Genomic DNA, 71,106 nt, shown 5'->3' on the forward strand with positions numbered 1-71,106 from the left:
AAGTATTTTGTACTCTTTCAAGAGGAGTCGGACTAAATTGAAATCAATTTTCCAAGTATTGAAAGAGAAACATTTTAAATTTTTAAAAAATATTTTAGAATATAGAGCATAAAAAGACTTGAATTTGTTTGGAGGTTGAACGGGATGAGTAAGACGAAGAAGTGATTGTTATAAATACATTTAGACTGATTTTATGCTTGATATGATTGATGTGAAATAAAAATAATTTTGTAGTGGTTACATGTTGTGTGTTTGGGTAATCAGCCATCAAGATCATCAAGAAAGCCCAAGTCCTGCTACAGATATGACTTAATTTTAGTTTATGATTTCTCTAAAGAATCAAATTACTGTTTTAAGTCAGGTGAATAATCTATATATTTTTTTAGAACTTATTATTGACATAAGAATTGAATGGTCGATATTTCCGTGTGCTGTTTAGAGTTGAGCTAGATGCAGGTCACGAGTGAGTGACTTCATTTTTTCTATGTTTGTGTGCATGTCTGACTCCGATAAGAGAATGCCTTATTGAGTATTTTTTAACTCACCTTTTTTTTAATGGATTTTAAGTAAAAGTAAGGATATAACACGAAAATAATGAATATGGGAGAAAAAGTTAGTGATAGGGAGTTTATATATTTTTATTTTTATACTTTTGGTTGATTTTTTTTCTTTTAACTTCTAATTTACGAGGACTACGAGCTTATGAACTAACTGTGATTTTGAATAAAAGCGATTTACGTTCATATTTTTTAAACGGGTACTTTAAACGGGTACATCTTACTTGTTTTAAGTATAACTTAACATATGGTCGTTAACACATTATAAAATAATATTATTTTACCACAGAGTACATATAATAACAAACTCGAGAAGTAATAACGAAATACTATAGCAAAGCTAACGAATAAGAAAAGACGTACCAACACATGAGATGGGTTAAGCTAACTCGTACTCTCCGCACCCAAAACGGTGAACTAAACACTCGATCAATAATACACCAATAAACATTACAATATTGTTTCCATACAATTAAAGTCGAGGCCAATGAGCAGAGGAAAGACAGTTGAAGTTATGAATATCAATAAGAACAATACAAGTTTTTCACAAACGCCCAAAGAATCATTCAGTACTTGCAAATACGCCCAAAGAATCATTCAGTACTTCCAAATGGATGATGTTAAAGAATGAAAAAGAATGAAATGGGCAGCAGAGCATAATATGTACATTGAAAAAATTGATATGAGTTTGAAAAGAATCCCTTTTAATTTGTAAAAGAATGAAGAACAGTAAGCAGTAGTAGTATTGACAGCAGCATTGATGATATTGTTCCAACTCTTACCGAAGGAGCTGAAGAAAGGTTATGAGGCCCCACTGTGTATATGGCTCCACTGTGTTCATCCCTCACCTTGATGCTTGAAGAGCCTGCAACAATCCCCCATTGGAACAGATTCACACCAATTTCTGAATATTTAATACACTAAGGCCATTTGGGCAAAAGGAATCTAACTTTTCATTATTTATTACTCTACCCAACCTGTCGCACTGCTGTTTCGATCAAGATATTAACAACACGAACCGACTTTTCTAGTTTTCCTACTCTTATTATCAAATTTGGATTGGGGTCCTTTCTTAGATCACTTGTGCCAGCGAGGAGCTGGGCCCTGAAGAAGGGTGGATTGTGAGATCCCACATCGGTTGGGAGACGGGAATGAAACATTCTTTATACAAGTGTAAAAACCTCTCCCTAGTAGACGCGTTTTAAAAACCTTGAGGGGAAGCCCGAAAGGAAAAGCCCAAAGAAGACGATATCGGCTAGTTGTGAGATTAGGCTGTTATATAAAGTTTTCTAATGCTATATAAATAACTCACAGTTATACTCTATCCAGCCGATGGTCTGATTTTCCAAGTCGTACAGTACGAGTCTATTTTGAAGCACCAAATCTGAAATCAGAAACAAATGGGAAAAACGGATTAACAATAATATGCACATCCCGGAAAGGAACACCGTTATCTTTGGGGGCGGTTACTAAGAAGCATGGATACAACACAACACAACACGAACATGTTAAAATATATCATTTTTATACAAGAAGAAAATTCAAAAAAATGAACTTAATACCGTTCACTCTCGAAATTTATTCAAACTCTAAGTGTTTGTTATGTGTCTAATAAACGTTGGACGTATATCAACTTTGTACCGCTAGTGTCTAACACATTCATTGTGCTAACAAGTGTCCAACAAGTGTCGGAGTGTTCAAGTGTGACATGTGTTAGACATGGACATGCTAGCTGAACTAAAGTGTCGGAGTGTTCAACGGTGTAGTATTAACGTAGGGATTCACTCAAGTTTCAAGTCTTAGGGAGTGATAATGTAAGATCCCACCATCCCACATTGGTTGGGGAAGAGAATGAAACACTCTTTATAAGGGTGTGGAAACCTTTCCCTAGCAGACGCGTTTTAAAGCTTTGAGGGAAACCCGAAAGGGAAAGCCTAAAGAGGACAATATCTACTAGCGGTAGGCCTGGGCCATTACAGATAACGAAGTTTCATGAGCAGAAGCGATGAAATATAATAGAAATGTTCATTGTCTTTTCACTGACCTCCCAACAGAATCATATCCTTTCCATCTCTAGATTGGGCACCACTGTTCTGCCAACCGACGCACCATTTATTACTCTGCAAATTTGATCAGAAAGGTTAACAAAACATTATCTCAGGGAAGTTTCTGTAAATACACTTTTCAGGCTACCCCGGTATCGGTATCGGTATCGGTATCGGTATCGGTATCGCCCTTGATCTTCCTAAGTAATATCAATTATTTGATCTAAAAACTAGTTGCTAAGATTCTTGTCATTCACATGAATAACCCGTTCCAAGCTCATTCACTCACCGCAATATCAAATAGATACTCGTGAGGATGAACGGTCAAAGATAGCGAATCTTCGAAATGAAATGTAATAGTAGGAAATCCATCGTCAACACTGCATGAAGAACATAAAACCCAAATGAGAAACTTAAAAAACTTATTCATAAGAATGTTTTCATCAGGTAAAGAATACTATGCAGCATGCTAAACTCTTGTCAAGGGCCCCATTTCTTACATTATTATGCTCGTGTTCACGTCCGAAAGGCTTCTCTTATACCAAGACCAACTCTTAGGGATAACGAAGTTTCGAGTTATTAAGTTTTCGACATAGAACATGAACCCAGGATCCTAGAGGGTATCTCCTAAGATGAAGCTAATAAATCTTTACTCATGAATCAATAAAAACCAGACCAAATTAAGAGGACAAACTAGCAACACATTTAACAATCTTGTAAAAGGGGGATCCCTAATTGAATATCGATTCTAGAACAACGCTATTTTAAATGTTCGGCGAAGATCGATAGAACTTAGCCAGGTAGGGTATCATGCCATCTTACTTTCCGTCGTATTCGAAGCAGGTGAACTGTTCTTCAACAGTATGCAACTTCAATCCAGTCTGCCTTGCAAAAATCTAGCATAGTAAATACAGCTTCAGTTTCTGAAACACACTTAATGCTATTAAACTTAAACTAAATATAAATATTTTTTATACAGTGTACCTTCGCTATCAATGGTTCATAAATCACATCTGGTAAGTAAGCCAACGTCGTGCCACTGTCGATAATTGTTCCTTTCTTTAAATCAGTGTCGAAAACATCCGTGGGGAGATTCAGCACTTCATTGCCAACCTCAATTGCCTTCATAAACACATTGTAATGTGCCCTACAGTGCATCATGAAATAACTAAGTCCAAGGCTACTACTTAAAAAAAGGAAGAAGAACGTTTTCGATTGAAGGTGTCGAAAAGTACTAATTGCAAGGAAGTGTAACATACTGTTGCTGCACTAATGGAGTGGTGCGAACTTTTGGCTGCACCACTTCTCCAATGGCGAAAATTCCACCTCCATTAATATTATCCAAGCAATGTGCAAAAATTCTTTTAATTTTTCCTGATGAAGCCAGCTGCGAAATCATGGATGAATTTGCTTGTCCGAAACCAAGTATCCCATCAAGTGCTGCAGATGTTGCACCGAGTTGGCCAGATTGTTGAGCGCCACAACTATCCATCCGTCCATCAAGGAAGACAAAGTAAGTATGAACGAAAAAGAAGAAAAAGAAAACAGAAAACCAGAATGATCGATGCATTTCACAAAGTCATTGAGTAGGTGTTGAAAATTGCCCGTGATCGAAATATGTCGAAACAAATAACTGAAGCCGAGGAACAACTTGAGAGGAGAATGGGAAATAATAACGATTTTTCCTTGGTAGGTACTTTATTCATCGTTAAATATACTATAAAATACGTCAAACGTCAAACAGACGACTGGTTAGGTTTACTATCTAAAAACATTTTTTCACTAATTCATTGTAGATGTATAAAATTTCATGATGCCATGAAATAGAAATTCATATAAAAGAACTTGAACATGAACTTTTCGATATAATCCCACATGATCAATTGATGGACACAGAACAAAAATAAAAGAAAATGTAGAAAATACTATTCTTACCCAAATACTATACTCCCATTTGTAGATTCAGTTTGAAAATTTCCCGTCACTCGATCGAGTACTACATGATCCTTCACGAAATATCCTGTAGTTGAGCTTCCATCTCCATATGCAACTTTATATTCACAGAGTAGTTCAGGTCTGCAGCCAGGAATCGGACCGTCGTATGTGGAAGTGCAAAAATCTTGGCCACAAGTTACCAAGTTTGAAGTACTAGAGCTCGATGGATTGTATAGTGTCAGTTCTATCTGTAACATAATCAGAGTATTGCTTGTGAAGCTTTGATCCATCGAAGACGATGACAAGCGACAAATGTTTGATGTAGTTTGGAATATAATTAAGAATTTAAAGATAAAGAGACATACACCAAGATCACTTTTCCTGGGACAGTTTGTACAGCCTGCACAATTGACCCATAGGAGGTCACTTCCTGTATCCACTTGTACATAATAGTCCTTTGCTGGTGTCCCAAGCCCGATTTTAGCGAAATACAGCCTAATCCAACCGATAGAGAAGATCGAACATATAAGTATTTCCAGTTTCCACCATCCAACAACGAATATGATAAAGTGAACAATACTCTCTTTTATCATACAAGAAAAAGGAACAGGCCGATCTGCCACGTTCGACTCGAACAAATCCATTAAAACGAGGAACAATAATCCAAATCCATAAGCAACTAAAAACTTGAGCAGTGATTTCATAAAGTCAAAACAAAAAAGGTAAAGATCCAAATTCCATATGGTATGTACTTAAAAGAGGTAGAACAGGATCCAATCACACAGGTCTTGTTTGAAAGATCACAACAGAATACCTGAGATATGTAGTAAATTGTCCACTAAACAAGCAATTACAGACAAGATCACCGCACAAAAACTAAAGAAATTTCAGTATGCCAAATAACCACAACAGAAATCAAGACTAACCCAGATTCAGAAGGGTGTCCGTTGCCGCCCAAGTTGAGATCAATAGCAGAAAGAAATCTACCGCGACGGAGAACATCGTGGGCTTTGAAGGCTTCCAAGGACCTCTCGCGGCCCTTGAACTTGTGATGAACATTGAACACCAAATTGCAATCCCCAATAGACAAAAACGAAATCACCAGCAAGAAGCTCACTACGGCAAGTCTTGCAATCTCCATAATCAAAACCAAACCCCCCAACAAATAGAACAGAGATTCAAGCAAAACCCAGAACCTAATTTGAAAAAAAAACGACGCCCAGCTCAGATTTATGGGCTAACAGCAATGGGTTACCTAGAAAACTCTTCCAAGTAGAGAATAAGGTGAAGAAACAAAATTAGAAACAGGGGAATAGAATGAACCGCGTTGAGCCAAGAGAAAAGAATTGGTCGCAATCTTCACTTGATTTTGAATAATCAAATAAACAGTAAATTTGGACTTGGATTTGGATTCGTCGACTTCACGTCTCTGTCTCTGAAATCTGGCAGTGCCGCTGTCTGTTCAATTCCATGGCCTTACCGACATCCTTCGATTGTACTGTTTTGACTACCGATTAATTACTCGAAGAAGGAAATTGAAAAGAGAGAGAGAAAGAGAGAAAGAGGAAAGTCAATGGATGGTTAAATGGGTGATACCATTTTCAATGGATTGACGAAGGGATCCATATGAAAGGTCCAACTAACCTCGTTTCCGGCTTATATATCAATTTCACTGTTTTTCAGACTTTTTTTTTTCTTCTTTTATTTGGGGCTCTGTTTTTTTTTTCTTCTTTTATTTGGGGCTCTGTTATTTAATTGATTTCTTTTAAATTTTATATTAATTATAATAATAAAAAAAAATAAAAAATAGAATATAAGCTCTCGTAGCTTTGTTTTGGACTTTCTCAAAAGACCTCGTACCAATAGAAAGAGTATTCCTTGATTATAAACCCATAATCATTCCCTAAATTAGCCGATGTGAGACTTTCATTCAACATCTACTCTTTTTAATTTTTTTTTAAAATATATTAAAATAGTGTATTTTCTTGCATAAAAATGTGCAAAATTTTGAAATTTGTTGAAGGTAGAAAAACTAAAATTAAATGATTTAAAAAAAAAATAATAAAAGGAATCCACATGAATAGAAATTATAGATAAATACAATTTATTATTAGCCTCATTTGAAAAATACTATAATTTTGACTATTTTTTTAAACTTTGTGACTGCAAATTTTTTTAAACAATATTATTTTTAATATTATTTTATACATAAATTTTAGTATAAATATATTATTAAGGGTGAATATTATTTTATACATAAATTTTGACCATTTTAATGTTTTTGCGTTTTATATTATTTTTTAAACATTATTATATCAAATTTATACATAAATTGACATTTAGTCAAATATTTAGTTGGTAACTATGAATATTTTTATTATTTTTAAATATATTATTAATGGTGTTCACAATATTTGATGACTCGAAAATTTCGATCAACTCAGTCAAATGTGTAAGGTTTGGTAACACACACGTATTTGGTTGACTTATAGACTTGTTTGAATTGGGTCAGATTCAAATAAATGAAAACTTTATTTATTAGATTAATTCACGAGTTCCCTAAAGTTAAATGATCTCAAAATCAATACGGATTTATTATTTAATTTTAAATGAAGTTTTTTTTTTCATGAAAAAATTATATATTTAATTAATTTCATAACTATTTTTTATTATTTATTCTTCAATAAAATTTAAAAATAATTTTTAACCCATGGAAATATAATTTTAAATTGCAAATATTAATTAAATATTTTAAAATAAAATAGATAAATGTTTTATAAACTAACATTTTTACTTTATTAAAAATAAAAAAAAATTGAATAAATGACGTTAATAACCCAAATCAACTCAATCAAAATATTTATGGTTGGGCTAGATTGAGTTCATTATTTAACCCGTGTTATTTAGGTTGAATTCATTATTTAATGAGAGTTGTTTGGTTTGAAAAAAATTTACAACAGAATTGACTTAGATCTTAATATTAAAAATTTACAACAGTCTGGAAGAATGCATCTCAACTACGTTAACTCTAAATAAGTATATGGCATAGCTCGATACTCGGCTTCTACTGATGACCTAGACACATTGGTTTGCTTTTTAAACTTTCACGAAATAGTTGAATTTTCCAAGAAAATCTAGAACCTAAAAATAGACTGTCTAGAAGTTCGACAACTACCTCAGTCAGAATCGGAATATGCTTGTAATCTCAGGTTGCTTTTAGATGGTAGTAGAAGTCTTTAACCAGGAGTACCTTTGATGTATCTCATAACTCGAACAACTGCCTCCCAATGTGGTTTTCTTGGTTCATGCATAAATTGACTAAGCATACGAACTGATACACTATGTCAGGCTTAGTAACAGTTAAATATATTAATCTGTCAATCAACCGTCTGAATTTGCTTGGATCATTCAACTTCTCTATTAAAGAAAGTTTCAGATTTTGCTCCATAGGAAATTTTTCTAGACGTGCTCCTGTAAAACCTATGTCTTGAAGAATGTCTAAAGCATACTTTCTTTGAGACATAAAAATTTCTTTTCAAGATTGAGAAAATTCAATACCTATGAAATATTTTAAATTACTAAATCTTTGATAAGAAATTTCTCGAGTAAACAAGTCTTGAGATGTTGAATTTCTTTTAGATCATGTCTGTCAATAGAATATCATCAACATAAATAAGAACGGCAATTTAAGAAGTACCTCTACTCTTTAGTAAATAAAAAGTAATCTGCTTTTGACTAAATGTAGCGTGCATTTTGTATAGTGGTAGAGAATATGGAGAACTAATTGCGAGAACCTGTTTTAACCCATAAAGAGATTTATGTAGCCGACATACTATATTCTCCCCTTGTCGCGAAGACCTGGTGGTAAAAACATGTAGACTTCCTCGTCTAGATTACCATGGAGAAAGGCATTTTAGATATCCAACTGATGAGTGAATCATTTTCGAGCAGTAGCAACCGAGCTTTATAATGTTCAACAGAACAACGAAGTGTAGTAAGTTTCGCTGTAGGAGAACATGCCTCTTTGTAATCAATACCTTCAACCTAAGTGTATCCCTTTGCTACAAATCGAGTTTTATAACGTTCAGTAGAACAATCAAAGTTGTATTTAATCTTGTACACCCGACGACAACCAATAGCTTTATGACCAGGTGGTAGAGGAACGAGAGACCAAGTGTGATTATGTTCCAAAGCTGCAATTTAAGCATTCATAGTCTGTTGCCACAATGGGTCGCAAGCTGCCTCATAAATTGGGTTTAAATGAATTTAACAAAGTTCATTAATAAATAATGTACCAAATCAAAGGCAGAATGTGTTGTTATTGAGCTTCTTGGAAAAGACAAACTAGTTTATTGCTAACGGGCAAATACTAAAATTATGAGAAAAAGTAGCATAATTAAGATGCAATTTAGCTATAAATTTAAAACGAGAAAATGAAGGATGACCTAGGCGTAAATGCCACAAATCAGATGAATGAGATACTTGATGAACTGAAGATTTGATTGGACATGAAAAAAATATGATAGAGATCTCCAAATTGTTTACCCGAGCCAATCATCTTCCCCGTAGCCAAGTCCTGCATAACACAAGAATCAGGATAGAAAGTGACACAACATTTCAAGACATTGGTAAGTTTGATGATGGACATCAAGTTTAAATTGAACGAACGCATACACAATAAAACATTGTTTAACTAAAAGTTAGGATTAAAGGAAACATTGCCAGAATGTGACACATGTGCTGTCACTACATTTGGCAAATTTATTGTAGAAATGATTGCAGCCTTTGGTTCATTCATAACATAGTTTTGGATATATATGATTTGTAGCTCCACTATCGAGAATCCATGAATTAGAAGTAACAAAATTAATGAATAATGCAAATAGTGGAAACAAAGCTGCAACATTGATGTAACTATCAGAATTATCAGAAGGATGATGATTGAATGCATATAAGACTTGTGCTATCTCTTTGGATAATGCAAATAGTGGAAACAAACGTGCAGCAGCATTGATGTAACTATCAGAATTACCAGAAGGATGATGAATGAGTGTAGATAAGACTTGTGCTATCTGTTGTAATTTCACCACTAGCAGATATTGTCCTCTTTGAGGACAGCTTCCCCTCACGGCTTTAAAACGCGACTGCTAGGGGAAGATTTCTACACCCTTATAAAGGGTGATTTGTTCTCCTCCCCAACCGATGTGGGACATCACAATCCACCCCCCTTCGGAGCCCAGCGTCCTCGCTGGCACTCTTTCCTTCCTCCAATCGATGTGGGACCACCCCCAAATAAACCCCCCTTTGGGGCCAGCGTCCTCGCTGGCACTCTTTCCTTCCTCCAATCGATGTGGGACCACCACCAAATCCACCCCCTTTGGGGCCCAACGTCCTTACTGGCACACCCTCTCGTGTCTACCCCTCTGCGGGGAAGAGCGAGAAGGCTGGCATGGCGAAGCGTGTCGTCGAGCTGAGTAACAGAGGTGTATGACTCTCTATCCTAGAAAAAGTCTACAGAATCTAAAACTCGACTACTCTGATACCAATTTGTCACGACCCGATTTTCGAGGCTTCGAAAAACTGAATCGTGACTAAAAAGATGAAATCGAAAACAAACAAAAAGAAAATAAAATAAAAAAAAGAGTGAAATAAAAAGATGAAAATCAAATAAAATTAAAATATTTCAAAAGAGGATTTAAGTTTACAAAAAGGAAATAAAATACAAATCTAAAAGGAATTCACAAAAGACTCCAAAAGACCGAAAAGGGACTGACGCTCCGGAACGACCCCCTCTGTGACCGCACAGCTCTCGAACGCTCCTCCACCTCGACCGGCACCTGACAAAAAAAGTAGAAAGGAATGAGTATAAAAATTATACTCCGTAAGCCACCTACTTGTAGGCTCTCTTCGCATCTTAATTTAACAGGATTCCCATGGTTTCCTGCTCGGTTTTAGGACGTCTGGTTCTAATCTTAGTCCCTTGGGGCTTGCCCCTTGGGTTTCAGCGGCTCATCGTCCTTTCATTAAACGCCTAGAGGTTCCTTACGCCTAGCTAATGTGGTGGTTATCTCTCTATAAGGTGCTACCTCTACATGGCTATCTGGGACTACATGGTATCTAGCCTAGGGGTGTGCTGAATACCCCTACGCCCATATAGTCCCCCTATGGGGGGCGCGACCCAACCCGTTCCCATGCAGCTAATGGGCTGTACGACGTGGGGACACATTTTCCATGCGAAATGGCTAAGAGCAGTAAGGACTGATCAGGGACCCTTGGTCCTCCCACGAAGCTATAGATATCGTTCTCACGCTAGCAATCTATGAACACTCCGAGGTACTCTCTTGCCATGGTAAACCGCTAAGTTCCTAGGGGAAAATTAAATCTGGCTGGAGCAACATATCGCTCGCTCCTAACAATAATTCCCTAAGCTTATCATAGAAATGGGCCCTACAATGATCAGAGTGTGCATGCAATCGTCTTCTAACATCGTACTATTAATTTATGCAAACTAGGCATACCGGCTCAACGGGGCGATGACCTCCATCAAGCACCCAGAGCACGAAGCTCGCGTTCCATGGGGCGAATTCGTCCATCAAGCATCCGGAACACGGAATACACAATTCCAACATAAATTAAATGCATGCATACATACAGCGGAAGCATAAAGCATACAGCAACACTCATGTAATTCACCCAATACAATCATATCAGATACTCTGACAAATAATTTACATGGAGAGCTAATCTGAAGTAAAACTACTAGTATGCATGCAATCCAAGCGAATCCTACAAGTATTTCTTCCTAAATACCGGGTGGTGACTTACCTGGTTGACGCGTGCCCTTTTTGCTAGCGTTTCTTTGCCCGTGAAGTGTCCAAAAATACTGATTTCTTTAAATTAGGTTCCTATTCACGTAAAAACAGTATTAGAACTGGAACCGGGACAAGAATCGGGCAAACAGAAAGCAACCGGACCAAATTGGCCGTCCCACGCACGTGGGAAGGCGCCAGTCGCAGGCTGCACCTGCGCCTGCCACGCACGCCCGCTTCCGCGTATTCGCGGGTCGGCCGGTTCGGTCGGCTCGGCTCGCGTTGCGGTTCGGCCCGACTTGCAGGCAACACGTGTCAACGCCTCGCTAGAGCTGCGTTGCTCCAGTCGATGGTCGATGCGTGTCCGGCGCCTGTCGCCGCCCTCCGCCGCTCGCCGGCCGACTCTTTTTTTTTTTTTTCGTTCTTTCTTTCTTCTTTCTTCTCTACCTCTGAAAACCGAAACACAGTCCTCTTTTCTCATTTTCATATCTTTCGATCCGTAGATCGGGTCGACATGATTCCTTCGGCAAAGTTTTAGATCGTGTTACGGGCTACGTCCTCGTATTTTTTTTATAATTTTTTCTTGACTACCGAACGAGTTAAGAACGTCGGAAGTTCGCTCACCGTTCTCGGATGACTCTTGGATCTCCGCCTTCAGGTTGAGATCTCGGCCAAACTTCTTCATAGAACATGCGTAGAGTTGTTCCTAGATGAATATATCAAGATTTCAAATCTTCATTCACAAAGAAAAACCGTAGATTTGAGAAAACGTTCAAGATCCTTACCTTGCGGGTTTTCCGATTTCTTGATGAAAAATGGGATTCCGGCCACCCACATTCTCTTTTCCTTTCCAAGAAAGTCTCCCTGCATCATGATCTTCACCTCCTTGCATCATGATCTTCACCGGAATAGACTCCGACGGTAGTTCTCGGTGAGGCGGTTCATCCCTTCTCCTCTCTCTAGGTTCTCTCTACCCGTTTCTCTCACTATTTTTCTTTTGCGGGACTCTGTATGGGGTTTCATTTGGACCCCTTTAAGTGGTTGGAGGGCAATTTACCTATTTGCCCCTCTCTCGACTTTTCCTATTTTTTTTTCTTTTTCTATTTCTATTTCTCTTTCTTCGGGTATTACATTTGTCTTTGGTGAATTTTGAATATGTTGTCTTCTTCTGCACTACTACAATTGAGAAATTCTCAGTAGGTTCAGAAGTTACCTGAAGTTGCATCTGTTCTTGTACAAGTAATGTATAGGCTTGCCTCACATTAGGTAATAGAGTCATCATCGGTATGTTAGATCTCACTATTTTATAAGACTCATTAAGCCCCATGAATAGTTGCATCAACTTGTCTTCTTCCCGTTGATCAACATGTATTTGACGTTGATTATGCTTAAATATTGTGCAGTGCACTTCCAATTCATCCCATAGTGCTTCGAGCTTGGTGAAATATGGTTCCATTGCTATCGACTTTTATATTTGAAAAATTGCTGGAACATTCTTTTGTGAGAATTGACCGTGAAAATCAATCCACACTTGATGAGTTGTCTTGGCGTGAATAATACCTTCGCGATATCTGTTTCAACTGAATGAGTTAACCAAGATAACATCATACTGTTACACTAATTCCAGAGTTCAAATTCTTTTGAATTTGCATGTTGAGATAATTCTTCAATTGTGCAATCAATGAAGCCAATTTTCTTTTTGGAAACAAGAGCCATAACTGATTTACTCTCGGATTGATAATGTGTGTCATTTAATTTGATTGGAACGAGTGAATATCATGGCTGATCAGAGTGATGAATATATTAAGGATGTGTAAAATCAACCTCCGAAGTTTTGAAGCTGGATTTAACTGATTCTGCCAATAAAAAAAATAAAGGAAATTTTGATATTTAAGAACACCAAGGACATGCTCTGATACCATGTTAGGGATCAGAAACAAAAGTGAGATCGAAAATACGATCTTCATTAATGTTTATAATGTTTAAATAGGACACAAGCTATCCACTAACTCCTAAAAATAAGAGAAAATATATTATTGACCAAATCCTAAAGATAAAATATACAAAATATAAAGAATTAAGGTATTCAAACATATGGTCAGAGGTCTTAGGCATGTCATTTCAATATCCTAACAAATAATTATAGGGATTTAAGGCTTTTGAAAAAAAAATGAGAAAAAAAAATTAAGAAAAAATTTGGATTATCAGAAAAATAATAATAAATTTTTTTAAAAAAAATTTTGTTTTAAAATGTTGGATTTCATCCAAATTGAATATGTTCTAGAGAGACATACCTCACCATATTTAGGGGTGTACATTCAATCCGACAACTCGAACCAACCTAACCCGAACTATAAGGGTTGGGTTGGATTGGATTAGCATTTCGGGTAGGGTTGGGTTCATTTTTCTGAAGCCGAACTGAATCGGTTTGGTTTCGGGTTTATGGACAAAACCTTCGGATTGACTCGAACCAAATAAAAGTATATAAAATATATTAAGAATTTTTCTGTATTAATAGGTTTGTCAGAGTGGTACTGAGGCCGGTTCAGGGACACTTTTATATATATATATATATATATATATATATATATATATATATATATATATATAATTTTAAAGTATATTCTAAATTCTATTGTATTTATTATTTATTTGTTGCAACATTATCATACGTATAAATAAGCATATTTCAATTAAAATATTTTTATATATTTTTTATTTTTGTTATATACAATACATTTGAACTAATTATTTTTATTGTTTATTTAATTTTTATATTTTGGTTACTTTGACTAATTCTCAAGAAATGTCGGTATTTAGTTGTTTTTAGTTTTATGATAATGTTGAACTATGTTAATATGTTACAATTTTCACTCGTTGTTTTTTTATTGAATTTGTTTTTTTTTCCATGATTATAGATGGATTTGTCTTTGTTTGTAAACTTTTAATATATTTTATCTAAATTGTATCGAATAATTATAAATTGTGAATAAATAAAACTTAAAAAAAAAAAATTAAGAAGAGCTACTTCACTGAATATGCTTTACCTAGTTCAGTAGGATCAGTCTAATGAGTCTTGACAACCCAACCCGGACCCAACCCGAAAATAGAGGGTTGGGTTGGGTTGGGTTGTGAAAAGTTTCGGGTTGGGTTGGGTTGGGTTGGATTACCCATCCAACCAACCCGAACTTTTGGGTTGGGTAAAAAAAAATCCTCCAACCTAACCCAACCCAGACCATGTACACTCCTAACCATATCCAACGGTCAGAATTCAAAATAGAGGTCGGTTGCACGCTGATCGGAGAAGATATTTTCGATAAAAGCTCTAAAAAAACTCAAACTCAAATTTACGATAATTCTAGAGGTCTCAAGGTCGGTTTAATTTCCCTCTATAAAGTCTGAAGTAAGGGATTTCATTTGGAGCAAGAATCGAGGTAAGTCGAGCTTCCAGTCGCAAGTTATAACCTTTGAGTTTTTGGGTTTCCTACTCTCAATTTTTTTTTTCAAATTCAAGAGCTATAGTCCAACATTTCACTTCAAACTTGTTCATGCACCATCTAAACAAGATTACCCAAAAGTTTGAGGAAGGAATCCAGTGTTGAAGGAGCCTCAACGACCAATTCCCAATTCTAGCCGCCATTAAAGAAAAAGCTTGAAACTTGAAAATCCAATCCAAGTCCGTAAGCAAATTCATCGAGAGAGACCAATCCCATTCGGTTTTTGTACCTCTAAGAAACATTTTCGTATAAGACGACAAAGGTTAGCAAGTCCCGGAGCGTGCCCAATTGGAGATAGTCATTTTTGTATAAGATTTACGGGTATGGATCGAATTCTCATTTACGGTCCGTTTTTTCTTAAAATTGAGCCTTCTTTTAGCTTAAGAAGATTAAGATGAGTATTTTTTATGAAAAAATTAAAAGCAAAACAAGATTAAGATGGTCATATCTATAATGAATTATAAATCCAATACATTTACTAAAAACTTTAAAATTACTATTTTGCCCTTCTTATCTTTTAACCTAAGTTGGGATGTTACCTGTTTACTCAACATTACTTCGATCGGTTTGAATAATAATTCTCTCAATAGGATGATATACTAATTCGATCCGTTGGAAGAATAATTCTCTCAAAAGAATCAGATACTCAAAGAATCGGGCTCAATCAAACTTACTAAAAATGTAAGAGCAAAAGTAAAGATTCTCTTCCAAATTTATATTTATGATATAATATATATTATTATAGATTAAAGTTATAGAATTGGAGATGTGTATTAATATGCAATTGATCCTAGTTTAATGTCAAGATCTAAACTCTTCATAGCTCAACAATTTGATTGGAGTAAACAAAGTGATGAGAAATTGGATCACAATCGGTCGTAGAGGGAGAAAGAGCGATGAAAGGGCATAATGATGGTGACCAAAGGAGAATCATTGAATGAACAAGATTCAGAAGGCGATGGGACTTTTTGGTTTACAAAATGTTTGAAAGATAAACTCCCTCTCGGTTTCCGAAACGAAAATTAGGAAGTCAAATCTTCAACGCCGGGGACATAGCCGGCATCACCTGCGCCTATAAATGCACTTTCCTCCACGTTTCTCAAGCTCCACACCAGAGAGGGCTTGGATCTGATTCAGGAACACCCATTTGGAGGCGACCATGTGTGGGATTTTCGCGTATTTGAATTATAATGTCCACAGAGACAGGCGTTTCATTCTTCAGGTCTTGTTCAATGGCCTCCGCCGTTTGGAGTACAGAGGCTACGATTCTGCCGGAATCTCTGTTGATTCTTCGCCCTTTTACTCTCAGTTCAATTCCGATCTCAACAATGCTCATTCCGTTCCTCCTCCTCCTCCTCCCCTCGTCTTCCGTCAGGCTGGCAACATTGATTCCCTCGTCAAATCTGTTCACTCTGGTAATTCTTCTTCTACTTTTTTTCTTTTGTCTCTCTGTTCTTTAATTAATGGCGGTTTTTCTGAATTCGGATCTTCACCCTATTTGGTTCACGTTGAAACTTGCGAGAAGAGAGGGATTTGTTTGTCGTATTTTCATTCTTGAGTATCAATTAGCAGTTGATTGTGAGTAAACTGTTCGTAATTGGGTCGGATCATGGCCGGAAATGATGACAGCATCATCTCACATCACACACTTCTGGTTTGTGTTTGACACTCTGTTTTCACGAGGAGAAAGGACACTGCCAGAGCAAAACAGCTGTTTATGCTTTCGTTCCTTTGGTGATAGTTTATTGTGGTTGTACTACCTTCTTTTTTTTTGTTGGAATTTTATTCAAAGCTAATTGTGGCAGTGTAAAATTTTCAGAGGTTGAAACAATCAATTTGAATTTGGAAGAACAATTCTCTGTTCATGCTGGGATCGCACATACCCGTTGGGCTACCCATGGAGAGCCAGCTCCAAGGAATAGTCATCCTCAGACCTCTGGTCCTGAAAATGAATTTCTGGTTGTTCACAATGGAATTGTTACTAACTATGAGGTTTGTTTGAGAGATATCCAATACCTTCCTTTATTTATATTCTCTTATACAACCGATGTGAGCAGTGGATATTTGAACCTTTGACCTCATGTAACGGTGTAAATGTTTTAAATGCCGAGCTACACTCATGTTGAATTGTTCATAACGCTCCAAGTTATATTTTTACTTTTATGAGTATTCGACTCGAGGGGATTTCGTGCAAGTAATGCATTTATCTTCAACTATTCATAACTCTCCAAGTTATATTTTACTTTTATAATTTTGTTTGCTCCAATATTTGATTTTCTCTGCACTAGGTGCCCTTCTGTTTGACCTTCACCGAAACTCTTATTTTCAGGTCTTAAAGGAAACTCTAGTCCGGCACGGTTTTGTTTTTGAATCGGATACAGACACGGAAGTAATTCCAAAGCTGGCAAAATTTATTTTTGACAATGCAACGGAAGGTATGATAAACTTTTGCTAAATACATTTGCAGTTTACCAGAATATGTTATTTATTGATGCCATGAATTTAAAAGCAATAACTTGTTCATTGTTGTTGAGAGTTGAACAATTTTCTATTCACATACTGTGCCAAACTGCATTGACGAAGCCTAATTTGACATGAAATATCTTGTTATGAAAAAAGCCCTCGGTTACCTTCATACCATTTATCATAGTTGTCTGGTTCCCTCAGTTCCTATAACTTTTTTTTTTTTTTTTTTTTTTTTTTTTTTTTTTTTTTTTTTTTTTTTTGTAATTGGTATTTGTTCAGATGGAACAATTCTGCTGGATCATTGCAGTCTTCTTCCTATTGAACTTTTATTAGAAACTGTAAAGACTTCTTTAGAGCAATTCCCAACACCTACTTAGCTTCTTTGATGAGTAATTTAGAATTTTTATCTGCTTATGTATTTTTAGTCGAAATGCCACCTGCCATGCGTTCGCGTTATGGATGTGCTCGTCTAAATCGTTTTTTCTAGTGTTTATCAGAAAATCAAATTTCAGTTAATGAGGGATCATGCGTGATGATCTTGTTTTACAGGTGGTCAGGCTGTCACATTTAGTCAAGTTGTGCTTGAAGTTATGAGGCATCTCGAAGGCGCTTATGCTCTTATTTTCAAAAGCAGACATTACCCAAATGAATTGATTGCTTGCAAACGTGGTAGTCCATTGATCCTTGGAGTTAAAGTAAGTTAAGAAGTGACTATATGCTCCTCCATCTCGGCAGGCCAAGTTTTCTTTTGGAGTAGTTTGTCTTTTATATCTTTTACTTTCTCTTCTTTCCCATTTTCTTTGAAGTTAATCAAAGCATATGAATACTATGATGTGGGTTTCATAAACATCCAAACGTTTTCTGATACTATTCTGATTATTATCCATCATGTCAGTATTTGACATTGACTTTTGTAGGATAGCTCTTTGAAGTTAGTAAGAAAACAGTTTTTGGAAAATTTGAGGTCATGTTTTAAGTTATGATATTTGTTATGATTAGTATATGTATTCTTGTTTAATAACTAAAATGTTCCAAGATTCCGATGAGGATTGTCCTTGTCACATGGGAATGATACTTGCAATGTAGACATCGTTCAAGTTTGAATTCCAGTAACCACATTTGATGTTGCGATTTTCCCTTTCGTGCTTAAAAATCTAACTAGAGAGAGACTCCATTCAAGTTCAAATTATGTTATGGTGAAATAACTTTTTCAATGAAACTTCTGTTCTGTGGCTTTTATAGTACTTTGTTTAACTTTGTCTAATATACTCTTCACTTGTAAATGTTACCTTCCTTACGTCTAACTTCTCTCTTCCTCTTTTTGGTTTTTACTTTAATTCCTATGTTAGGATTTAGCTGAACCTGCCTGCAATGGATCAGCAGCATTCAACGATGACAAGTTTCTTTCGAAAAATGGACACCCAAAAGAACTTTTCTTATCCAGCGATGCTAATGCCGTAGTTGAACATACAAAGAAAGCTTTGGTGATAGAGGATGGTGAAGTTGTTCATATCAAGGTTTTATTTTCTTTCATCTCTTCTCTTTTTCCACCTTAAGAACTTTTGTGTTGCAGCCATAATTAGCTGGGTTTTCAACCTGTTCTTTCGAACTTGGCATTTTTCTTCATTTGTTCTGGGCATTTACTTTTATAACTTTTACATGTTGGTTTTGACTGATGAGAAAGTTGTGTAAGCCTTGATGAGAAATAAATCATTAATTGTGTAAGCCTAGTTCTTATTGAGAAACAAATCGTTAATAGTATGAAGGGCGGATTAATCTTTTCTTATGCCAATTCATCACACCAAAATATGGAGTTGTCGATCAACTTTGGGGCATAGTTTGACATAGGATTTCTCTTCTTAAGCTTCAGAAGTAAAGCAAATTAATCTGATAATTGTTAGTTCAAATTACACAGAAAGTGTTAGTTTTGATTGTTATAAACAAAGGGACCTTATGTGGTTTTCCCTAGGATGGAGCTGTATCCATATTGAAGTTTGACAAGGAGAAGGGGAAAAGTTGTGGCTCTCTTTCTAGACCTGCATCGGTCCAACGTGCGCTATCTATTCTTGAAATGGAGGTCGAGCAAATAAATAAGGGAAATTATGAGCACTACATGCAGAAAGAAATTCACGAACAACCTGAATCTCTAACGACCACGATGAGGGGGAGGCTAATACGTCGGACTTCTTCTAAAGATAAAACTCTTCTTTTGGGTGGACTAAAGGATCACCTTAAAACAATAAGGCGAAGCAGGCGTATCGTTTTTGTCGGTTGTGGTACAAGCTATAATGCTGCTTTAGCTGCCAGGCCTATCCTTGAAGAACTATCTGGTACTGACTGTTAGATTAGAAGTAGACCTTTCAATAGTAAAAATTGGTGGTTACTGAACTTTTCGTACTTCGCTTTCCTTGTCTGATGTAGGTGTTCCCGTTACAATGGAAATTGCTAGTGATCTCTTGGATCGCCAAGGGCCAATATACAGAGAAGATACGGCTGTTTTTGTCAGTCAATCTGGTGAAACTGCAGATACTTTACACGCCTTGGAGTATGCTTTAGAAAATGGAGCATTGTGCACTGGTATTACGAATACGGTTGGTAGTGCAATAGCCAGGAATACACATTGTGGAATTCATATAAATGCAGGTGCTGAGATTGGCGTTGCAAGTACAAAGGTGAGATTGGATTCACCCAACCTTTTTTTTCTTGATCCAATTTGATATTGATGGCCTTTGTTAACTTAGAAAACCTACAGGCATACACAAGTCAAATAGTTGTGATGGTCATGATGGCTCTTGCAATTGGTGGAGACTCAATCTCCCATCAAAGAAGAAGAGAGGCTATAATAGATGGCTTATTTGACTTGCCAAGTAAGTCTCGTTTTCCTTCTTCGTTTATTTATTTGCTCGGTTTTAAATCCTATTTTGGACTTTAAGCTTTATGTTTATTTTGTTTTAGTCTCTAAGCTTTCAAACGTTTTGTCTTAGTACTTCGACTTTGCATAAATGATCATCTGATCTTTTCGTAGAACCTAAAACCGACACATTTTATTCGCTTACTTGATTAATTAATATTTTCATGGATCAGTTTTTGACGTCGTGTAGTATGTCAAGTATCACATGATTATGAAAATTTACTGCTGACCAAAATATATAATATTTTGATAGGGACGAAAACCAAACCTTTAGAAGTTTTAAAACCAAAATGAAACGGGTTCGAAAATTCAAGGTCTGAAACAAGATGTAGACCTCATTTTTCTAATTTGTCTTTACCATTTTGATGTGAGCGTGCAGAAAGGGTTCTTGTTTAGGTAACAAAGGTCACAAGTTAAATTTACTTTTGAAATTTATACTTGCAGACAAAGTGAGGGAAGTGCTGAAACTTGATCAGGAAATGAAGGATCTTGCGGAACTATTGATTGCCGAGCAGTCACTTCTTGTATTTGGGAGAGGATACAACTATGCTACAGCGCTTGAGGGTGCTTTGAAAGTAAAGGAAGTGGCCCTAATGCACAGTGAAGGATTGCTTGCCGGGGAAATGAAACACGGTCCTTTAGCATTGGTCGACGAAAACCTCCCAATCGTTGTCATTGCTACACGTGATGCTTGCTTCAGGTTTAATTCCTTGCTGCTGTAGACTTGTATAAATTTTCTGGGAACTTAGTTTACTGAAAAATCAATCTGTTAACAGCAAGCAGCAGTCTGTCATCCAACAGCTTCATGCTCGCAAAGGTCGCCTCATAGTAATGTGTTCCAAAGGGGATGCTCAAAGTGTGTGCCCTGGAGATTCCTGTAGAGTAATAGAAGTTCCCCACGTCGAGGATTGCCTTCAACCCGTCATTAATATCATTCCATTACAGGTATTTATACTGACTTTTGTTGGTTACTCGATTGACCTGAAACGTAAAAACAAGCACAATAGTTCATTTATATACTAGTGAAATTTGAGTTAAAGGCTGATGGTTATATCATAAGTTCGTCCGGTTTTATCTAATTGATCCTTCAACTTTCGGTGTGATGTCTGGCATAAGAGTAAAGGGGGATCAAACAAGAAATTTCAAAACAGAACTTAAATATCAAGTAATCCTAATTCTAAATAGCATAATGTAACACTATAAAACAGAGTAGAAGATATGATAGTGAGTAAATTGAGATTTGGAATAGTTTTTGGTAGATATCCATGATTAAAATGGCAGTATATTTGTGCTGGATTATGATATTCATTCCCCTGTTCTTTTCTGGTTTGTGCAGTTATTGGCATATCATCTCACTGTTCTTAGGGGATATAACTGTGACCAACCTAGGAATCTTGCCAAGAGTGTGACAACCGAGTAGTTCACTAGACCTGCATTCACAATATCCTTCTCCTCCCTCCCACTCTTAACCCCCTCGTGTGGTTTCGACTTCTGTGTGCTACGCTGCTCAGCATCATCTCCTCATAGGTTGGAACTCTTGATCTTCTGTTGATATAAGATTTTAACGGAGGCTGTGACTTGTTCTTTGTCTGTTAGCAGATAATCCTGGGTGCTGGGCTTCCACAATTCTATTCATTTTGGAAGATGGTGTGTTTAGTTAACATTATCATGATTATGTTTTACTGTGCTTCATTCTTATTTAACCATTCTTATTTCAACTTTTGGGAACCTTCTCTCTTCACCTATCTTATGTTATGTTTACTAAGTACTTATAAATTGTATGATACCTTTTAATTTTGTGTCTAATTCATTCACTATTTAATGTACTTCAAAATTGATCTATTATGTATAAATTTAATTTGGGTCGAATGAAATTCATTAAAAAAAAAATCAAAAGCTTAGGAACTAAATTTACTATTTTACTAGTTTAGTCACCAAATGAGAAGTCACATTCAAAATGATGTCGATCATAGTAGGAACATGCTTGTGGGCTATAATTTTAGTCGAATAGTGTGGCTTAGAAGAAGGAAGATCCGTAGAATGACATATGTATAGTGAATAGTAAATATATATATATATATATAGGAGATGTTTATTGATATATCTAACAAAGCTATATACGATACAATTAACCATATAAATACTCCAGCATTGTTTTGAAGATGTACATCGAGCATGTGAGTTGTTGTACAATCTTAATAATCGGTATTAGAGCTAGGCTAGATTCACCACGATCTATGAAGATGAAAAGATCTATGAAGATGAAAAGCTTAGAGATTGGAATCGAGAAGTTTGATGGATATGATTTCGGTTTGGAAGATGCATACTAAAGATTATTTGTACCAGACAGATCTTCATGAACCCTTGTCCGGGGTGAAACTGAATGGCGTGACCATGGAGTAGTGGAAGCTCGAGGATCATCAGACTCTAGGATTGATCTTGTTGATGCTATCTAGAAACGTGATGGTGATCTTGTTGTCTTGCCCTTCAAGACATTTTCTATTGCTTTATTCCTCTTCCTTGCATAAGCACCATGTATTGCCACGTGGCCTTCTTCAACCTCAGAATCCATTTCTCAAAAACCTGATTCCCCTCATTCTTCTTCTCCAATTTCCACCATGATCCTCTCTCTCTCTTCCCCTTTCTCACTCCTCTCTTTCATCCTATTCTTCGCCTCTCCTCTCATCGCCGCACCTGAGCCATCCACCATCTACGATCATCTGCATCGTCATGGCCTCCCCATTGGCCTCCTCCCCAAGAACATTACCAGATTCTCAATCGACTCTTCCACCGGCCGTTTTCAGGTCTTCCTCGACCAGCCCTGCAATGCCAAGTTCGAGAATGAGGTTCACTATGATTTCAACGTCTCCGGCAGGCTCGCCTACGGCCAGATCGCTGAATTGGCTGGAATTTCTTCGCAGGAGCTCTTTCTTTGGTTTCCTGTTAAGGGAATTCGTGTCGATTTGCACACCTCTGGTGTAATACATTTCGACGTCGGCGTTGTTGACAAACAGTTCTCTCTTTCTCTGTTTGAGTCCCCGCCTGATTGCACTGCGGCTGATCCGGTTGATCAATCCGTCGCGTCGGATGGAGTTTCTCTCGGTTTGGATGGGGCGTTTTGATGGTACGTTGGAGCTATTGTTTTTGCTGGTTCATCATCTATTTTACTTGTACCGAATTGATATTTATGGTGCGATTGTAATTATGATGATGTTGATATCTTCGGTTAGATTTTTGCTTTGTTCATTGTGGATCAGGAAGCATTGGTATTATACTTCACATAGGGCAGGCATGTTGTGCTAGTTATCATTACGTTAAAATCCATGTTCTGATTTGCTTTGCTATATTGTAGAACTGGGATATTTGTTGATTCCTGTTCTTCAAAATTTTATAGAAATATATGGTCAGGGAATATTACTTCTCTTTAGTTCATTGTTTTCCTACCTGCCAGTCAAAAATTAGTATTAGATTAATGTTTTGTGGTGGAAACATGCAGTTTTTGCTGATTTAGAAGAAATCATTGGAGAGGAATGTAAAATTTGCGATAGAATTTGAAGTTGTAGAGACGTGGTAATGGAGTGAATATTCTGGACATTGAATTAATGCTGTCTCTGTTTTTCTTTTAAGAATAACGTGTTCATTGTGGCTGTATTGTTGGTCGAGCCATATCTTATTGCATTCTTGTGTTTGTTCTCTCCGAGTGAGTGATGTGTGCAGATAGCATTCTGAAAGTTGAATAGATTGTCATGTCTATTATTGTAAGTTGCAAAGATTGGCACTGATTAAGGGAATTATTGAAGGAGACGGCCTAAATGTAGTTGTCTACATGTTAACTAATACCACTATAACAGCCCAAGTCCACCGCCGCTAGCAGATACTGTCCTCTTTGGGCTTTCCCTTTCGGACTTCCCCTCAAGGTTTTTAAAACGCGTATGCTAGGAAGAGGTTTCCACACCCTTATAAATAATACTTTGTTCTCCTCCCCAATCGATGTGGGACCCTCCAATCCACCCTCCTTCGGAGCCTAGTGTCCTTGCTGGCACAATGCCTCATGTCCACCTCTTTCAAGGCTTAGCCTCCTCGTTGGCACATCGCCCAATGCCTAGTTCTGATATAATATAGTAATTTCCCTTTCCCACCCCAAATGGTGCAAAATTATTAGTCACCTTGGGGTAACCTCCTTGAATAATTAAGATCTTATGCATTCTCACATCTTTGGAATCAACTTATATGAATAAGATGAGTATTCATGTTTAAACTCTAAGCTTCATGATTTTTATTCAAACTCTAACCTTCATGATTTTTATTCAAATTACAATGCATTTTTCTTTGATATTTCACCAGGCTGCTTTGCATTCGTCAGAATTTTATATTATTATATGGAAGTTCTTCATAATCTAGCCATAGTTACAAGTCATATGTTTTTAATAAGAGGTTACTTCTTTGGATTGTCAATAATTTCAGAATGAAGTACAGAACCTTCAGCTTGAAGACGGGGAACTAAGGGCAACATCACATAGATTAGCAATAAAGAAATATCGTGGCAAGAGTCTGGCTTTGCTGGTCTGGTAAATTTTCTCTACTACTTGTGGACTGCTTTTATTTTGTATAGTCTTTGTTTCCTGATAGTCCTGTCTGATGGGGAAAGGAGGCTAAAAGCTCACACAAGTATTTAGCCTCCAATCCTTCCAAGTAGAATTCTGAATTTGAGGGAGGGAGATTGTTGTAGAAATATTTAGCCTCCAATCCTTCAAATCTATACTATTATCTGAGTTTAAGTGAGGGAGATTGTTGCAAGTTTTTTGTTTAATCTCTCTATGAAGTATATTACTGGTTCTGGCTGTGGTTGGTTTTGGCTACTCACATAAAGAAGTGTTGTTTTTGTTGTCTTGTTCTATCTTATAGCCATAAAATCTTTGCTTGTAAATGTACACTGCAAAAGTGATCTTTTAGTAGTTAAAGAGGATTCACATGTATCTTATATAGCTGACATTTTCATTCATTTGATGTTTAGATATAGATTCATACTATTCTTCAATTACCATTCACATGTGTTTGTATTATGAAGCTTAAAGACATATAATATCCCCCAATCACTATATATTTTTGTAGGAAAAAAGAAAAAGGAATCGTATTCAGGTGCAAGAACCAATTGATGAAGTTTAAGAAAAAGGCTATTCAATTGGCATGAATAAGGTATAGGATGATGGGTACAATAATTTACTTGTTGACCAATTTTGTTCTTTTCTTGTCTTCAAAACTCTTTTACTTTTCCATTCGAGCTACGCTCGGTTGATTGACCCTCTTGTAGGCTTATTTTGCATATAAATTCTCGGGTCCCTAAGTCCCAGATCCTGCATCCGCCAAGAAATTTCAATTTTGGCTTCATGAGTTTTTTTTTTTTTAAGATAAAATTTCAAGTACGAGAACAAGAATTTGGTATTTAGAATAATAATAATAAAAAATAAAAAAAAAACATAAAAGGCAATTATCAAAGGTTTACTTGCAGTGTAGAACACAATTTTGAGGCATTTAATCAGGAATTACAGGATCGATGATCTCCTCAATGAGTCCAGTCTCCATTTTGTGACTGATTATTATTAACAGTTACAATTAAAGTTTGACTGACTAAATCCATCAATTTCTATAATGTATTATAGAAATTGCACAAGAAAAATCACACCATTTACGACGAATTGATAGGAATCAAGTGAACTCTCAGTTGTGATCGGATTGAGTTTGCAACAAAATTCACTCTTTTCCATGCAAATCAAAATACAAACCCTCATAGTCCGAAGATAATCATTCACTCACGATTAAAATCGAGTCACATAGAATCATTTTAATAAATATAAATCTTCTCAATTATTTAAATACTTTGTGATCTAGTCCTATACAAACTTATGATATAGGATAACTTCAATGAGATGTTTCCATATGAATAATTTAGATTTGGATCAAATCCTTTGTAATAATTACAAAGTGGGTTGCATTAATAGTGTCAAAGTTATCCATATACTATAGACCCATTAGATTATTTCTTGAACTTGATCCTCTCATATATCAACTATATATTCTTTAAGATTACATTAGTCCCTTGAATTTTTTCATAGATAACATTAAATTACAAAAAAATATTATTAAAAAATAAATATTTGATTATGTGCCTTTAAACATAAATTACAATGATCTCCCACTTGCACCAAGGTCGACAAGACACGTAATCCTAGGAAATACTTATGGGCCTATTTATCTTATATAAGTGAAACATGTCTCGTAATCTTAGATATTCTAGATACACTAAAAAATTTTAGTCTAGAGAGTGTTTTTGTGTGGATCAAAACTATTGTCATCAAAACGTCATCTTAGTCACTACCACACTACTTTCTCCCGTTGTTTTCTAATATTTTTAATATTAGTTTTTGCATCACTATTATTATAATAAAAAGTGATAAACTAAATCACATTTGAAACGAAACATCTTTAAAAATTTAGTGTATCATGTAAATATAAAATTCTTAGCTCCATACACTAAATTTGTAATAATCCGACTTTCCACATACATACGGATCGGAATGTCATTTAACATATTAAAATACATTTTAGAAAATCATGGTGAGAGTACCTCTTTCTAAAAGAATTTTTAAAAAACATGCAATTTAACAAAGTAGTTCATCGACAAGAACTTCAAGGGAAAACGACATAAAACCAAAGTTCCCTAGTTACCATAACCTCTTAACAAAATTCAAATAAATAAAATTTACTTTGATGCGAAAACGTCTTAAATAAAGCAAAAAAAAAAAAAAAAAAAAAAAACCACAAATTTATAGAGTTTTCCTTGTGCCACGACCTTGTCCTTACATAAAGTTTATTTAAAATCAAGGTCAGTAAAACTAAGTAAGGCAATTCCCTATTGAGGTAATATATGCAAACTATCATATCATCAATCAAAATTAAAGACCTAGGTGATTGATTGCTCGAAACACACCACGTATAATCTACCCACCTAAAAGAGTTTTTCAGCCATCACTCCTCAGTGACCACTGTTGGTTGGTTACTCGATACACACAGTGTGTAAGCATTACCACGTAATAATTTTTAGCAAGCACTCATGTGACTGTTAGTGGCTGGCTACCCGAAACTCTTTTATCAGATGTTCGTCCACATTGTCAAAAGAAGATCATTGTGACAGCTGATAATTCAATGCATTCTGAAAGAACGAGATTTGAATGATGGGAGTGTTCTACTCAAGGATGTTTATCCTGTTCCTGGTTTGAAGAAAAAACCTTGCTTCTGTATCACAAATAACAGATTTAGGAAGGTATGTTCTTTTTGGTCCTAAAGATGTTCAAATACTTTCTAATGTGAAACATGTTGCTGCTGATATCCTGTTCTGTGGAAAAAGAAAAGAATCTTTGTATGTTTCATCAGCTAGTGATGAATATATCAAGAAAGTTGGTCATAATGCAAGCTCAACTCTTTGGCATGCTCGTTTGGGTCATGTGGGTTTTCAGTTGTTGTAGAAAATATCCACAAAACAACTTCTTCGTGGTGTCTCTGTCTTTAAAGATATTCAGCATGAGATTTGTCCAGGCTGCCAATATGGCAAGTCTCATCGTCTTCCTTTCACAAGCTCAAAGAGTAGAGCTTCAACAGTATTGGAATTGATTCATTCTGATCTTTTGGGACCGACGCGAACAACAAGCTATACCGACTTCATTACGTGATGGTGTTTGTGGATGATTTCTCTCGCTTCAGTTGGGTATACTTCTTAGAACACAAAAGTGAAGCTTTTTCAAAGTTTATTCAGTTTAAGCATGTTGTGGAAAAAGAATTTGAATTGAAAATCAAGTGCTTGCGCACTGATAATGGAGGGGAATTTCTTTCAAATGATTTTATGGAATACTGTAAGAGAGCATGGGATTCAGCATCAACTGACTTGTCCAGAAACCCCGCAACAAAATGGGGGGTTGAGCGTAAGTTAGCTCATCTTACATCAGTTTGCTTGTCTTGGCTGCATGCGAGGAGTCTTCCAAAAGAGTTATGGGCATCAACTTTTTACACAGCTTGCCATGTTGTAAATTGGCCGCCTCCATGGCCAGGAACATAATCATCCCCATTCGAGCTGATTTATCATCGTAAACCCAATGTGAGTTATTTTTCGTATTTTTGGGTCCATTTGTTATGTTCATGTACTGAAACATAATCGAATTAAACTTGACCCAAAGGCCAAGAAATGCATTTTTGTTGGCTATGATACTCATAGAAAGGGTTGGAGGTGTATGGATTTGGAAACAAATATGGTTATTGTGTCTCGTGATGTGGTGTTTGATGAAATTTCAAGTTACAAAGATGATGCAGATGACAGCAAACTTACAACTACTGTTGCACTTTTTCCTGATGATTCTACGTTAGGGAGAAAAGATTTTTCAATTGCGACAGACATTCAAGCATAAGAGAATACATAAGCCACTACAAATATTGAAGTTGCCATAAGAAAAAATCCTCAAAGACAGAAAAAGTTACTAGTCATTTGTCTGATTTTGTAGTTGACCTTAATCACTTTTCTTTTCTGTCTTGTTTTTTTAAGGGAGATACAAGTGAAAATGAGCCGAAGTTGTACATTGAAGTTAAAGAAATTTCAGAATGGGAAAATGCAATGATGGAAGAAATTTCAGCACTCGAAAAAAATGACACTTGGGAGCTTGTACCACACCTCATGATGCCGATTTAATTACTTGTAAGTGGGTTTACAAGGTGAAGAAAAAAGCTGATAGAAGAATTGATAGACACAAAGCTCGTCTTGTTGCTCGTGGGTTCTCTCAGCAATATGGTCGAGACTATGATGAGACTTTTAGTCCGGTCGCAAGGATGGTAACATTACGGACAATCATCTCTTTAGCTGCTAGTAAAGGCTGGAAATTATGGCAGTTTGATGTGAAAAATGCTTTCCTTCATGGAGAGTTGGATCGTGATATTTTTATGAAGAAGCCACAAGGATTTACCTCTAAGGAATATCCTGATTATGTGTGCAGACTTAAGAAGGCATTGTACGGACTCAAACAAGCTCGTCGTGCTTGGTTTGGTAAGATTGTTCAATATCTTAATTTTTGTGGTTTAAAGTTTTCATGTGCTGATCCGAGCTTATTTGTTAAGAAAACAACAAATGGATGCACTTGCTCTTACTTTATGTTGATGACATGATTATTACGGGTGATGATATTGTTGAAATCAGTAGTCTCCAAGATGACGGTTCGTTTTGGCATGAAAAAAATTAGGTGGAGCTGATTGTTTTCTGGGTTTGAAAATTAAGAAATGTGACGATGGTTATTTCCTCTCTCAAAAAGAATATGCATCAAGTTTATTGCAGAGGTTTCATATAGAGAATTCAAGGGAAAAAACTACTCCTATGGAACCGAATCCCAAATTAGCTAGAAATGAAGGGAAGTCATTAGTAAATGCTATATTCTTTCCACTTGTTGGTAGTTTATTCTATTTAACTATCACACGGCTAGATATTGCTTTTTCAGTAGGAGTTGTCTTAATTTATGGATCAACCACATGAGACTCATTTAATTGCAGCAAAAAGGATTCTTTGTTACATCAAGGGCACTCTAAATTATGGATTAATGTATGAGAAATCAAAGTCATTTTTATTTAGTGGTTTTGTGGATGCTGATTGGGCTGGTGATGTGAACGACAGACGCTCCACAACAGATTTTTGTTTTACAGCAGGCTCTGCTGCAATTTCATGGTGCAGTAAAAAGCAAAGCACCATTACTTTGTCAAGTTGTGAAGTAGAATATGCAGCTCCTACAATGGCTACACAAGAATGTTTGTGACTCAGGAGGCTTATTCAAGAAATGGTGACTACTCTCAATCAGGCAATTCAAATTAACTGTGACAATGAAAGTGCAATAAAACTTGTTGGAAATCCAGTGTTTCATGCTCGTTAATTGTGACAATGAAAGTGCAACAAAACTTGCTGGAAATCCGGTGTTTCATGCTCGTTCGAAACATATTGAAACTCATTATCATTTTGTTCGAGAGAAAGTGTTATTGTAGGATATTGAATGGTAGAAAATACATACTAATAAGCAAGTTGTAGACATATTTACTAAGGCAGTTGCCAAAGTGAAGTTTGAAGTTTTTCGTAAGAATCTCGTAGTTATTGAGAAATAAGCTTGTACTAAGGAATTGTCAGAATTTAGTGCAACTTATTGGTAGTTTGAATTAGTAAAGATATTCGTAATCAATTAATATTTGGAATATTTGGAGAATATATTAGTTATGGAATATATCTTAATAGTTAATATTATTTTTCACTTTTATGATTTGACCGTAAGTGGATAGTTAGGGTGGGAGATGTGCCGTGGTTCTTAGATCTTGCATGCACTTTTGAGGCGTGTGCAACGTAGATTTTTTCTTCTTTTTCATGACCAATCAACATCACATCATTGATTTTCCTTGATTTAATTTCCGGATTTTTTTTTTTTTGGTATCTTTTTATACGTAACTCTATTCAACGTTAGAAACTAGTTTCTTTCCTTTATTGATGTTTTACTAGAGATCCAATCTTTGAGGAATCATTTTAGGTTGGTTTTTTAGGGGTTGAGGGTAAAGTTCTATAGAACTAATTTTGAGAGGAAGCTTGATATTAAAGAAAAGAAACTTTGGGTAAGAATTAAGAATTTCATTCAAGAAATTCTTCCTCTGCATGAATACTTAAGACTTAGATCATCTTGTTCCTACAACTATAGAGAAATATTTGGAACAAATTTCATCAAGGGATCAAGAGTTGGGATTGACGGTCGGAGTAGTTCTCATTCAAGCTCAATAAAGTGGATTTTGGGGCTTAAGTGTTAGGTTGTATGGCGCAATGATCTCTATGGGTCACGACTCCATGTATATATATAGGAGACGTGTATAATGAAGATTACATGTGTGGGCCTTGATCCATGACAACAACAAGGAAGCAACTCCAAGAATAGCGGATTCTCCAAATATGTATAGATATAACCTTCTACTTTTAACACCTCCTCAATCTGGACGATGTACTACTAAGTTCAAATTGCGCTGAAAACTGCTAATAGAAGGAGCTAACAATGGCTTTGTCATGATATCAGCGAGCTGATCCTTGAAAGATATGAGCCGCACATCAAGCTGACAAGTCGATACTCGTTCACGAACGAAGTGATAATCAACCTCAACATGCTTCGTCCGTTGATGAAAGATTGGATTGGCGGACAAATAGGTTGTCATTAATGTTGTCGCACCACAGGCTAGACGATCGCGCTTGCAAAATCCCGAGCTCACGCAAGAGAACTTGGATCCAGATTAATTCGGCAGTGACATCAGCAACCACCTTGTATTCGGCCTCCGTACTAGAACGAGAAACTAGAACGAGGTTGAGCTCATGATAATAACTCAAAGTGCCAAGATCCTTGATGGCAAAATCATCCCGAAATTATGTAAGAAGTTTATCAGTAGCCATAGAAGATGAGCTCATTAATCAACATAGATGAGGATATACATCTGAATGTCCGCCTTGTTAAAAATTAAAAAGGAGACATCAGCCTTTGAAGGTGTAAAATCCAGCTATAATAGTTTGGAGCTAAGGCGAGAAAACTAGGCACACAGAGCTTGTTTGAGGCCATAAAGTGACTTATCCAGCTTGCAGAGATAACCAGTGATAAGGTAACCCTAATCCTCAGCCCAACGATCCAAGCTTTTGTTTTAGCAAGAACTCTTGAATCAAAGTAATTAACACCTCCTGATACGAAATTTGGATCAACTAAGAGATAAGGCTAGAATTAGATTACCTCTTACGATCGAAAATCTATAAGCAAGATTTGGAACCTTGTTCTAAATTGAGTCACTTCACAATCTAACTTGATCAAGGCTTGATTGAATGGCTCGGGTGCAATTCTACACAAGAATTGATTGAAACTTAGAAATGGCAAATATGATGCTCGGATTTCTAAGGGAAACGTCTCAATTTGAGATCTGAATTACATTCATCCACCAATCTGATTTTTACATAACATATTGTGGGTATTTATAGTCTCCTGACAAAAGACGTTTGTGGCCGGGATTCAATCCCGATCCCCTTTAATCTCCACAAAAGACGAAGTCAATTTTGACCATTTGACCATTGCAAAATGAAAACAAAAAAACAATAAAATCGTACTCGTGTAGGTTCAAACCCTGTCAACTTCAAAAGGAATAAACTTGAAATCTATTGGACTTGATAAGGGCCATCCCTTCTTGGATGTAACTTTGTCTTCCGTTGAGATGGGAATCGCTCGTTGCGAAAATGTATCCAAACCTAGTCACTAGGTTTAAAAATGATTTCCTCTTTTGTTAATCCTTGAAGCAACTTTGAAATTTTGGTTCTCAATTCTCTCCTTCACCTCCTTGTGCAATGTTTTGATCAAGTCTGCCTTACTTGTGGCTGCGTCACTCACAAACATATTAGAAGGAATAGGAAGCAAATCAAGAGGCGTAAGTGAATTAAATCCATAAACAACTTCAAAAGAAGAACAATGAGTTGTACTATGAATTGCTCTATTATATGCAAACTCTACAAATGGCAAACATTCATCCCAAGACTTAATATTCTTAGAAATAATAGCCCTAAGCAATGCTCCTAATGTTCTATTAACCACCTCAGTTTGTCCATCCGTCTGAGAATGACATGTAGTTGAAAACAACAATTTGGTACCCAATTTACCTTACAATACTTTCCAAAAGTGACTTAGAAATTTAGCATCCCTATCACTAACCATTATTCTAGGGATTCCATGTAATCTTACTACTTCCCTAAAAAATAAGTCAGCAACATGTTTTGCATCGTCCGTCTTGTTACATGCAATAAAATGAGCCATCTTACTAAATCTGTCTACCACAACAAAATACTATCTTTACCCTTTATAGTGTGCAGTAAACCAAGAACAAAATCCCTAGATATATTAGTCAAAGGTTCATTAGGTACATTCAAATGAGTGTACAATCCATTTGGTTGTGATCTAGATTTAGCTTCTTTGCATTTAAAGCATTGACTACAAAACTTATGAACATCATGCTTCATTTTCGGCCAAAAGAAGTGTTCCTGCAACATATTATAAGTGTTATTAATCCCAAAGTGTCCCATTAAGCCACCACCATGTGCTTCTTTTACAAGCAAATCTCTTATAGAGCATTTAGGAATACAAAGCTTACTTTTCTTAAATAAGAATTCATGAAACACATAATAATCATCTACAGCTATTTTTGTAAGACAAGATGCATAAATAATTCCAAAGTCTTGGTCATCTCGATATAATTCTTTAATATGCGCAAATCCAAGAATTTTTGCACTGAGAGAAGTAAAAAGATTGTACCTTCTAGATAATGCATCAGCTACCACATTATCCTTACTTGCTTATATTTGATGACATACGGAAATATTTCAATAAACTCCACCCACTTTGCATACCTACGGTTCAGTTTGCTTTGACCCTTAAGATACTTCAAGCTTTCATGATCAGAGTGGATCACAAATTCTCTAGGCCATAAGTGGTGTTGCCACACTTGCAATGTGCGAACTAAAGCAAACAATTCTCTATCATAGGTAGGATAGTTCAATGCTGCCCCATTTAGTTTTCACTAAAATACATTACAGGTTTTCCATCTTGCATCAAAACAGCACCTATGCCCAAACCACTTGCATCACACTCAATTTCAAAAGTTTTATCAAAGTTAGGCAAGACAAGTAATGGTGCATTGGTTAATTTATTCTTAAGCTCATTGAATGCATTCTCTTGCATATCTCCCCATTTAAAAACAACATTCTTTTTCACTAAATCATTCAATAGTGCAGCTATGGTGCTAAAATCTTTTATAAATCTCCTATAGAAGCTAGCTAACCCATGAAAACTACGAACTTCACTTGCCTTTTATGGTGTTGGCCAATCCCTAATTGCTTTAACTTTCTCTTCATCTACTTCTACTCCATTTTGACCAACTATGAAGCCAAGAAAGTTAACTTTTTCCATGCAAAAACTACCCCTATTAAAATTAGCATAAAGTTTCTCTTTTCTAAGTGTAATCAAAACTAACTTAACATGCCCACATGCTCATGCAAAGTCTTTGAATAAATTAAAAAATCATCAAAATTTGCTTTCCTAAATATTCTCTCAAAAGATTCATTAAGCGCATAAATGTACTAGGAGCATTAGTTAACCCAAAAGGCATAACAAGCCATTCATACAATCCAAACTTAGTTTTGAACGTGGTTTTCCATTCGTCTCCTACGTGCATTCTAATTTGATGATATCCAGATTTGAAGTCAATCTTTGTAAATAAACATGAACCATGCAATTCATCAAGCATATCGTCTAGCCTAGGAATAGGATGTCGATACTTTACCGTGATTTTATTGATGGCTCTACAATCCACACATATGCGCCACGTTCCATCTTTCTTCGGCATCAATAAGATTGGTACAGAACATGGACTCAAACTCTCTCGTATATAGCCCTTCTCCATAAGCTCCTCTACTAGCCTTTGAATTTCTTTAGTCTCAGTTGGGTTGGCTCTATAAGCTGGCCTATTAGGAATTACTGCCCCTGGAATGAAGTCTATTTTATGTTCAATACCTCTAATGGGAGGTAGTTCTTTAGAGATTCCATCTTGGAATATGTCATCAAATCCCTGTAAAAGAGATTGAAACATACTAGGCAAAGACAAATTGTTATCGTTAGAGACCAAACATCTTTCCTTGTACACAAGTACAAAGATGGTTTTTTGTGAGAACATTGCCCTCCTAACCTCTCTAACTCTAGCCAAACAACTCACATTCTTTCCTTTTTTTTTTCAATTTCATTCTTTTTTTCACTATGTTTTTCTCTTTGACTTTTCTCTATTTTTTCATTCAACTCTTTTTCCTCAAACTCTTTCTTTTTTTCTTCCAACTTTAATTGATGAGCGAATACATTTGCAGAACTCAAAGGTACAAGAGTGGTTTTTCTACCATCTTTTACAAAAGAATACCGATTCAAATAGCAATCATACATAACCCTCCTGTCAAATTGCCATGGTCGGCCAAGCAATATGTCTCCAACATGCATTGGTAAAACATCACAAAGAACTTCATCTTTATATTTTCCTAAAGTAAAAGATATTAAAGCTTGAGAAGTTACCTTCATTGTTCCACTGTCATTGAGCCATTGAAGCTTGTAAGGTTTAGGATGGTGTTGGGTTGGAATTAGCAACCTTTTGATCAGCATTGTACTTACGACATTGGTGCACCTTCCACTATCAATTACAAGACTACAAGGAGTCCCCTTGACTAAACACCTTGTGTGAAATATGTTGCCTCTTTGATCAACATCATTCTCTGTTACTTGAGTTTTAAGAAGTCTTCTGGTAACAAGTACCAAATGACTCTCATCTTCTAGTTCCTCCTCATTCTCCTGGATTTCCTCTTCAACTAGCTCATCATGGTCACTTTCCTCACTATCTGTGACAACTTGTCTATTCTTGATGATCATGACTCTCTTGTTAGGACAATCACGACTAAGATGACCAATTCCTTGACATTTCCAACATTTGATGTCTCTATTTCTTTCTCGAATCTCCTTATATTCCTCCGCTTTCTCTTTACCCTTGGAGGTCTCAGCTTTGTTCCTTTTGTCAAGATCATACTTGCCTCCAACTTTAAAATCTATCTTTTCAATATTTGCATTCTTTTTCCAAGTGTTGAAAGTAGTAGACTTTGAAATACCATACCTCTTGGAGTTCTCCTTCTCCCAAGCTAGTTGCCCTTCGATTTTGATAGCAAGGTGTAACAATTCTTACATATCAAAGTACGCTTGCCTATCCACTTGATGAGCAAGTTGTCGGTTTAACCCACCAAGAAATCTAGCCATTGTATCTTTCTCATCTTCATCAATACATTCTCTATTCATAAGGGTCTCCATTTCTTTGTAATATTCTTGAACACTTTTGGATCCCTGTTGTAAAGTATAGAGTTTTTGCTTGAGTACTCAAGAATAATGCTTAGAAATGTACCTTTTCTCATTAATGTCTTCAATTCCTCTCACGTTTCAATTGGTTCTTCATAATTTCTCCTCCACTCTGATTTTAAAGATGTCCACCATAAAATGGCGTAATCACAAAATTCAACCACAACAAGCTTCAACTTTCTTTCTTCACTGAAATTGTTGCAATCGAAGACATGCTCAATTCTGCTCTCATATTGCAAATACTTCTCGAGATCAGATCTCCCATAAAAGTTGGAATTTTTAGCTTTACTCCCCCGACTTCTTTTTCTTTTTCTCTCTCATATTGGTACTCCCTCTCAATTCTTTTTTGTACTAAAATTTCTCTACCCCTTCTTCTGACTCTTCCTCTCCCTCGACCGACATCTCTCCCTCCCCTAGGACTATGTCCCGCTAAAAGGGTGACATTGTCATCTTATTCATTCTCAACTCCTTCATTCAAGAGTACTTCCCTCCCTTGAAGATTACCTAAGGCTATTTTAATTCGCTCCATCCGGTCTGTCAATGTACTAATAACTTGATTCAAACGAGTAATTGTTCCGATCTGTGCTTCTCTCCACCTAGCTTCATTGATCTCCCCTCCATTTCCTTCGTCTTGGTTCATGATTGTACAACAGTAGTGGAATATGTTTAAGACCTCACACACTCAACTCACTGATTTTGCACTCAGGGACACTCGTGTTTATACTAACAAAGGTAGGCTTTTTGGGAAAGTAACTAAATTATGATCAAGGTAGGCTAATATATTGGTAAAACAATTCTGATAGTAGCGAGCTATTCAAGACAATCAAGATAAGTTAATTATGAAATAACAACAAAATAAAACAAGACGCCAACAAACAAATAATGGACACGAAGATATTTTTGGATATAATTGCACACTGAAAAAAAATTCCAAAAAGAAAGGACGTGAAGATTTTAAGAACGATCTAACACTCCTTTTTACAGAATTCGGGAAATTTAGAAATTATCTTCAAGCGTAGATTATGAGAAAAAAAAATATCAAACACAACAGTTCTAGATTTAGATGAGTTAAGAAAAAGATGTGAATCGAAGTTTATTTGATCTTCAAATAAACATGCAAATGATCTAAAAAAAAATGATAAATATCGTTTATAATCACAATCATAAGAACAAATATGATAAGATTTTTTTTCAAGATCTCAACGTGATCTTTAGGAAGAAACTGAGAACAAAGTGAAAAGTTGATGAATAATGGCAGAAATGACAACAAGAAAATAAATGGACAAATTTAAAGAAAAATAAACAATAGTAGAAATGAAAGATAAAATCAATTCTAGAGTTGGCCACAAATATGTAAACCTAGGCTCTTATACCAAATTGATAAGGCAACCCTAATCCTCAGCCCAACGATCAAGCTTGAAGCAAGAACCCTTGAATCAAAGTAATTAACACCTCCTTATACGAAGTTTGGATCAACCAAGAGATAAAGCTAGAATTAGATTACCTCTTACGATCGAAGATCTATAAGCAAGATTTGGAACCTTGTTCTAAATTGAGTCACTCCACAATCTAACTTGATCAAGGCTTGATTGAATGGCTCGGGTGCAATTCTACCACAAGAATTGCTTGAAACTTAGAAATGGCAAATATGATGCTCGGAGTTCTAAGGGAAACGTCTCAATTTGAGATCTGAATTACATTCATCCACTAATCTGATTTTTACATAACATATTTGTTGGGTTTTATGTCCTAAAACTCATAGTTTGTAAACAAAACCATATTCTATTTTCAATAAAGTTATTGTTGTTATTTATTCAGTAAAGATTGTTATTGAATAAAGTGAACTTTACGATCATTAATCTAAATCCAATAAACTAAGAACACTCTGGCTATAGTATGATTACTTGAACTATATTTAGAGACATAAGAGTGAATCAAGTTCAAGTATATAGTCAAAATGATCTATAGTATAAGGATAAGGCTGAGTACCTTATTCTGGGGACACTATGGATGCGGCCTACTTTTGTATATGATATAAACAATGTGATCACTAAATTGTACATGTGGAGACATGTGAGTGGGGGCGTCCTATGCAATGAGTATTGCATAAGATCGGACCATGAAGAAAACCACTCTCACTTTATAATGTCGTTTACTGTTGAGACTGATTTTCTTTTCATTTGATAACCTAGGTAACTCAGATTTAATCTTGAGCTAACCATGAACTCCTGTTTATTCGGAATTATCCTTAGATTTGCATGGGTGAGAGTGGCTCTAGTTCGCCGACTCAATAGGCCTCCCATTTGAGGGGTAAGACTGGGTGAATGACTGGGAACGTGGGGTGCAAGATGGAATTCACTCCTACCCACTTTTAGGGATAGAAGAAAGGTAGTTCCCTTTAGCACTGACTCTAGGTCTTGAACAAGGGGCCCCACCCTCTCATTGGCCTGAGAGGGATTCGGTTTAGTGGTTGGACCACAAACCAATTGTTCATTAGAGGATCAGTGAGACATAAGGAACAAGAAGTAACTTTAGGGGTAAAACGGTAAATTGACCCAGCTCTAGTTACGAACAACCTGTGAAGGATCGACTTACTAATCATGGTTATATCAAATGGACAGAAATATATCTATAGTGAAGGGAGTGCAACTACTAGGCTATAGTGGAGTGTCCTAGTAGTTAACGAATGTTGGTTAACAAGGTTAATGAGTTTAGCCGGTTAATCTTGGATCGTTGGAGCCCATAATCTATAGGTCCATTAGGTCCCTCTGCTAGCTCATATCGGACTAAACCATAGAACAGTGTGACGAGTGAGTTCGAAGTGTTCGAATTCAAATTAGGGAATATGCGCTACATATATACGATATATTTAACCGCATTTTTGTTTTATTTACGAATTAAACAAAAGGAGAGAATCTGAGATATTTAAATAATCAATTATGTGTCGGAATTGATTGGGATTGACATTTGAATTAATATTAAATATTAATTAAATAGTTTAATTAAAATTACTTTAATTTGAAATTCATTATTCAAATTAATTGTTGAATTAAAATGAAGAAAGTCAAAATGTTGACTTCATTTAATGGAAAAATCCATGTTAGTGGAATTTTGAGGTGTCAAAATTTGGTTTAACCAAACTTGCATGTTTGCCAAATAAACCCCACAAGGTTGAGTGGAATTTTGAGTGTCAAAATTTGGTTAACTCAAACATGCATGCTTGCCACATAATCCCAAACATTTGAGTGGAATTTTAAGTGTCAAAATTTGGTGATCTCAAATTTGCATGAACATGCAAACATGACTCTTTAAATAGAGTGATCATGGTACATGGAAGGTCTTCTTCTACTTGGTGGAAAACCTTGAGAAAAACCTCTCACAAACACTCTCTTCACATATAAAAAATCCCTCCCAAGCTTAGTCACTCACCGGATTCCACAATCCTGTTCTAAGGCCGGAGGATAGTGGAGAAGACACTAGTGGTGGTTCGAAACCGGTTCGTGAGGAAAAAGGAATTTGAACTACAAAAGGTTAGTATCTAAACTAATTAAGTTTTAATACTTATGAACATGCTAGTTATATACTATAATTGATGTTCTAAAAGTGCCTAAGATCCAAATTGCTTTCGCATGTGTTATATTAACACCATCAATTGCTTCCACAAGTGTTATATTAACACCATCAATATTGTGGGTATTTATAGTCTCCCAACAAAAGACGTTTGTGGTCGGAATTTAATCCCGATCCTCTTTAATCTCCACAAAAGACGAAGTCAATTTTGACCATTTGACCATTGCAAAATGAAAAAAAAAAAAAAAAAAAAAAACAATAAAATCCTTCAACAAATGTTGATATGTTTGAGCGGCTGAAGAAATAAACTTGAAATCTATTGGGCTTCACTCGTGTAGGTTTAAACCTTGTTGTTGACATTTTAAACATTCAATTGTCCTTCGTCAATCGTATTAGCTTCTAATTCTACAAATGATGGTTGAACCGAGCCGATCCAATTTTGTAGATGAAGAATGAATGTTTGTTGAATCTTCTTCGCCTTGGATCGTGTAATAGGTCCATTTGGAACATTGTGATTCTTATGGTTGAACCGAGCCGATCCAATTTTGTAGATGAAGAATGAATGTTTGTTGAATCTTCTCCGCCTTGGATCGTGTAATAGGTCCATTTGGAACACCGTGATTCTTATCAACCAAGATGTTGAGAATCCACAAATCTAGGGGGCTACTTCATATAAACATCTTCATTAAGAAGGCCATGAAGAAAAACATTCTGAATATCGATCTGCCGAATAACCTAATCATGAGAATGATAATAAGAGTCGAATAATAATGGGCTTAACAACCGAACTAAAAGTATCATCATAATCAACTCCATACTGCTATTTAAACTCTTTAGGAACTTGGCGTGCTTTGTAGAGATCAATAGAGTCATCTCGCTTTTGCTTGAGTTTGAAAACACATTTGCAATCAATAATGTTAAGACCAGCATGAGGAGGAACTAAGTGTCATGTCTTATTTTGTAGAAGTACCTAAAATTCATCATTCATTGCCTGACGCTAGGGGGATGCTCCATAGCAGTAATATGTGAAGTAGGTTCAGAGACAGAATACCGAACCACAAAATATGTTACTTTTCCATCTATACGCACCTTGGGTTGCTTGATATTGTGCTTCAATCAAGTACCATACGAATGAGCAGTAGGTGCAGGATCCACAGCTGAGGGGATAACCGTACATGTCGTTGCGATGGGAGCAGTCGATCGACAAGCGATTGAGGACCCGATGGGGCGTTGCGTACTTCGAGGCGAGCCAGGAGACCGGTTCTCAGGACTAGAGCCTAGAGAATCTGGGTGGGGCCCCGACGATGCGAGAATAGCATCTGCTGGCGGAGGATCCGAGGCCCCAATCATCAGTGAAACAATCGATGCCGATTCGCGTTGCAGCGACACGAAGGATGGCGACAATGATCTCGAAGCTGATTTGGGCACCAGATTTTCTGCATCTAAGGAGTTAGTAGGCACATATATGCATATGATCATGCTCCAAATTAGTACTGTCTTTATCCAAATGCAAAATAAGGGGCATTTTGTGTCGACTGCAAGGTTGGGGAAGAACTGAGTGGGGCTCTCTTGAACGGAAAAACATTCTCATCAAATATGACGTCTCTAGAAAGACTATAGTATCGGTGTCAAGACATTTATACCCTTCATGTAAAGAACTGTAGTCTAGAAAAACTCATTCCTTGGATCGAAAAGAGAGCTTTTGTTTGCAATAAGGGCGAAGATGAGGCCAACAAGGACACCCAAAAACTTTTAATAAGGAGTAATTTGGTGGGGTATGAAAGAGACGTTCTAAGGGACATTTGTTATTGATGACATGAGTAGGAAGATGATTGATGAGATACATGCTGTAAGAAACGCGTCATCCCAAAATTTAATAGGTAGATCAGCATGAGCTAGAAGGGCTAGGCAAGTTTCAACAACATGATGGTGCTTGCGTTCAACATAACCATTTTGTTGATGCGTGTGAAGGCACAAAACACAATGAGAAATTCCAAGAGAACGAAAAACGTGTAATGAATTTTCTGATATTCCCCACCCTAGACACACTTGATTTTAGTATCCAGGCAGCGCTCAATATGAGCTTAGAACTGCAAAAGTATATGAGGAGCTTCTATACGATCATGTAACGACTGATCTTCGAAAAATACCAAATCACGGGTCGCCACGTTGACTCAAGAGTAAAAAAAAACCTTTCAATACTTCTTGGTTTTTGAACGGGACTAAAAGTTAAAAGTTGCCTGATATACATTTCAAAAAAAATACTACAAAACACATAACGAGAATCCGCGGAGTCACATAAAAAGAAATGGTTACAACGCAGGTTTTCCAAAAACGTCAAAATCATAACCAAACGACATGGGAGAAGATGACTCAATCTAAGGGCCCCCTTCTGTAGCTGCACGACTCCACACGTCCACACCATCGACCCAGATCTATTTTTCTCCTGAAAAATAGAAACAACAAGAATGAGTATATAAACAATACTCAGTAAGCAACCTCCTCGTAAGCTCTTGTCGAATTTAGCCATGTTCACGGGATCCTAAGTTTTGTGCTCGAATAGTCGCTAGTCTGAGACATAGTGGTGCATGGCAACATCTAACTGTTCCTAAGATTAGTAACTACCTGCCACTGTGCCTCGCTAGGCCGGGTCAGTCACTACCTGTCTTACGCCCTTGTTGGCTCAGATTAGTAAAACTACCTGTCTTAGGAACAGTAACTACCTGTCACTATGCCGCTCGGCTGGATCAGTAAAAAGGCCATGACTCGTCCCACTAAGCACCTCTGATGTGTTACCACAGTAATATACTATGATTACCCTCAACCCCTTGTGGGTGACTACGAAAACGGTACACTGTCATCTATGTGGTTCATAACTAATGATAACTAGCACCTAATAAATGATCGTACTCACAAAGGGTAACAATGGGTTACCCAAGCCCCACTCCCAATGCCTAACAAAGAACCACAGCAACAACACGTCACCATGCTAATTCACGTAATAACCATCTAGCTCAACATAAAAACATACCATCCCAAACGCCTATAAGAAATTTCACATTCATGCCAACGAAACTATATAACCATAACGACAATCAAAGTACAACCACACACATTATCGAAGTACCACCTCCATGAACTAACTTTATCCATTCCTAAATACGGTACTAAATTATTTAGCCACAAATCCAAACCGACTCCTACAAGCAATTACTTAAAAACTTGCTCTAGATGGTTACTTACCTGATCGTAGACTTCCCAAAACTTTATCAGTCTTCAAGTGTACCCTTGACTAAGCTATTTGGAATTTTTCTATAATAAGGCATTATGGAATGTGTGAGTCAAGTACCTAAATCTGAATAAAGACAAATCAAATGGTGTGAAATGGGAAAAAAAATTGAGTTTCGGTTTTGTACAGGTGGGTCGGGTCGGGTCAGGTCGTGCCCCCTGAGTTTTCGACCTCTTCTTCCCACCTTCTTCTTGATCTTTCTTTCCTTTCAGCACCCCATGTCTTCTTCTTCACAAGGACTCACCAACTTCCCTCGGCAATAACCTAGGTACACTGATCCAGTGAAATGTATTAGGGTTTTGGAAAGGAACAACAAAAATTACACCACTAGGGCTTATCGTCGGCGTTCTCCCTTCCTCAACCGTTCGGCCCACCGTTGCTGACGAGCGCTTCAAGCTTCGTCGTTCGTCTCCTCCGCTCCACCCTCTCCTCTGTCTTCTTCTTCTTTCTTTTTTTTTCTTTCTTTTTTTCTCTTTTCCTCTCCGCGGTCTTTCTTTTCTTTCTTTTCTTTCTTTTCTTTTCTTTTTCTTTTTTTTTAAAGAACCGTAAAAGAGTAGTACAGCTGGCCTTTCTCTCTCCTTACTTGTTGCCCGCTGCACGACTCTTACAAATCATGCATCATATAGATCCACGAAAATTTATTGAAATCATCAATGAATGATATAATATTTAAAGCCCTGAACAGATGGAGGTGTAGGACCCTAAATTAAAAAAAAAATAAATAATAAGTTCCAAAGGTGACGAAGACTGATGAAAAGAACTAGTGTGGTAACTGATGACTTTTTGCTAACTGACACGCATTACAAACTGGCAAAGGTGACTCACTAGCACACGAAATATTATTGAAATGCAAAATTTACTTCACTACTTGAGATGAAGAATGTCCAAGACGTGCATGCCATTGAGTGTGAGCAGTAGATCTGCATACTAAGGCGTGCTTAAGATCATCGACATCAGATGGTTTGATAGGATAGAGACCAGATTCACACCTCCCGTCCAGAAGACTTTTCCTCGACTGTCAATCCTTAATAAAAAAAATGCCAAGGATGTTATTCAAAAATACGTAATTATCACGGAAAAATTTATGAACAGAAAGAAGATATTTTGAAAATTTCAGGCACATGCAAAATATTACACAATGCAAGAGAACGAGCAGCAGTATTAATTGAAGAATGACCAGTATGCAAAATCTGCAAACCTGCTCCATTACCGACTTCAACTTGTTCACCTCCATGATAGCGTTCACGAACAGCGAGACGATCTAGGTCACTGGTGATATAATCAGTGGCGTCTGTGTCGCTGTACCAATTGGGATCAATATTGTAGGAGGAAGTAGTCGCTAGTGCTGCAGAAGGAGGTTCATCTTGATAGGACTCATCCATCCTATACCAGCAACGAACAACAGTATGCCCCACTTTGCCATAGATCTGGCAAGAAGGACGAGTCGAAGGGTCATGACGATCACCAGTAGGACGAGAAGGCGCTCCACCTTGAGAATAGCCATGACCATGATCCCCACGCTCACGGTTCATGTGCTGACCACCACGACTAGCATAATTGGCCGAAGATCTAGGATTTAACTAAATTTCAGCCTGGTGTTGTAGTTGGCGAGCTTCAAACTCCATTAGATGTGTAAACACATCATCAAGCGTGAGGGCTTCACTCTTGGTAGTCATCGAGGTGACGAAGGGATCATAGTCAGGGCCAAGACCAACGAGGAGATATGTGATCACATCATCATCCTGCAAGGCAGAGTTGGCGGCGGCCAGCACTTTGATCTTGCAAAAATAATCTGCAGCAGGCAGATTGCATTTCTTGGACGTGGCGAGCTCAACACAGATCTAAACAGTGCAAAAACGAGTTGATGATGAAAACATCCGCTGGAGGGTATCCCACACCTCCTTGGACATAGTAGCGGCAACCACATCGCAAAGAATCTCGTCAAACATGGAGGAGAGAAGGCCGTTAAGGACCTGTTAATCCTGATCCTGCCACCGATCATAGGCCGGATTAGAGGCCAAGTCAGCACCAGTAGTGGTTGAGGAAGGGACCAGCTTGGCAGGTGTGGCAATGAATTATCGAGGTAGCCCATAAGCTTCGTACTCCGTAGATAGGGGAGGAGCCGGGCAAACCATACGATGAAGTTGTTTTTGGTGAGACAGATTGTGACAGCGTGGTGGAGAAGGATTGAGGCAAATGTCAACGCCATGGTAGATGAGATCGCGTTGGAGATGGTGGATGGAGAGGAGGAGCCTTGGCTCTGATACCATGTTAGGTTGAATGACACAATAACTTCTATGGATCACGACTTCATATATATAGGAAATGTGTACAATGAAGATACATTTGTGGACCTTGATCAATGGCAACAAACCATGAAATCAGGAGACGCATCTCCAAGAATAAAGAACTCTCCTACTATGTATATAAAAATATAACCTTCTACCGTAAGAACTAGAACATCAATATAAAATTAGTCAAGTGCACTATTTAGGAGATTCTTGTGCCCCTCAATTAAACACAACTATAGGCCACATATAGAACAAATGCATGGATGAGTCAAGGAATCTACAACTATTCCTTTGTAATGAACTTACCCACATGGGTATATAGTAGCTTGGCAAACCGAGCCACCAACTAATTTCTAACTATAGACCACTATCGAGTGATCTTTCCCATAATGTTCCAACTACTCAATAGTTAGAACTAATTAGAATTTTCTCTAGTAGATGCATGTAATTGATAGATTACACAAGCAATAACACTTAACACATCGTCAACCAATCCACTCAAAGATCTCATAAAAACCCTAGATGAGTACAGACGTGCTCTTAAGAGTCGTGTTAATGAGACATTATGATACGACGAGCAGCCTTAAGGGGCCAGATTATTGAAACCTAGAGAGTAAGGGTTAAATGAATTAGTAAAAACCTGATTGGGTCAAAATCTCAAGAAACGTAGAGCTAGGGGATTCAATACTCTACTAAAGCTCATCTGAGAGTTTTCGATGTTAGTAATTAGTCTCCAACAACGTGTGACTCATCAAAGAAGGTCAATATCCCACAAAAGCTTGTCTAGGAGATGTAGATCTCAATAATTAGTCTCGGATAGTCAATGAGTCATTTAAAATGTTCAATACTGTGCAAGAGCTCGTCGAAGAGTTACACTACACAAATGTGATTCCTAGATAACTAGTGACTTAACCAGGGTTTAATACCCTACATATGTATAAGTATGTTGCTTTTCTTTTTTAGATGGACCCTGATGCAACAAGTTGACGATGGAAGCGTTCACGCAGTTATAGGAGAACGATAGATTAGAGTTGACGATGGAAGCATTCACGCAGTTATAGGGGAACAATAGATTAGAGTCATGTTTTGACTTGTGTATATTGGTTTGAGTCTTTTAAATCTTTCATGTCAAAATGTAGCTGTCCACAATTTGAAATCTCGAAAATTAAGTTGTTAAGTAACGTGGCAATACACTATACAACATGTCTCCATCCCAATTTTCACAATTTCGAAGTTATTTTTAATGGTAGGATTTGAACTTTGAACCACTTCGATAATTTTATTTTTTCATGCGATATATTTATATATTATTAATTGGATAATTTTGCTACTATAACAAGATACTCTAATAATTTTATATGCAATCTAATCATATTTTGAAAACCTTTAAAGTTAATGATTACGTAGCCACCTCTTGGTACTTGCCACACGTTGTGGAGTGGTAACTACAAGTTCCACAACCTCATCCTATTTGGGATTAAAGAAAAAAAAGAGGTCAAAGGCATGATTTAAGTTTATTTTGACACCACACCAGATCTACACACTTGGTTCCCCTGAACTTACTTCTTCAACATTTCTGTTTATGGCTTCCAATTTTGAGAGGCTTCATTGCTATACAAGTGTCAAACAAGCGCCAATCTCCTCACCATTCATCAATGCAACAAGGGAATATCTTTACTAGCAAGCATGGAGCATGGAGATATTGTGAGCAAGGGCAAGGGCGTGCTCTCCCATCCTTCAAGTTCCTACAAACAAATCATAATAGTTGCGGCCATTGCAGCCGGACTCCAATTTGGTTGGGCTCTCCAGCTTTCGTTGCTCACACCTTACGTACAACAACTGGGAGTTCCACGCACATGGTCGTCTTTCATATGGCTTTGCGGCCCAATGTCAGGCCTCATTGTGCAGCCGACTGTGGGGTACTACAGCGATCGTTGCAGCTCTAGGTTTGGGCGTCGTCGGCCCTTCATTGTTGCTGGGGCTGTCTTTGTGGCGGTTGCCGTTATCCTCATAGGCTTTGCTGCAGACATTGGGCATTCCGCGGGAGATGAGCTTGCCAAGCGCACAAAGCCAAGGGCTGTGGCCATATTCGTGGTTGGATTCTGGGTTCTCGATGTGGCTAACAACATGCTGCAAGGCCCTTGTAGGGCCCTATTGACAGGGCTGTCCTTGGGAATCCTGAACCTGTTCATAGTGATCCCACAGCTTTTAGTGTCGGCAGTTAGTGGGCCCTTAGACGCAGCCTTCGGGGGAGGGAACTTACCGGCTTTCGTGATGGGTGGAATTGCGGCCTTTGCAAGCTCCATGTGTGCCATCTTCCTTCTCCCCGACCCACCACCTCAGTGTGATGTGTCCTTAACAATGGGCGCTGCCCATTCATTCTTCCACCACTCTCTCATTCTTCCAATTTTTGTATCAGCTTCTTCCTTAGTTCACCACATAGTTAATAAAAATAGCATAATTTATGTTCAAGTACTCTCTCGTATGTTTCCATTATAACATAACATACATCATGATGGCGAGTGCCTAGCAGGAACCAATGCCTCTTTCAAATGTGGTAAGGGAGGACACTGTATCGTAGAATTCCTGCATCCCAAGGACCAGGGAAATAAGCAAGAAGGGCACCTAGATTCTGTATCAACAAGACATATGGAAGTGATGTTGATAGTCTTAGACATCAATGACTTCGATGTTATCGTAGGAATGGATTGACTAGCTACGCCTATATGTTGAAATATCATCACTAGCCCAATAGAGTCAAGCTCAATAATTGTACAAGCCCATCATATATTTATTTTAGTAGAGATTTAGGGAAAATATCTCGAGATTTGAGGAGAAAGAGATCTAAATATTTTAGGAAAAAGATTCAGATTTGTTAGGTCTAGATTTAGATTTGTTAGGTCTAGATTACGTAGGCTACAGTATAAATATACCCCTCCACCCTACCTGGGTTATTCATCCAAAAAAATCCAAAAACAATAAAAAGGAGAAGTATTCTAGAGTGTCTTGTATTCTCTTCTCGATTGATGTTAATAAAGAGTGCGAGTGTTTCCCACAGTGAGTTGTGTTCAACATTTGGTATCAGAGCGAGGTTAGTGTAGGTTATCTAATCTCTTGGAATTATTAGTATGCTCTGTGGTTGCAGCTCTGTCTGATCTTCCACATCAGAAACGATTTCTTGAGATTAGTAGTGAGTGAGTTTCTTTTGTGTCGTGAGTAGTCTGTGACTCTGCAAGTCTTGTGTCGAAAGAGCTTGTTTGGTATTACTGAGGTATGGCCAACACGATGGGTGATTTCCAAATCGTTGGAGGAATCAAGAAACTCAACAACAACAACTACAACACGTGGGCAACATGCATGATGTCCTATTTACAAGGACAAGATCTTTGGGAGATCGTTGGCGGGTGTGAAACTACGCCACCAGAGGAGGATTCTAACGGCGCATTGCGCAAATGGAGAATCAAAGCAGGCAAAGCAATATTTGCCTTGAAGACCACAATCGAAGAAGAGATGTTAGAACATATTTGGGACGACAAGACACCGAAAGAAGCATGGGACACGTTGTGATGTTGTTCTCAAAGAAGAACGATACGAGGCTACAACTTCTGGAGAATGAGTTGTTGTCAATTTCACAACATGACATGACAATTGCTCAGTACTTCCACAAGGTCAAATCGATCTGTCGGGAGATTACTGAACTAGACCCAAAGTCCGCCATTGTAGAATCTCAAATGAAGAGGATTATAATCCACGGATTGCGACCGGACTATCGAAGCTTCATTACTGCTGTACAAGGATGGCCCACTCAACCATGACATATAGAGTTCGAAAATTTGTTAGCCAGCCAAGAAGTCATGGCTAAACAAATGGGAGGGATCACATTGAAGGGTGAAGAAGAAGCACTCTACACAAGTGAAAGTCGGAGCAATAATAGGCCTTCTACCAAACGTGGATACAATGGTGACAAAAGAAGAAGCCACCAAGGAACTGCACAACCTGAGAGAGCTCATAAGAACGACAACAAGAGTTTCCAAGAAAAGAGATTTTGAGGTATTTGCTATAATTGCGGGAAAAAGGGCCACATGTCTAGAGATTGTTGGTCTAGGAAAAAGTCTGTTGAAAGCAATGTGGTAATATCCAAAAAGAAGATAGAGGATGAATGGGATGCAGAGGTACTATGTTCAATAGTAGAAGACGAGCTAACACTCATGGCAATAATGGAAGAGCATATCGATTATGAGGATGACTGGATCATTGATTCATGATGCTTAAACCACATGATTGACGATCAAAGCGGTGCAATAGAAGAGGGGTGGCCCTCAGAGAAGGATGTATTATCAGGCCTTGAGCAAATTGAAGAAATTCTTCTACAGAACACGGGGGAGCAAACTGAAGAAATTCTTTTACAGAGCACAGAAGAGCAAACTGAAGAAATTTCTTTTACAGAACACAGAGGAGCAAACTGAAGAGATTCTTCCACAAAAGACGGGGGAGCAAATTGTACACATTTGCTTAAGTGCTGATGTGCCTACAGATTCAAGTGACAGTAGTGTTGGTGAGCAAGAAGTGACTCAACCAAGCGAGCCTAGTGAAAATGAAATGACACCTCAACAACTCAGACATTCAGAAATAATCCTAAAGGCAAATCCAGAGTATGCCAACGCAGTAGAAGACGAAGTTAATGAGCCGGAGACATATGAAGAAGCATCACAAAACTCAGCTTGGTAGAAAGCATTGGAGGAAGAAACTATAGCCCTGGAACAAAATCAGACTTGGGAGTTAGTGCCAAGACCAAGAGATACCAAACTCATCTCTTGCAAGTGGGCTTACGAAATAATGTGTACCCCGGATGGATCAATCGTGAGATACAAAGCTCAGACTATAGATTCAGGGTTCTCTAAAGAATATGGACTAGACTATGATGAAACGTTTAGTCTAGTGGCAAAGATCATTATCGTACAAGTTCCTCCAGTACTTACGGTAAATAAAGATTGAAAATTATGGCAGATAGATATGAATAATGCTTTCTTGCATGGAGAGTTAAACAGAGAGTTCTACATGAACCAACCGAAGAAATTCGAAAATGAAGTTGGTGTCATTGATCAATATATGCAAAATCCGAAGAAGGCTCATTTGGATGCGTCTCGACGAACCTTGAGATATGTCAAAGGTACAATCAATTACGATCGTTTATACAAAAGAAGCGAAGACTGGAAGCTAGCTGGATATAGTGATGCTGACTATGCACGAGACCATGATACTTGGAGGCCAACCACTGGGTATGTGTTCAAGTTTGGTTCAGGATCAATTTCTTGGTGTAGCAAGAGACAACCAACAGTATCATTATCAACTACAGAAGCAGAGTATAGAGCAGCTCAGGAAAATACATGGTTAAAACTTTTGATGGAAGATTGGCACCAGAAAATTGAGTATCCAATACCACTTCATTGCGACAACCAATCTGCGATTCGCCTAGCAGAAAATCTGGTGTTTCGTGCTAGAACAAAGCATGTGGAGGTGCACTACCATTTCATTAGAGAGAAGGCCCTAAAGGAAGAAATCGAGATGCAGCAGATCAAGACAGATGACCAAGTGGAAGACTGTTTACAAAAGCGCTGAATACTGGCAAACATGAGAGCTTTCGCTGTCAGCTCAACATGGTGCAGTGAATGAGGACTAGTGCTGAGGGGGAGTGTTGAAATATCATCACTAGCCCAATAGAGTCAAGCCCAATAATTGTACGAGCCCATCATATATTTATTTTAGTAGAGATTTAGGAAAAATATCTCGAGATTTGAGGAGAAAGAGATCTAGATATTTTAGGAAAAAGATTCAGATTTGTTAGGTCTAGATTGCGTAGGCTACCGTATAAATACCCCTCCACCCTACCTAGGTTATTCATCCAAAAAAATCCAAAAACAATAAAAGGCAAAAGTATTCTACAGAGTGTCTTGTATTCTCTTCTCGATTGTTAATAAAGAGTGCGAGTGTTTTTCACAGTGAGTTGTGTTCAACACTATATAGATTGTTCGGCGAGGGAGGTATCAATCAGACCACCGTCCTGAGAAAGCCTCAAGTACAAAGGGGAATGTTCAAGAGACGTCTCAAGGTTAATCTCAGCCATGAAGCAAAAAGGCTGATCAAACACACAGCATGAGTGTTCCTAGCCATCATTGTTAGGATCGCACAATAACGCACACACTCAATCTAGATGAACACCAAAGAACAGGATAGAAAAAATGCGATGAACTCTGGCTAAAGGAATATTGATGACTTGAAGTATGTAGAGTAAGAGAGAATATAAAATGTACAAAGCTCTGCCCGAGGGATATATATATATGGTTTAGCTTACTATATTTAGCTTTACTAGATATAACCTTCTACTATATATAACTATTTACCATATATAGTTTTGCCCGATATAGCTTTTTACTATACATAGCTATTTACTATTTATGAAAATTTACTTTATATGTCATTTATCAAATATAGCTTTACTATGTATAACCGTTGACTCAGCTATAAATAAGCAGCATGCTTCATAACCTAACAATTCTCCCACTTCGAGACTGATCTAGTTAACCAAGAATTTCATTCTCAAACGATTATGAATATCTTCACTGCACCATACCGATTGAGGTTTTGTACAACCTCAATATTCCAACATCAACACATTTTGTCAATATGTTTGCTGGATTCTTTGCACCCGCTATCTTCTCAAAACACATCACCATCTTCCACTAACCTGCAAGTGAAATGGTATCGCCTTTCGTGTTTTATCTTTAAATGATAGATCGGGTTCCTCACCAACTGTATGACACTCTGATTATCTCTATAAAGAATCCTTTCGTGCTGCTTCTTGCCTAATTCTTCCAGATAGTCAATCATCCATATCGTCTTCTTTCCAACTTCAGCTATTGTCACGTACTCAGCCTCAGTACAATGCATTTTTGAAGCCCAGACGTCCCATCATCCATGGCTTGCTCCCACTTGGTTGTATCCTCCAACTGTAGGGCCTGCTCAAAGGGTTGTGGTTCCCTTTCATCAACAACAGATAGTGTAATGAAGGTACATACATTTTTGGTACTCTGATAGTACTGGATGATCTTCTCAACACCAGTTCAGGTGTCACTTGCTCCACTGCTGATTCCTCTGCAGTCTTCTTAGGAGTTTCATGAGTATCTACTACATCATCACTAGGTGAGTTTTCTTGCAACTCAAGCTCAACTCCCACTTGCTTCATGGTCTTGGAACCTTGCTCCACATCTGGTTCCTCAGCAGTAGTCTCAAGGAGTTTCATGAGTATCTGCTGCAGCATCACTAAGTGAGTTTTCTTGCAACTCAAGCTCAACTTTCACTTGCTTCGTTGTCTTGGAACCATGCTCCACATCTGGTTCCTTAGCATTAGTCTCAGGAGTTTCATGAGTATCTGCTACAACGTCACTAGGTGAGTTTTCCTGCAACTCAAGCTCAACTCCCACTTGCTTCGTCGAACCTTGCTCCAGATATGGTTCAATTTCCACTTTCTTCAATTCTCTGGCGGTTCTTGTAAAGCTAACTCGTTTCTGCTTGCCCATAACGTAGTTCTCACAATGACCCACATCAACAGATTTCAGACCTTCTAAAACTCCTTTCGCGGCCAGCGTCTTCATTCCTTTCACGCCCATATGTCCAAGTCTATTGTGCCATAGACTTGAATTTAAAGCACTCTCAGCAACAGCAGCTACGTTCATACACCCTGCAGTGGTGTATAAGGTTCCAGATTTTGAGCCACGTGCTACCATCCTTCATAATCTTCCACAAACTCTTCCCTAACTTTGTTGCATAACCTGTGCTGTCCAACTGACCAATAGAGATTAGGTTCTTTTTTAGACCCGGAATATATCTGACATCCTTTCATGTCCACTAATTTGCTGCCGAAGTTTTTATGCAGACATCCTCTTTTCCTTTAATCTTCAAATCTTTGTTGTCGGCAAGATACACCTTCTCGAAATTTTCAGACTTGAAATTCCGGAACAACTCTTTATTTGGAGACGAATGAAAAGATGCACCTGAATCCAAAATCCAGGATTCAATCGAACTATCCACACTGAGGATTAGAGCATCCCCAATGTCTTCTGCTGAATTTATAGAATCATCATCATCTCCTGATTTGTGATTCTGCTTCCTCTTTGGTCTTGTACAACATGTCCGAAAGTGACCTTTTTCTCCACAATTCCAACACGTTACGTTTGGTCTATTTGGAGATTTTTCTCGGTTCTTGATTTTGATCGCCCTTTGTTTGGGCCCTTCGGTTCACTTCTTCTGTAACGACCCTAATCCACCGCTAGCAGATATTGTCCTCTTTGGGCTTTCCCTTTCGGGCTTCCCCTCAAGGCTTTAAAACGCGTCTGCTAGGGGAAGGTTTCCACACCCTTATAAAGGGTGATTTGTTCTCCTCCCCAACCAACATGGGACATCACAATCCACCCCCCTTTGGGGCCCAGCGTCCTCGCTGGCACTCGTTCCTTTATCCAATCGATGTGAGACTGCCCCCAAATCTACCCCCCTTTATAACGGTGTTGAAACCTTCCCCTAGCAGACGCATTTTAAAGCCTTGAGGGGAAGCCCGAAAGAGAAAGCCCAAAGAGGAAAATATCTGCTAGCGGTGGATTAGGGTCGTTACAGTTGATATCAGAGCCAGTCACCGGACGATGTGCCGGCCTTCTCGCCTGGTAATTTGAATGGTTGTAAATAACAGAGCACATAAAAAATCTGTAATTAGACTGTTAAACAGAGTTAAAGGAATTAGATATGAGAATAAAATTAAAAAAGAATTAGAATTAAAAGGAAAAAAAAATGGAAGAGGGGGAAGATGTTAAGAAGAAAAGAAAATTAAATCGATCTAAAATGGTTCGGTTAATTGCATAGATATTTTTTAGGAAAGAAATGAAAATCAGATTAGATTGAAAATAGCTCGTACACAGAATTAAAGATATTTTTAGGAAAGAGAAGAAAAAATTCAAAATCTTTTATGGAATTAATTAGAATCAGATTTCCACCTCCATTACCTAGTTATTTAGATTTTAATTAGTAGTTAGAAATCATGTCAGATCATTAGATCATAAATCTTCTTCTTTATACAATTATTTAGAATTATATTTAGAATTAGATGTCCCCTTCATTTACTAAATTGATAGATCTTCTGCTTTGTACAATTATTTAGAATTATATTTAGAATTAAATCTCTCGTTCATTTACTAAACTGTTAGAATTAAATAGGGAAGAAAAGAATTAAACAAGAGGTTTGGAAAAGAATTAAACCGAGAGAGGTTTGGAGAAGAATTAAACCGAGAGAGGTTTGAAAAGAATTAAACGGAGAGAGAGGTAAAGAAATATATATATATATATATATATATACATATATATATATATATATATATATTTAATTAAGTACATAAAAGAATAAAGAAAGAGGTAGAGGAAAGGAAATTATATATATTTAACTAATTAAATATAGAAAAGAAAAGAGAGAGACAGTAGAGAAGGAAAAGGGAAGATTTAGGAGAAACAATTTTACCGAGTAAATACATAGAGTAAAAAAGGATAACGATATATATATATATATATATATATTCAATACTCATAAAGTCTCTAATGCTCACATGGAGTTTAACACATGGACCATTGTAAAATTTAGAGAATTGAAATTGATGTCATAGTTCATATAGGTTGGCTTGGATACAAAGAACAAAACTGAACTTGATAAATTGGTGATATTAGTCTAAGTTAATCAGGTAAGTGGTTTTACTATAGGATAGGCTAAAAAATTGTATGAGTTATGATGATGTATGAACTATGTCGTACGATGCGGTATATGAGTTATGATGATGTGTGGGTTACGATACTTGATGATGTGTGCAGTATATATATATATTGGTAAATGACATACTTGATATGTTTGATGCACTTTGTGGCAATATGATGAGTATGATGATTGCGTGACATTTACCTTAATATGATGATGTTTTCCATATTGAGCATGCTATATGATGATGAGTGCCATATTGCATCATGTCGTTAGATCGACATAGGACACAACCTTAAGAGCGTGAAAATGATATTAATATAAATATCCACGAGTATGTGTTACCTAGAGTAACAAAGAGATGAGACTAGAGGGTTGTGTCAGAAGAGACATTATGATGGATTTAGAGGGACCTCATGCATATTGTATGTTCATAAGCATAGGGCTACTTCCCCTAGAGATGATGAGTGCGGACGCGCACCATATGATGAGCGCGAATGCACACACATGAGGGTGTTCATGAGGCGCATGACACTATGGGGTTCCGCTGACCTCCGCACGTCGCTACAGATTAGCTTGACCAAAGGGTCCAGGGGGTGTGCGAGCGCCCTGGGGATTCACACTCGCACGTGTGAGTCGTGTGTAGGGAAGTACTACACATCCAATTTGTCCGAGACTGGAGGCCACCCCTAAGATGATTAGAGATAGGTCCCTAAATCATGATTGCATGTATTTGCATTTGCATGGCTCCTATAGTGGGGCCACTTACTGAGTATTCTTTGAAATACTTAGACCGTGTGCCACATCATTTTTCAGGTAAAGGCAAAGCGCACTTGTACGGGGGATGGCGGCATTGCGAACAAAAACTGTGGCACGTGTATAGGGTAGATTCATATTTAAATTTCTAGTCTTAAGTTAGAATATGTTGTTTTGCATTTTCATTGTTTTAAATTATTTTGTATTTGTTTTTGTTTTCTCTAAATTTCAATAATTCATATTTAAACACGTAAGACCATGACTGTATTTTCCAGAGAAGAAGTTATTTTAAAAGTGTTTTTGAAGTTTATGTTATAAATTATGTTCATGTAAGAGTTTTATTTCTGCATTATAGATGAGCATGAGACGTTAGTAGCAACTCTGAGTATGTGGAAATTTAGGATCGTTACATCTTCCCTGTTGGTCAACACTGAGAGCACTACCAGATGAATTTTCAATTTCTCGTTTGTGAATACTTTTGCTGAGAACTACATCTCGAATTTCATCAAACTTTAGTTTATCAGATCCTCTGGAACTGCTGATTGCAGCAACAACAGTATCCCACGACTCGGATAAAGATGACATCAAAATCAATGCTTTAATTTCATCCTCGAAGTTAATTTCCACCGAACTCAGTTGACTTACGATCATATTGAATTCATTTATATGATCAATAACAGATCCACCTTCAGACATCTGTAGATTGAACAATCTTCGCATCAAATACACCTTGTTCATAGCCGACGGTTTTTCGTACATATTCAACAGTGCCTTCATTAGATCTGACGGTGTCAACCTTGATGATGTTAAACGCCACGTTTCTGGAGAGCGTCAACCAGATCATCCCTAAGTCTTTTTGATCCTTGAGCTTCCACTGCTCCGTGGTCATGGTATCCGGCATCACTCCCAACAGGGGTTCGTGAAGATTTTTTTGGTACAGATAATCTTCAATCTGCATCTTCCAGAAACTGAAATTAGATCCATCGAACTTCTCAATTCCAATCTTTGAACTTTCCATCTTCACAGATCATGGTGACTTCCGCCTAGCTCTGATACCAGTTGTTAGGATCGCACAACAACGCACACACTCGATCTAGATGAACACCAAAGAACAGGATAAAGAAAATGCAAGGAGAACTCTGGCTAAAGAATTTAGATTGATGACTTGAAGTATGTACAGTAGAGAGAATATAAAATATATAAAGCTCTACCCGAGGGATATATATATATGGTTTAGCTTACTATATTTAGCTTTACTAGACATAACCATCTACTATATATAACTATTTACCATATATAACTTTACCCAATATAGCTTGTTATTTACTAACAATTTACTTTATATCTCATCTACCAAACATAGCTTTATTATGTATAACCGTTGACTTAGCTATAAATAAGCATCAGGCTCCATAATCTAATAATCATCGCCAAAGCTAATAAAGCAAACATGGATATATCCTCCATACTAGTAGTAAGGGACTTTTAAAGTAGTAAGGGACTTTTAGAATGTCTTTACAGAGGAGGCCTACGCCTGTCAGAGAGACTTTGGGATCAAGTTAGAAACTCAAACCATCATCAAGGCCCCTTATAGAATGGCTTTTGCTGAATCAAAGAACTCAAAGAACAACTGGAAGGGCTATTAGACAAAGGGTTCGTGAGACACTACCAAGTGTCTCACTGTGGGGAGCTCCTGTACTTTTCGTAAAAAAGAAAGATAGTTCCTTTCGATTGTGAAAAGACTACAGGGAGCTCAACAAAGTCACAATAAAGAATAGGTACCCACTCCAAATGATCGAAGACCTCTTCGATCAACTTCAAGGGGCATCAGTGTTCTCCAAATAGATTTAACGTCAAGATATCACCAACTAAGGATCAAGGAGGAAGACGTACCAAAGACAACCTTCAGAAGCAGGTATGGACACTACAAGTTCACGGTGATGTCCTTTGGAGTAACTAACGCCTCTGCAGCCTTCATGAACCTAATGAACCGAGTATCCAAGGACTTCCTCGACACATTCGTAATCATCTTCATCGATGATATTCTCATTTACTCCAAGACCAAGAAGGAACATGAAACCCACCTCAAAATGGTATTGACAAGGTTACGAACTGATCAACTATATGCGAAGTTTTCTTAAGTGCGGATTTTGCTTCCTGTGGTGGCCTTTCTCGGACATTTGGTGTCAAAAAAAGGTATTTCCATAGACCCACTAAAGTTGAGGCGATAATGAAATGGCCCCGACCAACTACGGTCACAGAAGTTAGAAGCTTTCTAGGATTAACAAACTATTACAAGAGGTCTATAAAGGACTTCAAAAAAAATATTGTCTCCTCTAACCTAGCTCACCAAGAATGGAAAAACTTTCATTTAGACATCAGTATGCGAGAAGAGCTTCACGGAACTCAAGGACAAGTTGGTAACAACCCCGATCCTCACACTACCAGATAACTCAAGAAACTTTGTTATTTATAGCGACACTTCAAGGAGAGGTCTAAGATGTGTACTAATGCAAAATAGAAGAGTGATAGCATATACCTCTCGCCAACTAAAAGAATATAAGTGCAATTATCCCACACATAATCTAGAGCTAGCAGTCGTGGTGTTTGCTCCCAAGTGGCGACACTATGTATATGGAGAAAGAATGCAAGTGTATACCGACTACAAGAGCATAAAGTACCTTTTCACGCAAAAAGAGCTCAACATGAGACAAAAAAGATAGTTGGAACTAGTAAAGGACTACGACATAGAGATGTTGTACCATCCTGGAAAAGCCAATGTTAACGCCGATGCCTTAAGCCGGAAGAAAGCTCCAAGAAGAAATGCTTGGGGTGAGCATCAAGTTCTTAGTTAAAGGCTTAACGATGAGATTGGCACAACTAACGATCCAACCTACACTAAGAAGACGTATAATTGATGCTCAGAAAAATGACCCTTACCTCAACAAAGTATTGGAACAACAAGAAGCTAACCGTCCTGAAGGATTTTTCATGTCTACAGAATAAGGGTCTCTTGTGAAGAGGATGGTTGTGCGTACCCAAGGACAAAGGACTAGTGAAGAAATTACTCATAGAAGCCCACAATTAGCCATTCGCCATCCACACTGGATGCACCAAAATGTATAAGACTTAAGATCCTATTATTGGTGGCAAGAGATGAGACGGGACATAGTGAAGTATGTAAGCCGATGTTTGACGTGTTATCAAATCAAGACACCAAAAAACCATCCGTCAGGATTCCTACAACTCCTAAATATTCCCCAATGGATGTGGAAGGACGTTACAATGGATTTCAACTCAGTTACCTAAGACTAAAAAAGGCTTCCCTGTCATAGAGGTTATCGTTGATCGATTAACTAAATCCTCTCATTTCATCCTTGAGAAGACTACTTATTCAGTAGACAAGTGGGCCCAACTCTACTTGGAGGAGATAGTTCGATTACACGGAGTTCCTGTATCAATAGAAGTCTGCAAAATGCAGTAGGTATGTAGTTAAAGTTCAGTACATCCTTTCACCTTCAAATAGATGGTCAAACAGAAAGGCTCGACCAAGTATTGGAAGACATACTAAGGGCATGTGTAATGGACTTCACACGAAGTTGGGATGAGTACCTACCTCTCATGGAATTCGCTTATAATAATAATTATCAGACCACCATATAATTGGACCCGTACAAGGCACTTTATGGACGGAGATGTCGATTCCCTTCCTTTTAGGAAGAAGTGGGAAAATGACAACTATTAGAGTTGGAACTGATGCAAATCACCAATGCCGCAATCCAAAAGTTAAAGGTGCTCAGGTTTGATAAAAAGGGGAAACTAAGCCCTAAATTTATCTGTCATTTCGAAATACTAGAAAGGATAGGACCTTTGGCCTATAGACTCGCACTACCTCCCAATTTGTCTACCGTACACAATGTATTTCATGTATTCATGCTATGGAAGTATACTCCAGAACCCACTCACGTATTTGCACATGAAGCACTTTCCTTATATGCTCATGGTCTTAGCACATTCAAGTTATTCAACAAAAGTAGATCAAATTTCTTTGTTAGTCTAAAAATTTGATCCATTATTGTTTGGGGATCCCATTTTACAAACAAACAAGGTAGCGACAAAGATAGTGGGATAAAGACATAAAACGTATGGTTGTGAATGAATGCAGCAGATAGGAAGGTAAGGTAAGGTAAGGTAAGGTAAGGTAAGGTAAGGTAAGGTAAGGCCACAAAGTGTGTGTGTTTTTCCATAAGGAAATTAAAGTTTATCCAAAGCCATGCCTGCCTTCGCCAACGCCACCACACTCTTCTCCTCTCGCATTCCCACTCCCCACAGATGCCACCGCCACCCCTTCCCCATCATCTCCGCCTCCCTTTCCATCCAGCGCCGCCACATCGCGACCGCCCTCGCACTGGTCGCCGGGCTGCAGGCTGCAGCACCTCCCGCGCTGGCCCAAACCTGGGGCACCCACTCGTTCATTAAAGAGCGATACTTCGAGCCGGGGCTGTCGGGGGAGGAGGCAGTGGCAAGGATAAGGCAGACGGCGGAGGGACTCCACAGCATCCGCGACATGCTGGAGACGATGTCGTGGAGGTATGTCATCTTCTACATTCGTCTTAAGTCGGCTTATCTCTCCCAAGACTTGAAAACTGCCATGTCCGTTTTGCCCCAAGCTCGCCAGAATGAGTATGTTAAGACTGCTAATGAGTTGGTGGATAACATGGCCGAGGTATGTGCTTTAATTACCATTTGATTTTATTTGATTTGAATCCATCTCAAAATTTTGATTTTTTTTTTTTTTTTGACAAATTATGCATTGGAATTTGTGAGATAACGTATGAATTTAGAGGGCAGTTTTGAATTATGAAATTCACGTTGTAGTTTGTTGGATGAAAGTTCAATGTCCGCAAATTTAGGGAATGATCACGTGTTTATAACCAATAAATCCTATCTCCATTGGTGTGAGACCTTTTGAAGGAAAGTGATGATAGCTTATATTCAAAGTGAACAATATCCTATTATTATGGAGAGTCGTGTTTATTTAATGTAGTTTATATAAATTAAAGAATAATTTGGTTTGTGTTTCAGTTGGATTACTACGTTCGCACACCCAAGGTGTATGAGTCGTATTTGTATTACGAAAAGACACTCAAATCCATGGATGATCTGGTGGCCATACTGGCATAGCTTCAGATATTAGCACTTAGGATTCATCAAAGGGAGGCCTCATCTTCCATAAAAAATTACTGTACATTTGGATGTTAACAGTCTTATATTACAAATACATATGTAAAATTTGTTTATTGGACACTAATAATATGCCTAAAATCTGTTAATCTTATCATTTGTTTAAAAAAGTTCTTAGGTTATATATATATATATATGGATGAAAAAGGTTTATGTGCATCTGATAGCTCTTCTATTTACTCTTTGTTCTCTGTTTAAGAACAAAATTGTACCATACATATAAAGATTTAGGGATGTTTTAAGAGATGTTTCATTGTATTTTCATTTTCAGAATATTATTATATTTAAGGTTTTAAGTCAAAATTAATTAGGGGTGGATATGAGGATTACAATCTTTTTAATGGATCATAGGTTACTTCAAAATTTATTTTAAGAGCTATAAATAGATGTTGTTATTGTTGTTTTAGTAAGAAGATTTTGACATTAAAATGAAAGTTTATATTATGCTTTTTGTCTATGAACTTGTTTGTTTCTTTGCATTTTTTATGTATAGATTTGCATATAAGAGTCATTTAAGTAGTCTTGATTATGCTATCTTGTGGAGTGATTCTAATCACGGGTTTATCAACAAGTTGTATTTACTCTTGTTCTTGATTATAAATGTAGTCCGTTCCAAAACTTTTTTTTAGGTTGATTCTATATGGTTTTTGGGGTTCTTGGATAATTGATGTGTAAAAGCCTTTTTCTTCAATAAGTTTGTTAGATCAAGTTCCTATTGCTAATTAATATTTGAAACGATAGGATAACCCTAACTAGTTAAATCTAAAACCCTAGTCTATACAAATGCTAAAGAACTATTTGATTTCATTCCCAATTATTACCACTCTTGAGAATTTGATCTAACAACCTTATTGAATTATAATACCTTTAGATCTAAATATATTCAAAAACCTCAAAACCATAAAGAATCACCCTAAAAGTAGTAGTTAGGTTCAAATTACTTTGTTAATCACACTTGTTTGAAATTCGAATCGTTCCACGAGCCATATGGATCAAGTCATTTTAAGCATGCAACCTAAACTATATAGAATTACAAAATAACTTAGCCATTGACTAAAAGAAAACACAAATGCTCGTTTTACTGCATTTTCTAAGTCTATTTTACCATGACAACGTCCATAACTTTATATAGCCTCAAAATGAACCTTTGACTTCTCATGAGTCATTTCAAGAGTAGTAACTTTCATACTTTATAACTATAATTAGTCACTTATAACATCCTCCTTATACGAACTTTCAATGTTCACACAATATCGGCATCATCTTTATCATATAATATTATAAACCACACAAAAGGCTTCTTCTTGCCCAATTCTCAGTCCCAATGATCTGCTTTCTCCTCCTTTTCTCCACCTTCCTCCTTCCGTCATTATTTGCTCTAACAATGGCCGACTTACTCTAGCAAAACTCCTTCCCGGTTGAAAATGGCCCACGATCAAAATATGTCGAAACAAATAAAGGGAGCAAAAAGAACAACTTGAGGGGAGAGATCTTTCGGAACAAAGAACAACACTTAGCTTTTCCATTCTCTTTATTGTTGTTGTGAAAAACACATACATGACATGAGTATTTATAGTGGATAAGGCACTAACTACCTCCTTAAACTTTTTCTTCAAGTTTATAACCACAAACCATCTTTCTAAAATTACTAAGTCTATGAATAATTCTCCTAAAGTTACTCCATAAGTTAGTAACTTATTCTACTAAGTCAAGTTTATTTGCTTGTCTTTATTCGAGATTCATCACTCCCAACAATTCTCGCATCTCTGCAAACCTAAACCTTGTTAGGGCCTTGGTTAGAATATTTGCAGGTTGCTCTCTAGAGCATACAAACTCCTCAATGATTTGTCTCTTCTCAACACACTCACGGATGAAGTGGAAGGGAGTGTCAATGTGTTGTTGCGTCTGTGAAATATTGGATTCTTCATTAGTGTAATCAGAGATTTGTTGTCGACGTAGAAAGTTACCAGCTTTAGTACACTTCTAGTCACTTCATTCAACAAATTTCTCAGTCACAATGTTGCAGTTGCGGCCATAAACTCGACCTTACAAAAAGATAGCACCACAGTTTGTTGCTTTTGAGATTGCCAAGAGATCAACTTTCTGTTGACATAAAACCCATTCCTGTAGTGCTTTTTCTATCATCCATGTCTCCAGGTAAATAACTATCCGTAAAATCGACTAGTTCTCGAGACTTTGCCCTCTTTGATACTTCAACCACTCACTATTCCAACAGCATATGAAAGGTCTGAACGAGTATGAGTCAGGTTGCGATGACTTCCGATGACGTGCCCATACTCAGTGGAATTCACCAAGCTTCCTTCAGTATCTTTTCTTAGTTGTAACTTTGCTTCCATGTGATACTTAGTCAGGTTGCACTTTGCCATCTTAAATTGCTGCAACAACTTCTTAGCATAGGTCGATTGCTTTAGCATGATGCAATATTTCCTTTGGTCCACTTCAATACGGAGGTAGTACGTGAGTAACCCGAGATCAGTCATCTCAAATTTTTTTCATCATTTTCTGCTTGAACTCTTTGACGCCATCCAGAATTGTACCAGTGACGATCATGTCATCAACGTACACGCCAACCATGAGTGTCTCAGCCCCATTATTTCTTGTATACATTACTTGTTTTCACAAGAACTTTATGAAGTTTAGACTCTTTTAGCATTTCAAGATATAGGTTTCACTGACCTTGAGAGTTGAGCCATAGAGATCATGACTATAAGGTTGTCACGACCTGATTTTCGAGGCTTCAAACTCGGACCGTGACTAAAAAGATAAAAGCAAAAACAATTAAAAAGAAATTAAAAGAGATATAGAATAATATATAAAAATACAATTTAATTAAATCATAAGAAAGAGAAGTTTAATTTCAAATATTTAAAAGGGGTTACCAAATATAAAAGGAAACAAAATGACATAAAAGGGACTAATGCTCTAGAACGACCCCTTCTGTGGCCACACAACTCTCGAACGCTTCTCCACCTCGACTGGCATCCTGCGAACACCTGAAAAAAATAGGAAAACTGGGATGAGTATAAAAACTATACTCAGTAAGCCACTTACTTGTTGGCTCTCATCGCATTCTAAGCTTAACAGTTTCCCACGGACTTATCTTTGGCTCTAGGATGTCTGGTTCTGGTCTTGTCTCATTGGAGCTAGTTTTTTGTCCTTTCATTTACACCCTAAGAGTTCCCTTATGTCGAGTTGTGAATGACCAGTGACCTACGAGAAGCTACCTCAAACATGGCTTACGAGACTGCTTGGTATCTAACCTAGGAAGTGAGCTGCAACCCCCTAGGTTCATAATAGTCCCCCTCATTGAAAAAGGACTACCCTTTCCTTATTCCATCCAACTAAATGGTATGTACGACATGGGCTCACGTTTTCCATACGAAACGACTAGGAGTAGTGAATTCTGATTAGGAACACCTAATCCCCCACGAAGCTATGACACCGTTCATACACTTGTAGCCTAAGGGTACTCCTAAGGTAGTTCGTATGTCGTGGTGGTCTATTAGGCTTCTAAGGGAAAGGTTAGGTCTATACTTAGTGACTTATCACTCTAACCTCAAATCCCTAGACTTATCATAAATATGGGTCATGGAAATTAACTAAGTGTACACAGAACTATCATCTAGCATCATCATACATAATTCATGCAAAGTAAACATACATGTTCAACGGGGCGATAACATCCATCAAGCTCCTGGAGCGCAGAGTTCACAAATTTTTATCCTCCTTTCACAATTAATTAAACATATATATGTATCTAACAGAAGCTTTAAGCATAATTGCAACACTCATATAATTCTCATAATGCTTTATATAATACATTCATACTCATAATAATCACATTACCTATATTCATTCATGGAAAGCTACCACCTAAGGTATATTCATGCATTCCAAGCTATCCCTACAAGTGTTGCTTCCTCAAAATCCGTACATTGACTTACATGATTGATACTTGCCATTTTTTTTAGCTTTACTACGTGAATAAGGGGTCCAAAATACTATTTTCCCCAATTAGGTCCTAAATCACATAAAAATATGACTATAATTGAAATTGGGATGAAAATCGGGCAAACAGAAGCGAACAGGCTGAAAAGGAGCTTACACGTGCCCTGTGTCATGGTCATGCTTGTCCAAGGCATGTTGCCCATGGCCGCATGCCCATGACAAGCCAACCCCTTTATGTCTTTCCATGTTCTAGTGTTTTTCTTTTGTAGTTTTAAGAAGTATGACGTTTCAGAAAAATCATGTCTAGGTCTGCCAGACATGAAATGCCTCAAAATGTACTGTAGGGGATATGACTAGTTGTCAACTTCTCCCTACCCAAGGTTATATACTATGAGCCGTTATTGTTCCTCTCTTGCTTGCTCATATAGCGTCTTTTTCAAAAATCTCTCTTTAAAAAATCTCTCTTTGGCCTCGTTTTCTAAAACCTTCTCTTAAATCGAGGCTAGAGGCTCGAGCATACGTCGCTTGGCCGTAGGCGATGCAAGAACGAATTGGCTTAGCTCACTTGTCGTTGGAAAGTGAATGCCGCACAATTGCAAGTCCGCTGCCATCAAGAGTGCGATTGTGACACCCTACACGCGCTCCCATGCACCAGAGAAGAACTCCACATGCACCTCCATGCATGAGTACGAACGCACCTAAGGGAGTGGGCTGCCGGCCTTCGAATCCTGCCCGACGCGAGGTATTTCATTGATTTTTCTTTGCCACTGGATGCTTGACACGTGGCCCTTCTTCTCTAGCGATGCGCTGCCCCTTCCCCGTCTGACACGTGTCCCAGCCGCCTTCTGACGCATTCTTCTGCCTCCTTAGTGCTGCGATTTTTAGAGTACAATATTTTCCATTTTCTTCACATTTTCATATTTCTTTCTACTTTAACTCAATTAACACAGTTCCTTCACAATATTTTTAAAGTTTATATCCTTGTACAAGTAGGTATTTTTCTTGTAATTTATTTCTAATCACATAGATAAGTAACTTAGTCCAAAGATGGCAAGAAACGTCAATAATACCTACCTCCTTTGACGTACGCTCGAACTCCTATTTTTGATCTGAATCGAATACAACTTCTTTCATAGATTATGAGCATAATTCTCCCTAGATTAATATATTCCAATTTTAGATTCTAACTCTTAATATTTTTCGCAAATATGAAGGAAATTCGAGAATAAAGATTCAAGAACTACCTTCGAATTTTTCTCGTTTCTTGACGGTTTTGGACGATTCAAAGGCCTAGAATACTTCTCCTCTAGGTTCTGTGAAGATTTCATGAAGAAGGCTCGGCCGAAATCGGACTCCTCGTTGTCGGAGCGATTGTTACCTCTCTCTCTCTCTATTCATTTTCTTTTCCCCTCTTTTCCCCTCTAAGGGCAGAATGACCAAGTTTCCCCTCTCGGGTTGACTTTGACCATATTTCTAATTTTCCACCATTTTTCTTTTACAATTTTCTTAAGTTACTCTTTTGTTTTTAAGCATTTTTCTCTCCTGCCTCATCCCAAAATTTGGTCTCTAAGACTCATGAAAGTTTGACTTTAAAAATAAAATTAAATTTAAAATTTTCCTTCACAGGTCTTACAAAGGTTTTATTGGAGTCTCCTACGACTAAGTTCAAGTTAAAAAGACTTCTAAAATCACAAAAGTTGCACTATGATATTTAGAGGGGACATTCCCCGTGAAAGATCACCTAAAGATGAAAAGTTGCCTTCGACTTTAGAGTAGAGGTTCAAGCTCATTATAAACTTGTGGTTAATAGGAATATGTGACCACCTTAATAGTTGTCCTTAGGTTCGGAAGAGGGTGCTCACAAAGTTAAGAATGTGGAACTGTCACGGTAGACTAGCAAACTCGGGAGTCGAGGACAACAGAATAAGGATAAAGTTATGGCCACACCTTCACCATCTAAAGAGAGGAAGTCCAGTCACTATGGAAATGAGAATTTACTTTTGAATGGATTATAAAGTGATCACTCGTGAATGTATATATTAAAATAGTGTAAAATTTACAAGAATAAGTGCATGTATACGCTATCACAAGTAGCAAGTAATAAGCAAATTATCAATTCCACATGGAACCTATCTTTTTGGTTACTTTTGCTGTTGGAAATTAAGTGAGTTGTGGTATCATTCAAATGAGTGTTGCTGAGTTAAACTATTTAAACAGAAATTGTGCAGAGTATCATCGGGTGTAAAAAAAACAGAAAATAATGAGAAAATCAACAATAATGAGAAAAGTTGGGTCAAGAGAAATTAAATAGATAAATTGTTGAACTTTGTCGTAGATTTTATCTCTGTTTAATAGATTTTCAAACCCATTTTCGAGGGCCATGCATGGTGATTACTTCCATAACCGTTTTATAATTTCTATTAATAATGCTCTAGATCAATAATTATTTATAACCCTTTAATTACCTTCAAGTATCTTTGCAATGGAATTAGAGTATTAAAGAGAATTTTATCCCTCTCTTCTTTCGAATAAGAAACCAACTATGTATGTAAAGGGACGAACTAAACAAACATGTAAGGTTTAGCTCTCCATATAAACTGTACCAAAAAAAAAAGAATCTACATCTTAATCATGTAAAATTGATAAAATAAGAAAAAAAAAAAGTAAAGGATTAGAGAGTTACGAAGCTTTGTTGTTGTCCTTTAATGAAAGTTCCATTCATTTGATGTCTCACGTACACATCTTTGCCTTAATTTATCTTTCTTCGTTTTCTTTGCCTTCTTTTGTCAACAACCAATGAATTAGCGTTCTTCTTCTTCCTTTCTGGTTTCACAACAACATAACCGTCTAGTGTGTCTATTTTATTTTTTCCCATTTTGTGTCTCTCCCTTCTTTTTAGGTAATATTTTGGCTCCCATTTACGGTGGAGAAGAAGTAAGTTGTCCACTTAGAGTGTTCCTAATTTGGTAATCAATGTCACATGGGTTGCTGTTGTGGATTATAATTTCTATGTCATCCCCAAAAAATTTGCGTTCTAAATTGCTTTAGCATCCGAGTCAGAAATTTGTTTACAAATTTGGTAGCAGGGTTGTTTCTAGATTTAGTACAGCAAAATGGTTCAGCATAAATGTTCTGAAATTTTACCAAATAACTCAATTAATGTTCAATTAATTCCGATTTATGAAAATTGATATTGTTTTTATGTTGAACCACAATAATCTATTTCATGGTTACTAATTAGAATAAATGAGCCATTAATGAAAAAGTGGTGAGCATGAGTGCAAAGTTAACTACAAAAAAGACTCGATACAAATAAGTAAGGTCAGCTGGAAACTTAGTATGTTGCAAGGGATACCTGAAGTTAGGATATATTGCATACATGTGAGGAATCAACCCTGAGCTGAAGGGAGACAAGCTACCACACTAGGGCTTACAAGCAGTTCCGTAGGGTCCTATGTAGACATCCAAGAGGGTGTTGTGCTTGGATGTGTGGATGTTGAGTTATCACTACCAGATGAGACTCGTTTAGGTTAGCCATGAGCCAATCTAGAGCCACCCAAGACGTACACCAAGAGGTTCTTAAAATAATTAACTAATCCTTTAATAGTTTGTATTAAACTTAGAAGAGTGTTAGTGGTCCGGTGAGCAACGTAGCAGGGTGTCATGCTACAAAGAAGGTCTTGGATTGGCCACATGAGAAGGAACTCGAAGGCTATCTTTGAAGATATATAGAAGGCTATTTTTGAAGATATAGTAGGGATCATAAGAGTCCTGGCAAGGTCGAAGATAACTTCAAATGTTTGAAAGAAAGAACATATTTGAACACTAATTTAAGAACCGATTGAGTATTAAGAGAAAATCTATTATGTCCTTCGACACTACTGATGCCCATAGAGTTTAAGGACCTAACAAATATGTCATCGTTTTGTAATATGGTCTTCATTGTTGTAGTCGTTATTGATCACATACCGATGCTCTTGAGATTCAGAGTGCCAATATTGAGGTTGTGGTTAGGGTGACACCATGCAATGAACAGAACTATCAGTCTAGCCATATCAAGCCCCACTTTGAGCATAAGCTCTCGTGACTTTACATTTTGTTTTCCCAAAAGGTTTCATACCAATGGAATAGTATTCCTTACTTGTATACTCATGATCTTCCCTTTAATTAGCCAAATGTGGAACTCCTCTCCCAAAAATCCTCAACAATGAACAAATGTTGGATATGACCCACGATCAAACTATACTAAAACAAATAAACGAAGCAAAACAAATAAACGAAGTACAAAAACAATTTGAAGGGAGAGTTTCTTAGAACAAAATAACTTTAAGCATTATGCTTTTCAATTCTGTTTGTTACCGTGAATAAACCATAGTATTAGGGTAGAAAACACTAATAAATTTCCTAAACTTTGTTCACAAGTTAGCAACTACTAACAATTATAGTAAACTCTAGTAATTTTTCTAAACTTACTCGAGTTAATCACTACTAAAAATTATCCTAAAATTGCTCCAAGTTAATAACTCATTATGGTAAGTTAAGCTTATTGACCGACAGTCTCAACTCTTATGTGGCTAGATAGACGCTACTTAAGGGTGGTCGACTTGTCTATCTACGTGTTAAGGTGACAATCTATATCTTCAGAGTATGGTTGTGACAGCTAGACCCCCTCACAGTGTCATGACTTGAATTTTAAGGGTTCTCGAAGCCGGAATCATGCCTTTAAAAACTTACAAAGATGAAAAGATGGTAAAATTTATGCGTTTAAATATAAAACATAAATATTTTTTTTATTTACAAATATAAAATTCATTTTATGAATTTGAATACATTGGGCTCGAAAACTAATATCTACTTAGATAGTGGTTGAGAGGAAGCAGTGCCCAAGGCTTGTTCCATCCAAGGGAACAGCCCCAACAGAATCATAGGGGATCATATAATGTGTAATATGTGGTGTGGGGTTGGGGTATCACTACTCATCTCATTCCCAAACCATGTTTCCTTTCCTCCATCTAACCAACCTCCCCACAATTACTATTTATACTAACATTCTATCTTCTTCTTCTTCTTCTTTTTTTTTTTTTTTTTTTGTATTCCTCCACCTAAAAACTCTAAGATTCAGCGTGTTTTACGTCAAATAATTTTATATTGGGTGACCTCTTAAAGAATTTTCTTATGATGTATGTGTTGTGGGGATAGTTTTCAGTCTTATAACTAAAAAGTAAATAATGTGATCATGTCGCAAGGGATCTAATCCGAATTCTAGAAATGGGTCATCACACCAATGAAGACGTTTCTCACTTATATACTCACGATATTTGTTTTTGTTGCGAATGTAGAATAAGTTAAGGTGCCCTCCTACCGGTTTTGATTAAGTTAGTGAATCCAAAAAGTAAAATTTGCAAATAAGTAGTTGGTAATGAAAGAAACAATGAAAAAAAAAGGAAGGAAAGTAGGTGGGTGAGGAGCGAGCACACGTGGGAATGGCAGGAGAAAAGAAAGCAGTGCAGGAGGTGGCAGCTGAGTTGAGATGAAAACAAGACATGCATGATTGATGATACCCCACCTACATCACTATTCTTTTACATACATTTCCCTCTCTTTTTCCTTTCCTTCCTTCCTCATTCATTCTTATCATACCAAGTTGAATTGTTTTGGTTCGTGTACGGATCATTAGAACGCGTCTGTTATGAAGAAGTTTCTACACCTTTATAAATAATATTTTGTTCTCTTTTTCAACCGATGTGAGATTTCACAACGAATATATTAAAATGTCAATGAAAAAGAAACTAGCATGTGTGGTTGGAAGGGTTTAGGGTACCCCTACATGTGGTACGAAAAGAGAGGGAAAGGAGGCCTACACCTAAGAGTTGTAGACTTACTTGTACGCCTACGCTCCACAGCTTTTCCACCCAAACTCCTTTTCTCCATCTCAACCCTAATTTATTAATTAATTCTTGGACCCATTTTAAG

The 71,106-nt window shown here is 37.3% G+C and overlaps 6 protein-coding genes, 1 non-coding gene and 1 pseudogene across 9 annotated transcripts; 6 read left to right on the forward strand and 2 right to left on the reverse strand.

The window, feature by feature from the left end:
- Positions 1–970: 970 nt before the first annotated feature.
- On the reverse strand, positions 971–6,153 carry LOC111806198 (aspartic proteinase 36). Its single transcript, XM_023691581.2, has 11 exons — positions 5,861–6,153; positions 5,464–5,733; positions 4,903–5,032; positions 4,538–4,785; positions 3,862–4,086; positions 3,587–3,749; positions 3,425–3,498; positions 2,892–2,982; positions 2,602–2,677; positions 1,870–1,941; positions 971–1,422 (listed from the first exon to the last, which is right to left on the reverse strand). The coding sequence occupies exons 2-11, from the start codon at positions 5,676–5,678 to the stop codon at positions 1,262–1,264; spliced, it is 1,455 nt and encodes a 484-aa protein (XP_023547349.2). The 5' UTR covers positions 5,679–5,733; positions 5,861–6,153; the 3' UTR covers positions 971–1,261.
- A 9,488-nt stretch (positions 6,154–15,641) lies between these two features.
- Positions 15,642–22,062, forward strand: GFAT (putative glucosamine-fructose-6-phosphate aminotransferase). 2 transcript variants are annotated; one of them, XR_015423001.1, is made up of 12 exons: positions 15,642–16,258; positions 16,663–16,835; positions 17,173–17,278; positions 17,859–18,004; positions 18,659–18,826; positions 19,279–19,639; positions 19,731–19,981; positions 20,062–20,176; positions 20,665–20,920; positions 20,997–21,165; positions 21,557–21,747; positions 21,820–22,062. XR_015423001.1 is itself a non-coding variant. In XM_023691002.2 (11 exons), the coding sequence occupies exons 1-11, from the start codon at positions 16,003–16,005 to the stop codon at positions 21,638–21,640; spliced, it is 2,085 nt and encodes a 694-aa protein (XP_023546770.2). In that variant the 5' UTR covers positions 15,642–16,002; the 3' UTR covers positions 21,641–22,062. The 2 variants fall into 2 exon arrangements, 1 of the variants encoding a protein (XP_023546770.2); XM_023691002.2 differs by having other exon boundaries at positions 21,557–22,062.
- Positions 22,063–22,763: 701 nt separating this feature from the next.
- On the forward strand, positions 22,764–25,608 carry LOC111804871 (uncharacterized protein At5g01610-like). 2 transcript variants are annotated; one of them, XR_015422832.1, is made up of 3 exons: positions 22,764–23,344; positions 24,685–24,788; positions 25,333–25,608. XR_015422832.1 is itself a non-coding variant. In XM_087128113.1 (2 exons), exon 1 carries the CDS (start codon positions 22,839–22,841, stop codon positions 23,340–23,342), a length of 504 nt encoding a protein of 167 aa, XP_086984239.1. In that variant the 5' UTR covers positions 22,765–22,838; the 3' UTR covers positions 23,343–23,344; positions 24,685–24,793. The 2 variants fall into 2 exon arrangements, 1 of the variants encoding a protein (XP_086984239.1); XM_087128113.1 differs by lacking the exon at positions 25,333–25,608 and having other exon boundaries at positions 22,765–23,344; positions 24,685–24,793.
- A 2,338-nt stretch (positions 25,609–27,946) lies between these two features.
- On the forward strand, positions 27,947–30,176 carry LOC147790162 (uncharacterized). The gene is made up of 4 exons (XM_087128357.1): positions 27,947–28,297; positions 28,811–28,927; positions 28,978–29,300; positions 30,068–30,176. Exons 1-4 carry the CDS (start codon positions 27,947–27,949, stop codon positions 30,174–30,176), a joined length of 900 nt encoding a protein of 299 aa, XP_086984483.1.
- Positions 30,177–44,697: 14,521 nt separating this feature from the next.
- On the reverse strand, positions 44,698–44,837 carry LOC111806218 (small nucleolar RNA Z247). The gene has a single exon (XR_002816769.2). It is a non-coding gene; the product is annotated as a small nucleolar RNA Z247 (small nucleolar RNA).
- Positions 44,838–46,867: 2,030 nt separating this feature from the next.
- On the forward strand, positions 46,868–50,105 carry LOC111805529 (uncharacterized). Its single transcript, XM_087128359.1, has 3 exons — positions 46,868–47,849; positions 49,454–49,549; positions 49,683–50,105. Exons 1-3 carry the CDS (start codon positions 47,064–47,066, stop codon positions 50,103–50,105), a joined length of 1,305 nt encoding a protein of 434 aa, XP_086984485.1. The 5' UTR covers positions 46,868–47,063.
- A 285-nt stretch (positions 50,106–50,390) lies between these two features.
- Positions 50,391–50,996, forward strand: LOC147790163 (secreted RxLR effector protein 161 pseudogene; annotated as a pseudogene).
- Positions 50,997–60,139: 9,143 nt separating this feature from the next.
- PNSL2 (PsbQ-like 2) lies at positions 60,140–61,258 on the forward strand. The gene is made up of 2 exons (XM_023690020.2): positions 60,140–60,646; positions 61,006–61,258. The coding sequence occupies exons 1-2, from the start codon at positions 60,194–60,196 to the stop codon at positions 61,102–61,104; spliced, it is 552 nt and encodes a 183-aa protein (XP_023545788.1). The 5' UTR covers positions 60,140–60,193; the 3' UTR covers positions 61,105–61,258.
- Positions 61,259–71,106: the final 9,848 nt, after the last annotated feature.

This window comes from Cucurbita pepo, chromosome 11 (assembly GCF_057944985.1).
Source record: "Cucurbita pepo subsp. pepo isolate OVF chromosome 11, ASM5794498v1, whole genome shotgun sequence".
In the NCBI taxonomy this organism is placed as follows: Eukaryota; Viridiplantae; Streptophyta; class Magnoliopsida; order Cucurbitales; family Cucurbitaceae; genus Cucurbita; species Cucurbita pepo.

Bases quoted from the DNA above. Each gene is read 5' to 3' on its own strand.
- LOC111806198 (XM_023691581.2), bottom strand. From the start codon at position 5,678: ATGGAGATTGCAAGACTTGCCGTAGTGAGCTTCTTGCTGGTGATTTCG. The intron at 5,033-5,463 runs GTTAGTCTTGAT...CGGTTGGATTAG, and splicing joins GGACACCCTTCTGAATCTGG to GCTGTATTTCGCTAAAATCG. The intron at 2,678-2,891 runs GTGAGTGAATGA...TCAAATTTGCAG, and splicing joins AGTATCTATTTGATATTGCG to AGTAATAAATGGTGCGTCGG.
- GFAT (XM_023691002.2), top strand. From the start codon at position 16,003: ATGTGTGGGATTTTCGCGTATTTGAATTATAATGTCCACAGAGACAGG. The intron at 16,259-16,662 runs GTAATTCTTCTT...TAAAATTTTCAG, and splicing joins CGTCAAATCTGTTCACTCTG to AGGTTGAAACAATCAATTTG. The intron at 21,166-21,556 runs GTATTTATACTG...TGGTTTGTGCAG, and splicing joins TTAATATCATTCCATTACAG to TTATTGGCATATCATCTCAC.
- LOC111804871 (XM_087128113.1), top strand. From the start codon at position 22,839: ATGATCCTCTCTCTCTCTTCCCCTTTCTCACTCCTCTCTTTCATCCTA.
- LOC147790162 (XM_087128357.1), top strand. From the start codon at position 27,947: ATGGTGTTTGTGGATGATTTCTCTCGCTTCAGTTGGGTATACTTCTTA. The intron at 28,298-28,810 runs GTAAATTGGCCG...TGTTTTTTTAAG, and splicing joins TTTACACAGCTTGCCATGTT to GGAGATACAAGTGAAAATGA. The intron at 28,928-28,977 runs GTACCACACCTC...TGGGTTTACAAG, and splicing joins AAAATGACACTTGGGAGCTT to GTGAAGAAAAAAGCTGATAG.
- LOC111805529 (XM_087128359.1), top strand. From the start codon at position 47,064: ATGGAGCATGGAGATATTGTGAGCAAGGGCAAGGGCGTGCTCTCCCAT. The intron at 47,850-49,453 runs GTACTCTCTCGT...TGCGGGAAAAAG, and splicing joins ATAGCATAATTTATGTTCAA to GGCCACATGTCTAGAGATTG. The intron at 49,550-49,682 runs GTACTATGTTCA...GCGGTGCAATAG, and splicing joins AGGATGAATGGGATGCAGAG to AAGAGGGGTGGCCCTCAGAG.
- PNSL2 (XM_023690020.2), top strand. From the start codon at position 60,194: ATGCCTGCCTTCGCCAACGCCACCACACTCTTCTCCTCTCGCATTCCC. The intron at 60,647-61,005 runs GTATGTGCTTTA...TTTGTGTTTCAG, and splicing joins TGGTGGATAACATGGCCGAG to TTGGATTACTACGTTCGCAC.